Raw genomic sequence first — 72,089 nt, forward strand, 5'->3', positions numbered from 1 at the left:
AGAGCAGGAGTCCTGGGTTCAAATCCCCATTCAGATATGAAGGTCAGTTGATGTCCTTGGACCAGTTTCTATCTCTCAGCCTAAGCTACCCACAGGGTTGCTGTGATGATAAAGGGGAGTGGAACATCATATATGGTGCCCTGGGCACCTTGCAAGAAGATCAGGGTAAAAATGTAATGAACAGATAAATAAATATTGTAAGAAGAAAGACCAAGATCAGCAGAATGAATGGCACAGACAAAATGAAACTGAAATGAAAATAAAAGAGTATAAATGAAACTGGCTGGTGGCAGTTCAGCTTTCAATATATATTATAGACCTTTCCGGAACATTATTTTGGGAACCTCTAATCCAGTTACTTGCCCTTGTTTGTTCTCCTTGCCAAATGACAGACCCTGGGGGCAAGAGACACAAGGATAACGTCCTTGTTCAGGGCTTAGCAAAATGGCCAAGACAGCTGGGAAGCTTTGCAGGGTGCTAATTTATTTGCAGAAACCTAGCTAGATTTAAGCTTCCTAAATCCGTGTTGCACATACTATACACAAAACTAGAATGCTCTGTAAAATAAAGCAAGGTTACTATTACAGTTTCAAGGTTACATTAACAATGAAAACTGTCATCTAGAGTTTGCCCTCATAGCACCAAGCATATGGAAATTATATCTTTTTGTCACTGTAAAGAGGGAAAAGCTGAAGAGAAAATGAGTATATTTGAGGATGTCTCAAAAGTCACTGATAACTGTGCCTAAAGCTCTATGTGATGAATTAAACTGAATATGCAAATAGAATTTCAGATGTCTAAATACCAATTTGTAGGTTTTGTGATTTTCTTTTTGCTTGAAGTCAGATTATTGCAATATCTTATATCTTGGGCCATTACAATGTCCTGGGATGTCAAGCAAATCCCAGCCTGAAAACATGTTTTTCTTTTTCTACGACTGTTGTAAAGAAAGGTTTATACAGAGCAGGCATATGTTAAATGGTTATGTACATGTATTTGGAGGACTATTTTAGACTCTTGATATTAGGCATACACCAACAATATTCCGTTTTCAGTGCATGTTGGAGACATTTTTGTTTAGATGAGCCTCCCCAGAGTAGCAATTGTCAACCACATATTGGGGGGGGGAGTGTCAGAGCAGGTATCTGATATTCTACATTATCCAGACACGTAGAAGTCAAGATGTGTTTTGATGTTTTAGCTTATTGTAGATTTTAATTTTTTTTATTTCTTTTTTAACTCTGCCTTTTATTGATCTTTTCAAAGTATGTTTTATTTTTTGTAAACTACTTAGAGGTTCTAGCTACCCTTAAGCAGCATATACATTTGCTTAAACAAAAATAAATATAGCTTGTCTTTTATGTTGTTGTATCAGGTGTCGATATTGTATGTTTTATAAATTTTATACATCACTTTGCAATAAATATTGTGGTCTATAAATATTCATGCATCAATAAATATTTTTGTTCCCTGACTGTACAAAACAGGTTGCAAGACTGACTACATTCCAGCCAATATTTTTTTTAATACATTTCCCCCCTCATGGTTCCTTTTCCTATTCTACTGGAACATCATCTTGCAACTCTGGAATACCCATTTCTCATGACCTTGGCATACATTTTGCCTTACATTGCCAATATTTCAGAATTCAAAGAAAAGTTCCTGCTTCCCTTCTATGGAAATAAACTTTATCCCTCAGATCCAGTGCTGGCACTTTGGGGGCATCATGTCCAGTCCTAATCTACCAGTTGGGGGTCAATTTAAGGTGAAAGTTAGAAGCATTAATCAGAGATCTTCCCAAAGCCAAACGAAGCTACTATTGTGGGTTCCTCTATGCAACCTGTTTATTCAGCATTCAGCCTGATTTGGTTGCATAATGCTTACACAGAGGTTAGACGATGCCCGGTCTTTATTAAGCATTTGATCTGACTTGTTTGCAGGGAAATTACACGACAATGAGCATTCCTCCTAAATTCATCCTGATTTGCTTTCACATTGTGTAAACATCATCCGGTTAACCATTTGTTCATTCCACACTTTTCAGTGCATTTCCCTATCACTTTCCTAAATGGTAGTGTTGTTTCTAAGTGGATTTGTTGCATCAGGGCCACAAAGTGCTTTAATCCACTTTAATTGTGCAAACCTAAATTTCTGGTATGTGCTTAAATCTCTCCTGGAAAATATTGACACTCTAGGCAGTCTGTATACTACAATCAAAAACTTCATTTACCTTATCCTCAGGTATCCCTAAAATAAGAACATAGGCCAGACAAGGGCAGCTTGTGGTCCACCAAGCTGAATACAGCCATGCCAGGTCCATGAGAACCTGCCTGTTTTCACAATATAGACAAGCAGCAAAAAACAGACAGCTCTTCGAACACCTGGTGGGTTCTCATGAACAGCTAGTATGTTGCATTCCTTCTAGAACCATGTCATTCTGTGTCAGGACTACACAGCATGTAGTTACCCATTAATCCATAATATTTATTATGTGTATAACCTGCCTTTCCTCCAAGAAGGAACCCAGGGTGGAAAACAGGCAATAAAACTTAAACAACATCTATCTTAGAAATGAAATACAAAACATCTACAAAACATCCTTTTAAAAAATGTTTTAAAACAATTCTAGCCCAGATGCAGACTGCGATAAGGTCTCTTGAGGACAGTCTTCAGCAGGTGCCTAAAAGACAACAGAGATAGTGCCTGTCTAATATTTAAGGGGAGGGAATTCCAAAGTGTCGGTGCCACAAAACTAAAGGTCCACTTCTTATGTTGTGTTGAATGGACCTCCTGATCAGATGGTATCTGCAGGAGGCCCTTGCCTGCAGAATGCAGTGACATACTGGATATATAAGGGGTAAGACTCTCTTTCAAGTACCCTGGTCCCAAGCTGTATAGGGCTTTATACACCAAAACCAGCACCTTGAACATAGCCTGGTAGCTGATGGGCATCCAGTGCAATTCTTTCAGCAGCAAAGTGACATGTTGGCGATGTACTGTTTCAGTGAGCAGTTGCATGGCTGCATTTTGCACCAACTGCAGCTTCTGGGCCAACCTCAGGGGCAGCTCCACATAAAGCAGATTACAGTAATCTAGCCTGGAGGTTGCCAGTGCATAGACAACACTGTCTTACTGTCCAAAGCTGGTAAAGGCACTCCTAGCCACTGTGGTCACCTGGGCCTGTAGTAGCAAATGTGGATCCAGGAGCATCCCCCACTCTATGAACCACAGCTAACCAATATGGTGGACCTGGGAGGGTGAAAAATTGACAGTTCCACTTATACTGGCTGCCTCTAGGCTTCCAAGACCAATTCAAAGTGCTATAAAGCTCTTTACAGCTCAGGACCCCATTATTTTTTGTAACACTTCCTCCAATATGAACCTACCTGGATGCTTAAATCTTCTTCTGAGGCCCTTCTCCAGCTCCCTCTTCTGAGGGAGGCTCAGAGAGCGATAACAAGTGAGAGAACCTTTTCAGTTGTGGCTCCCCATCTGTGGAATACGCTCCCCAGTGAGGTCCATCTGGCATTGACATGCTTTTGATGCCAGGTAAAAACATCTTTTTTCCCAGGTATTTGATAAATGGAGATGATGATGTTGCATTAGTGGGCTGACACAGCTTGCTGTAGCTGTATAGGAATAGTTATTGTTTTATTTTGTTTTTGTTTTGTTTTACATATATTATTTTGGCTTTTAATCATGTTGTAATTTGCTTGGAGACCTTCAGGTAGCAAGAGACTAATATATTGAAATATTAATAATAATAAAAAACACCTGGCAGGTTACAAAGATGGCTGGCAGCTTGCATGTAGCAAGTTTTGGAGGGTAAATTTAGCAGATGGAAGATGCGTAGGTCCCATGGCTTAGAAACACATTGCTGTTTTAGGTGACCAGGTTCTATACATCAGTAGCAAAAGTTTCTAGCTGAAGATTCCCACTGTGTCATTTTCTGCCATTGTTGTTTTCCAGTATCCTGTGTTATGACATTCTCGATCGGGGACAAAATAATTGAGAAACAGAACTCTATCTCTTCCAATGCAATTGGAATGGAATTGCACCTTGTATAGTTTTGATCCTCGAAAGTTATCAATCCCTGCATAAATAACTGTATAAGAGATATATGCTTGAGCTGCTAGTTCTTTTTTTTGAAGTAATTTCCTTGAATGGATAAAAATCAAATATGCAGGGGGGGATGCAGGTGTCTCTGCAGCTGTAGCGGCCACTGCAAAATAGATATTATCATGGTTGCTTTTGGGATGACCCCATGGGAAATGAGCTAGGTATGATAAAGGTGGCCAGTGCTTGTGTTCCATAATGGAAACTGCATTTAAACTCAGGTGAAATTTCTATGCAAATCGAATCCATTCTGCAGGATTTAAATGGAGACATTTCAAACCTGTTTAGGAGAAATTCAGAATGCATCATTATTCCTGCCATTCATTTTCATACAGTGCTGAATATTGTTAGGGCTTATAATAGCATATTATCATATAAAATGGGACACAATTGCCCTGCACGTTATCATTACGAGAGAAACCATATCTTGCAGCCTAGTAGCTTAATGTGTTTCAACACAATGACAACATTGTTTGTTACTGTGGAATTCCTGTCTTAGTTTGGAGAGGGTTTTTTTATTTTTACCATTTGCTAACCTCAGAATTTGATCAAAAAGTCATTTGAGTTCTGTGTTCTTCTTTCTAAGACAAAATGAATCACACACACACACACACACACATTTGAATTATTGCATCATCATGGGTGCGATAAGAAAACAGCAAACCACAAGTTGTGAAGTTATTAAGTCACAGCAGTAGCAGAGCTCAGCAGGCACGAGGGGGGAAATCACAACATTGCTTCCCTCTTTTTCTCATTCACCATGAAGCTACTTACCTTCTTTATCAGCATTCAAGGACACGTTCCAGCCAAAAAAAACCACTCCAGGAGGGTGCAAAGCAGGGCCATGGGAGGCTGTGTGCAACCCTGACCCTGCTTCGTTGTTTCCAGTCTTGGAGAAAAGGACAGTCAAAACAAAAGCGAAATATCCCACCTTTCCTCAAAGCGGTATTCCTGAAAACCAGTTGCCGGAAGCCTCAGGAGGGGAGAGTGTTCTTGCACTCAGGTCCTGCTTACAGGCTTCCCCCAGGCACCTGGTTGGCCACTGTGAGTACAGGATGCTGGACTAGATGGGCCACTGGGCTGATCCAGAAGGTTCTTCTTATGTTCTTATGGTTCTTCCCCCCTGCCTTCATTTTATCCTCACAACAGCCTGGTGAGATCAGTTTGGCGAAGAGAGAGTGGCTGGCCAAGATCACCCATCAACCACCATGGTTGAGTAGAGGTATGAACGCTGGTCTCCTGGGTCCTAGTCAAACACTCCTAACTGCTGCACCACACTCTGACCACAAGAAGGACCAAAGAAGAGACTCCATGGGGAATTGTGCGCTCTCCGAGCATAAAGCTTTAAATCCAGTTATTTTGAGCAGGGTTGTTTTTATTCAAGGGTTGGATTTTTTTTAACCAATCACATCTATCGTATCAATTCAGTTACCTATTTAGTTATTAGTGGGTATTTCTAATTTTGTTGGCCTAACCCCTCAATCTTTAAGATACGTGCAGATAGCTGTGATGGCATGTGGAGTGAACGGATTGGGCAAATCAGCCCAATGGATTTGTTCTGCATTGGCCAAAGTACCTTTATATGATATGATATGTGTGTGCGTGTGTGTACCTTTATATGGCATCCCTATTGTGCATCTGGCACTGATGGTTGTGGCTGAAACAATAAAGCTGCTCAGCTTTTGCTCCAGCAATATAATGTCTGGGGTTAGTTCATGATGCTAGTGTAGTAGACAGTGTGCTCCATGCCTATGGATTTTGTTGCTAGTGCAATGATTCACAGGCTGAAAAAATCCTTGCACAAAACTAATTCAATATCCACTAGCAGACAAATTTGTCTCAAGCCCAATTTCAATTATTGAATGAATGCTAGTTCTCAGTGGTGCCAGGGTTAATTTTTAAAGACTTTTCATTGTGCAAACTGTTTTCTGAGGCCCACACTGAAAAAAATTATCACCTCATCACAGTGTCACTGAAATTAGATATGGAGGATGCTAGCCAATCCATCTCTCTGTGTCAATGAAATATTTATTATCTACGGCATATTTTCTTCTGCTTTGTTTGATTTATATTTTAACTTCTTTAAGTGATCCAGCAAATGAAAAGGGCTAACACTACTCATTCCTTTCAGTTCCACAGTCTAATTAATCTGTGTCACCGTGACTTTACTAATGCTCAATCTAAAGCTTCTGCTTTCTCTTTTAGAAAATGTAATTGCCCCCTTTTGCATAGTTACTGTTTCACAAAGGCAACTAAAGGACTAATATCCCAACTCACAGCCTATTTTCTTTGCTACACTTTTAATGTAAGCTGTGTCCATGGATTGCTTTCATCATCTGAAAACTGAGATATAGCCAACCCATGAGATCTACATAGGTACATTGTTCACCATCCATGTGTTAATGAGCAACTGAGTAGCTCCATCTCCACTGCAGTGGAATATCATGGGTATCATTACTGTGGCTGCTTTCAGGCATGGGGCTTATTGCGTTAGTTTAATGGATTGAAATGGAAGCTCTTCTCTCCCGATTTCAAAAACTACTTTCACCATGCAGTACTTGTTGCATTAAAGAACAATAGCTTTTTCAATCGATATACCATCATCTTGCGCAACTGTCTTTCACACAGCTGCAATGAATGTTGTCCCTCTCCCATTATACACATGCGCACAGTAGTTCCCCACTGTGTAGGAGGTCTAAGATCTCATCCTGTTGCCATGCGACTCTCCCTTTAGCATCTGACTTTTTTTTTTAGTTGTATAGACACAGGGGTGTGTGGGGGGAATGCTGCTGCTATCTGCACCTTCACCGGAAGGCCAGTACAATTTTCATCAGGCAAAAAATATCCTGCACACCTAAAGAATGGGAAAAAATGAACTCATTTGAAATGTGGTGTTGGAGGAGAGCTTTGCGCATACCATGGACTGTGAAAAAGACAAATAATTGGGTGTTAGAACAAATTAAGCCAGATCTATCACTAGAAGCTAAAATGATGAAACTGAGGTTATCATACTTTGGACACATAATGAGAAGACATGATTCACTAGAAAAGACAATAACGCTGGGAAAACAGAAGCCAGTAGAAAAAGAGGAAGACCAAATGAGAGATGGATTGATTCCGTCAAGGAAGCCACAGACCTGAACTTACAAGATCTGAACAGGGTGGTTTATAATAGATGCTACTGGAGCTTGCTGATCCATAGGGTCGTCATACGTTGTAATCAACTTAAAGGCATATAACAACAACAACAACAAAGCTTGCAGATGGACTTTCCTGGTAGTATTTATCACAAAAATTAGCACTAAACTTGCACCATATTCCACTGGAATTCCAGACCTAGCCTGTATGTCATGTGAAAGATCAAATATAATGCGCAAATTACCAGGTAAGAAATTGTCAGAATAATTGGTTGAAGTGCAGTGTGAAAGCAGCCTGTGCTTGGCTCTGCATTGGCTTAAGAGAAGTAATTCAGTATCAAGGCATTCTTCATTTAGGATGGGGAACTGAATCCAGCCAGTGGCCCAGATTCTGACGTCTCCCAACCCCTATGGGCTGCTTTGACAGATGGGCAGGGCCAGCTGCCTGTTAATCATGATGATGTCAGAGTGATTTGGAAGTGTTTTTCTTTGCACACAAAGTTTGATTGAGAGGAACAATATAGTTTGCCATCTTTCTTCTGACATGAGGACAGATCATCATGACTTCTGTAGCCCACCAAGTTAAAAATTGTCCACCAGCTATGTACTGTTGCTGCAAGGTGCTTGACAACCCTCTAGTTCTGCAGTTCCACAAAGGCAGCAAAACCAGATGATTTATTGAGCTCCCGTTGGTTTATTGTGCATGGCTGGTGAGTTGTACTTGGAAGTCACAAGTTGTGTAGTCTTGTTTCTTTCATTAGAGCTGCAGCCCCAGAATTTGTAGATATAGTCACACAAACACAAGAACTTCCCCAATACCATGGCAGACTATTCATCTAATCCAGTGCTATCTACTCTGACGGGCAGCAGTTCTCCAAGGTCTCAGTGAGAAGTCTTGATACGAGACCTGTTACCGGATACTTTTAACTGGAGGTTCCAGGATCGAACCTATGATCTTCTGTGTGCAAAGAACATTCTGTATTTCTGAGCTATTCCTGTGTTCATGGGGGACGGGGGAGCAGAAGGGGAGAGGAAAACCAGGGGAGGAGGTGAAGATGATATTTATACAAGAGCAGTAGTCTTAGTTGCACTAACCAGTGAGCAACAGTGCATGAATTACAATGCCTCCACAACCCCTTTCCTTTTGTGATAGCTACTCTAGAAGGCTACAGGGGTTATGGTTTGGCTACAACTGTGGGAGTCAAGGGCTAGAGCTTTCAAAATTCATTAACTCCTCTTCCCCCCCCCCAATAGTCATCTCCTGTACTCTTTCTTCCATAATTTGAGCACTGGTGAACCTATCTGACCTAGAAATCTTTTGACACTAATAAGTTATCACCTGACTCCATATGACTCAATGGTGCAAGGATACTACCTTGACTAGTGTGGTTTATCTCCCTGAAGATTCTTCCTTTGGCCAAAGTAGGCTGCTAGAGCACAAGCTGAATCCCTGCTAAACATCCTTCAGGTCACCAGTTAGTGAGCTTCCATAACCTTGCATCATCTTACCCTTTAGATTCCCAGTTGATCATTGCACTCTGCAGGTAAGGTCCTCCTGCAGATACCATCTTATCAGGAGGTGTGTTCTGCACAACATAGGAAGCAGATGTTTAGAGTCGGGGCACCTACCCTTTGGAATTCCCTCCCCTTAAATATTAGACAGGCACCATTTCTGTTATCTTTTTGGTACCTACTGAAGACCTTCCTCTTTCAACAAGCCTCTTCAGTAGAGACCTTAACTCAGTCTGTGACTGTTCTGGAATTGTTTTTTAAGATGCTTTTAAAGTTTTTTTTAGTTGTTTTTAAGACGTTTGTTTTAATATGCTTTTAAAGATGTTTCATTTTAATATGTTTAAAACATCTTTAAAAAAAAGACTTTAAAAGTCCTTTCTGTGTTTTTGTTTGCTGCCCTGGGCTCCTTCTGGGAGGAAGGGCAGATATTAAGTAAGTAAATGAGTGAGTAATGACAGTAGCAGCTAATGTCCATTGGGACCAGTAGGACAGAGGGCAGGATAACCAATCATTGGCAGAATCAGAGCCAAACAAAAAAGGAGTCAAGTAGTTCTGGTTTTGTCCTCCTTCTCTTTTGCAATGACAGTAACACTTAAGAACTGCAGGACAATTCCTTAATGATAAAGAAAATAGAATAGAACTGAAAGGGAAAGGAAAGGCAGCAAGTGAGTGCCCTACTCTAGATGTTAGAGAGAAGGAACATCTTTTACTATTGGGGTGGAGGCTGAAAGCCTGCCTGTTTCTGATAGGAAAACTTTTGCAGAGATTGCCTTGTAAAGGGGAACTGAAGGCTGATTCTCTACCAACCAATGCAGCAAAGAACCAAATGCAGGAAGATTTAAAATTAGTGCATGTAACTATCAATGCAGCAAATTAGGGTATGTCATACTTAGTACTTCTTTAGATTGGTGCATGTCCATCAATTCACTCCATTTTCAATACTGTGAAAAGAATAAAATCATTTTTCACTCTGGTCCCACACACATGCAACATGGTAATGATGCCCTCAGGCCCTAAAAGATTAACCTGCCTTGCTTTAAAGTTTGATCTTTTAAAAATGTTTTTTTTTAAAGGTACCCACCTATAACTTTTTTTATTTTTTGGCAGAATAATGAGAAATTTGCAGGCATACTGGTCTCTACTAAGGGGATGAACAGTGAAAATATTAAGAAAGATATCTGCAATGATTTTCCTGAACAGGAGCCTTTATAGTTTGAGTGGTTAATCTTCCCTATTGTTTTGTGGACAATGTATATGAAAACAGAGTCCTTAGGTTAAAAACCTGCCGAAGTTCAGAAGGACAGGTGCAGGGTTTTGTATGTGCTAGGCACCTTTAAAGTTGATCTTAGTTTTGGGAGGAGGGAATTAGCTTCCTTGCTTGTGGTTTTATGGGCAACAATTTTGGCAAACATTATAGAGTTGTCCCTAGGAAAGTAACCTGCAAAATTATAGAATTACAGAAGCATAAGTGCAGGGCCTAGGGAGTTTTCTTTTAAATACTTCAAGCTTGTGAGTTGCTCATTTGACACCAACATTCACATAAACTAAGCACAAGATTGATTTGACAGGTGTGGATGTCTGGGCATGTGGCACAGAAGCAGAATGACTTAAATATCCAGCATTTTCCAAGCAAACACTACTAGCAGAACTATCAAAGACCACAGAACAGACAAAAACAATGTGATACATTATTAGAACATCCCTTCCCCAAAGCACAGTGATTGGAGAACTCTGGAAAAAAATAATTTCCTCTGGTTAGAGGCTAGACCTGTCAGTCACAAAAGAGCTCTTCCTTCCATCCCCCCTTTTCACCCTGGCATTTTCCTTAGATAGAAAACTTGAGAAGTTTTGGTTTTTAGTACACTATCTGCAACATTTTTCAAGGTCTGAATCTCCAAAGTCTCCCAAATCACTTCAGAGTTTTCTGCTTTGATTCTGGATTCTTTAGGGAGATCCTACTTCAGTTTGGCCAAGCTCAAATCTTTCCAAAGTGTTCCATCTTACTATCCCAGGAAGGATGTAGGATTCTTACGGATCCAGTGCACACCCCTTGTGCATATGTAGGATTGGATTAATAAATACATACAATGACCTCTGTCCTCAGATCCATCTGCCCTGGTTCTCTGTAATGGCAATAGTTTCCAGCTCACTTGAGACAAGCAGTTAGTGTTCCTAACATTAGAATTTGCACTGCAAAGTTGCATATCTTTAAGGGGTGTGATGATGGGGATTAATGTTGTTCTCTACCTGGATTTCTCAATGAGATTGGAGAGGCAGGAACATGTTTGTTTTTGACAAGTTATATACCATATGATTACGGTCATACCTGAGTGGTGTACAGAGAAGACAAATAAAATAAAGATAAATACAGGTTAAAAACTGTAACATCAGAGATTACATAAAATGTTTGCTGAAACAAACAAAAAAGTCTTCAGTAGGTGCAGGAAGTTCAAAAGGGTAGGGGCCTGTATGATCTCAGCTGGAACAACATTGTTCCAGTTCAATAACATTGAGCCCACAATACTGAACATATAGCTTCAGTGGATACAAGCCGTGCATCTGATCCATGGGGGACCACTAACAGTGACTCCCTGAAGACCTCAGTAATCAAGCTGTTAAGGGCCTTGTAAATTAATAGAAAAACCTTGAACCTGGCCCAGTAGCAGCCAAGGCAAGCTTTTAAGGACTGAAGTTATGTGCTGGCAGTGATCTGTCTCCATTAACAGTCTAGCTCAGAGCTCGGAAAAGTTACTTTTTTGAACTACAACTCCCATCAGCCCAATCCAGTGGCCATGCTGGCTGGGTCTGATGGGAGTTGTAGTTCAAAAAAGTAACTTTTCTAAGCTCTGGTCTAGCTGCAACATTTTGCATCAGCTAGAACCTCCAAAGCAGGCCCAAGGACAGTCCCACATAGTGTGCATTACAATAATTGAGTCTTGAGGTTACCAGTGTATGAATCACAGCTGGACAGAGACAGTCTGGCTACTAGTTGGTGTGCCAGCTGTAGCTAGTAAAAATGTTCTTCTCTGGAGCAAATACGAATTTAGAAAGAAAGTAAAACTCGTTTCTATCAGTTTTTCACATTTTATCATTGGCAAATAATATTAGTCCCCAAGTAACTGTCCAAAAAATGTCATTCCATCTATTTAGAACAATATCATATATGAATTTGTGACATAGCATTGCCCAGCAGGAAGATTTCATATAATGGGCATAATAATGCCAATGGTGTCAATTTTATTCTATGCAACAGAAACAGAGCAAGACAAGTTTCTCCATGTAACAGTGTAAATTTGAAAATTACAAGCTACACCTAAGGGCATCACATAGCCTACTCCTACATCTGTGCTGAAAAACCTATTTTGCAAAAAGTCCAGGAATGTCATCTTGCAGCCTTTTAATGCTGTTGCTCCCTAAACAATAGTGATTGATTATCTTTGGTTGGGCAAACACAAATTATCCCATCCAAATTATCCAAAGAATGTAGGAGACAACCACCCACTCCCAACCTCAGCAAATGGGTAGACTCCTATTTTTCCTTCTTAAGAAAGGAACTAAGACAAATGGGTTGTAATTTTTATCACTGGGAAAGTTGCTTCAGTCTGAGATTTCCTAAACTGTAAAGTATAGTCTGCTAAATGGGGTCCCAGGTCTCTTGTTTATTTTATTTTATTTATTTATTTAATTTAATTTATATACCGCCCTAAGCCCAAAGGCTCTCTGGGCAGTGTACATAACATCCTTATTTAAGCTGACATCTGACATTTGTTGTTGTTGATATTGTTACACTCACCTAGGAAAGCTGGAGAATTTTGACAGAAACAGGAGTGGAAATTGCTGATGCTGGTTTATTTGTCCAGAATAGAAATCAATACTGTTGGCATTTACTGTTGTTGTTTTCAATCTGCAAATGATACATAATTGATGACGTCTCCCCATTGCATAATGTAATGTAATTAATTAAGTAAAATTTTGCCATACCAGACAGTGAGATGAATAATGTAGTTTTTGTCAGAAACCAAACTGCAGTAGAACAGACACAATGCTGCATGTGACAGGGCAGAATGGAGACTAATGCCTTTTTACATTCCTATGTGCTCTCCCCACTTTTCTAAATAGTTAGAAGTTCCACCAACTTTCCAGAGCTTAGTTTCCTTTTCAAGGAGGTCTCCAGAGGCTTTTAGCATTTTGTAATATTTGAATGTGCTAGCTAGAGATGATGGAAGCTGAAGTCCAACAACATTTGGAGATAACTGGCTCCCCACCCCTACTACTCCAACAGACAGCCAAAAGTTGAGAGCTCCTACATCTGATCTTCAGAAAGCAGCAACCAGCACCCAAAAATACTTTCAGAGCTTAAACTCAACCCTCTTATTTTTTCTTAATATTGCTTGAAAACTGCTGTCTCTGACTCAGACTTCAGTAACTGTCAACCAGGATTGCTAATGAGGAAAAATGTACAGTTTTACACACATAGGACCCTTTCTCATTAATGCCAAATGTGTGACCAATGGCTGTGAAAGGAAGCTAACACTGTACTCTCTTTCCCTCTGTTGGACATATAAGAATAACAAATTTAATCCAAAATATTTTAACTTCTGTTATGAGAACTTGAAACTGAAAACCTAAAAAATGGACATACACTATGAGCATGCACTGTTCACCAAATGCATTGCAGGGGGAGGGGTAGATAGGCACAAATCCCTTTGTATCAAATGTCAAAACGGGGAGGACTCTTTGTCCTTTGCTGATATCACTGCAGTAATTATTGTGAGACGTACACAAAAATCACACGCACTTAAAATACACTATTATTAAATACACTGTTTTTGTGCTTCAACCTTTATGTACCCAAGATGAGACCTGATAAATCTCACTCCCTCTACTGAAATCCATTTGCCTTCTATTATCCTCCAGTTTGAGATAGAAACCTTCTCATATTGGGGCCATGTACAGAGGCCTAGAATTCAATAGGATTACCATTTCTGGTTCTCATAAATCTCTCCTTGGGCTGGTTTCAGGAATACAGCTGTATTATCTTACCTTATTGTGCAAATATATCTCCGTTCTGCAACACTCTTTTATCCGTGAGTTAGTTAGCAAGCTAGTTAGCTATTTGATTTGTATCCCACCCTTCTTTCTAGCAGGAGCCCAGGGCAGTGCTTCCCAGACCTTTCTTTTCTCTTTGTACTCAGGTCCAACAGCAGTTTATACCTAGAGAGTAAGCAAATGGACCAAATGATATGTGCTGAGCAATTTGTACATCAGTAATGTAAGGACAAAAATATTCCTTGCAGCCTTCTTTATTTACTGATGGGCGGAGGAAAAGAGTATACCTGCTCTGATTGCTAGCCTCTTTCCTTTCTCAAGGAAATTCTGGAGCAGCATTTCTCTCATTTCCAGAGGCTGGAACAGAAGAGAGGTACTGTCATCATAACCTTGACCTGATGCCCATGAGCTTCTTCTGCTGGCATTTGACTAGATACTGTTAGAGTGCTGGGCTGGATTGACCTTCTATGTGACCAAGCAAGATAATTTTTAAACTCTTAACAGATTAACTGTCTAGTCAGCTTGAAGTAGAGATGAGAGCAAGTCATTTTCCAATTAGCTTCAGCCTCCACATGATACAGTGGGTTACAGCTTCATTTATTTAGTCAGTGTATCCTTTTATCAGTGATAGTATTTTCATTTCCCCACTCCAATGGTAACACCACACAACATGGGCTGCCAAAGACCACCAAACCTCCAGTTTGAGCCCCTACACAATCACCTTGGCTCAAAAGTCTCAATGTTGTCTGAAAATATTAGCTAGCAAGTTCTAATAAACTGCAACATGTCCCATCAACACTCTCCATTGATATAGAAAAAGAAGTACTCCATTCCTCTTCATGCTGTGGTGGGAATACTTAGACTTGCTAAAGCCTGAGCTCCTCCACTTCCTAATTCATTCAAGATGACTCTGTTTCACTTATCAATAAGCTATTGAGAACACTGAGTTCTTGTGTGACCTTGCAATTAATACTAAAATACAGCCACCCCTTACACACACCTAGGGTTGCCAGGTTCAAGGCCTGAGACTGATCTTGTATCTTTAGGAGAAGAGAAAGTCAGCCAAGTTCAGGTGTTCTTGCAACAGTGTAATGGGAAAAACCACAAGGTGGTATTCTCCCTTCCCCCTGCACAACTTTTAAAGATACAGAAGACCTCTTGGAGGCTGGACCTGGCAACACACACACACCCTTTAACAAGGGTAGTTATTCATCCTTCCCTTTCATGCACCTGGAAATTTTCCCATATGCCCTCCTACTCATATGTTAGTTTTATAGCTGTTTTTAGTTTCCTGAAATCAGTGAGAGCAATCTTGCACAGCCTTGAGATTCCTGGCTTCAGGTGCCTTTCCTCACACCTTTTCATCCCGCTGGTAAAGGCTTGCTATGGCCAAGGAACACCTGTGGTGTTTTTTTAAACTTTCTTTTTGGATTCACCCTGACGCAAAGGACCCTTGTTCTCCCTCCCATTGGTGTGTTTTCAGAAGATCGTTAAGAAGAAAAAGTTACAAATTAGTATCCCTCTCTCTTGCCAATTTCCCAGCTTCCACTTCAACATTTGTTTACCCCATGCATTCCAAAGCATGACCCTGCAGCCTCCTTTGGTTTGCTGCTGCCTCTCCCCCTCCCCTTTCTGGGGTGGCCTTCAGTAGCTACGTTCTAAATTTCTCAATAGTAAAAAAAATCCTTTATGGAAAGCTCCCACCACATCTCTGTTGCTCCCTCCTGAGTACCTTATGAGAGCACTCTGCTACCTAGACTGATATTCCTAAATTATGCATGACATGTTCCTGTGTATTTCTGTAAGCATGCGAGTTTCTGGGACAGCTATACCAGATTGATAGCAGCCTGTGATCTGGCACATTATAGCCAGGACCACAGAAACAAAACATGATTTCCCTAGCATTTGAGCTAAATCCCCCACATTCATGGGTGTTCTAGAAGGGCTTATTCCCTGAACATACATATGTAGAGGCACATGTCCAGAAAAAGTGTGATAACACAGGTGTGAGCTAATGTGGGAATAATCGCAAATAAACTTTCATACAACACAGAAAACAAGAGAGGCAATAAGGGAAAATCAGAGGTGTGAAGCAGTATACTACAGTATGATGTAGTAGTTAAAGATAGGGACCTCTCCTGCTGTTACAGTTCATGTATGAAAGAAGGTAGCAAAGGTGCAATAAAGAATTTTGTAACTTCAGATGAAAATATTCATTGTCCCTGTCAAGAGGATACAAATGTGGAGATTTATTTTAATGTTCTAGCTGTTGAAAATACTGTGCTAAGTCAGTATGTTTGAAGTACCCTATTGGGACAAACAGCAAATAATTACTGTCCATCAGATTCTTCAGTATAACTCAGTTTGACATTCACATTTATTTTAGCCAAATTATTTCAAGTAAACCATTGATGCAATCCCTTTTTAACAGTGAAGTAGAGCCCCTAAATCTGGAGAATGCACAACTATGCTTAACAATGTTGGACTGAGGTTCGAGTAGGCAAAGTGGCAATGGTCTGTAAAGTTTCTAGTCTAAAACAGCCTACTTTCAGTATCTATTTTGTATTGGGAATTAGGGACAGCAGGGAAACAGAAGAGGCCACACCCTTCACATTTGCTTGGTCAGAATGTGTCCTTAAGCTCTGATAATGCCTCTTGCTTGCCTGGAGAGGTGTGGAGTGTGTACAGAAACCAGCCTATGGTACAAAGGGTAAAATGTAACATTTATTGCTCTGCCCAGTTTGCCTGTTGCTGCACCCACCACAGGCAGGTGGTCCTCAGAGTCACCCGGAAGGGAATGTGGCCCTCAGGCTGAAAAAGGCCCTACTGTAAGTGTAGTAACCACCTTTGTAACAAATTGAAGCTGAATCCCCACAAGTTAGAGGTAGCATTAGCAGGTAATTCAACTGTCCACTGTGGTGGTGGTGGTGAACCTGTTCAAGATAGAGCTGAACTCTCCATTAAATTATGAGCTCTATTATTTGGAGTACTCATTTATTTTTTTTTCACTGGAAATACAAGTGACACCAATGACAAACAGCACCTCCAATCAGCTACAGCCCTCCTGGACAGAGAGAGCCTTGCCACAGTTATCCATGGTCTGGTGGCCTCAAGACTAGGGTACTGAATATGTTGTACATGTTTGAAGACAGTCTGGAAAACCGCAGCTGGTCCATACTGCAGCTGTGAGGTAACTAAATGGGACTGATAGCTTAGGAACCTATCACACCTATGTTTATAGAGCTCCACTGGCTCTGGGTCTATTCTGGAGCCAGATTTATAGCTCTGTACGGCTTGGAACTGGTTACCCACAGGAATGCCTTCTCTCACATCACCCTACCTATATACTTAGGTCATCCATAGAAGTTCTCCTTTGAGTATTGTCCTCTGTTTAAGATGAGGCAGGTAGTAACTGGGGCTTCCTCAGTTGTGGTGCCCTGTCATTGTTGTGCTCTCTCCACGGAAGCTTGCCTAGCACCTACACTTACGTCTTTTTCTTTTTTACTCTTTGTTGTTTTTTATGCTGTGTATATTTTTTAAAAATCTGTTTTACATTGCTGGGCTTGGGGTATTTTAGGTGTTGTGTTTTATGTTGTTTATTTTTTATTGAAATTATGTAAGCAGCCATAGAAATACAATGTACTGAAGAGTAGTTTAGGAATGTACAAAACAAACATCAGGTTCCCTTCTAAAGGTGAACTCAGACTCAGGACTCTACTGTGGAAGCATTCTTAGTGCTGCTTTCTGCTAATGTCTAGGCACTTCAGAATCCATAATGAAATCACTTTGTATGAAGCAGCTCAGATCTTCATGGCCACCATGATTATTCCAGACTATTAGAGATATGGGAGTTGACCACATCCTCTCTCAGCTGAGACCTCAGACAGCACATTCAGGCAGTGGTTGCCAACCTTTTTGGACCAGAGGGCACATTTCAAATTTTGAGAGAGTGCTAGGGGCATCAGTCACAAAATGGCTGCCATGGGGCATGGTATAACACAAAAAGTAGAGAGTAGTCATGGTGAATCTATTTCCATACTAGAAAAGCCATACTAGAAAAGCTTGACCTGTTGAATTTCTGTCTGCCATACAGCTCATAAAGGCGTAAGAATCCTATTTTTCCCCTATGCTAACCCTAACCCAAAGCCTAGGCTGTCATCCTGTACCCACTTATCTAGAACTGAGCCCAATTAAACACAAAGAGACTTACTTCTGAGTAGACATGCATACAACTGTACTGTAAGTTAACTATGCAGTGAATTCCTAATGAGTCTCTGGTCTTTAGCTCCTGCAAAGCAGAAAACATGCCTAAGCTTCTTTGTAAAATTTTCACATTTGCTTTTTTGGGTGAGGGGGATTCTTTAACATTCACCCACACTTATAGTGTAGTAGTATTTGCAGAATATAATTTCTAGGCACTAACTGATCTCAGGTGAACCCAGTAGATAAAAGATGCATCTTGATTGCTAGGATAAAAAAGAAGGGCAAACTATGAAGATTCCAAGGACTAGGGGGAAAAGACAGAAGAAGGGAAAGTGCACTAAAAGGGAGGAGGACACACCAGCTCTTCAGGATTCCAGGGATTCCTGTTGCCTGGTGTCTAAAAATCTCACTTATCAATCATAGCTCTGACTTCACTCATTGGCTGATAACAATGACAGGCAGGAATAGCCAGACTGACTTATTTCATATAAATTGATTGGAAGAGTACCTGCACATTTTGCTCCATAACTTTTTCTAGAAGGGCTAGAGACTTTTATTATTTTAATGAAAGCTCAGATTCTGGGCTAGCTGCTGGGGGTGCCACTGAAAGCTTTTGTGGGCTCCATGGTTCCTGTGGGCATTTGGTTGGTGATCTCTGCATTAAGACTTGGCTGACTTGTTGATTCCCTTGAGAGTAGGGATGGAGGATAAATTCAGTTCAGGTCACATATGAAGCCATTCTGTCAAATTCACACTTTCTGAAACAATATGAAAACAAACACAGCCATCCTTACATATTTGCAAGTATCTGAATTTTGCAACGCAATTTTCCAACCAAGGTGTTTACAAAAATGCATATATTAGGGGAAAGTGTGCATAAAATGAATATATGAGTAAAAATAACATAACAAATTATTATATTAGGAGAAATTATTTGCAAAAAACGTGCATATTAGGAGCAATTTGCACTAAAACGCTGGATTTTCATGAGGATTTAAAAAAATAAAATTACAAGCTGCTGCAGAAATGTGCAGAATTAAATTTAAGATTGCAAAAATGAGAAACTGAGAGAAATGGAATTGACAGAGCCTTCCATCTCTACTTGGGAGTTTTTTCTTTTTCAAAAGTTACAGGTTCAGGCACTACCCTGGTTCTAAGTAACACCTAAATACCATGAGCAGGCCTATTAGAATCCACTGAATACTCAGTAATGATCACACAAGGGGAAACTTCCCAAGCCTTTCTTCTTTTATTAAATGAGAGAATAAAGATCCCCAATTTTGATGTAAGTAGAAATGAAGCAGGTACCGGTTAGTGTCAGACCTCACAGGCTATTGTGCAGTTTATTCTATTCCACAAAGATTTAGATAATTGCATTCTTTGTTAGACTTCCATTGAATTTCTAAAGTTCAAATTCCAATTCAGGTCAAGGTTATGTATTCTAGTTAAGATATAATGACTCATGTGGCACGTGAAGGCTGTGAAGGTAAAATATTATTTTATCCTCATGAACTGAGGGGTAGATACAGCTAAGATCAAAATGCCTAAGAATTGGTTCAAATGTGAATAAGACCTTTTGTGCACCTTTGGCATTCCAGACTGCTTATAAGGGAGGATTGCATGCAAACTTCTTCTTCATCGAAACTTCCCTACCAGTGGAGGCTGTTCTATTAGGACAAACTACAGATTGCAGCGTAGAGTTTGGATGATGACCGAGATGAAATAAATGGAAGATGGAAGCAATATACTGAAGAACTCTATAAAAGAGATGCAAGGATGACAGATTCATTCATGGAAGAACAGTATGATTAAGAAACAGAAATTTTAGAATGTGAGATGAAAGCTGCTCTTAAAATACTTGGAAGAAACAAATCAACAGGAACAGATGCAATACCAATTGAGTTGCTACAAGCTACTGAGACTGAATCTGTCCAAATTTTGACAAAAATTTGTCAACAAATAAAGAAAAGAAAACAATGGCCCATAGACTGGAAGCATTCAATAGATATCCCAATTCCAAAGAAAGGGGATCCCAGCAGGGAATGCATTAATTATCAAACTATTGCCTTAATATACCAAGCAAGTAAAGTAATGCTCAAGATTCTACAACAAAGGCTCTTACCATATATGGAGCAACAAGTGCTAGATGTCCAAGCTGGATTTAGAAAGGGAAGAGGTACCAGAGATTATATCACAAACATACGATGGATAATGGAACGGACCAAGAATTTTCTGGAGGAAATCACCCTGTCCTTTACAGATTACAGCAAAGCCTTTGATTGTGTAAATCAGAAAAACCTATGGAATGCTTTAAAAGAAATGGGGGTGCCACAGCATCTGATTGTCCTGTTGCGCAACCTATACTCTGGACAAGAGGCTACTGTAAGGACAGAATATGGAGAAACCGAAAGGGTGTGAGACAGGGATGTACGTTATCACCCTATTTGTTTAATCTATATGCAAAACATATCATGTCACACAGAAAGCAGGATTGGACCAAGATGAAGGAGGTGTGAACATTGGAGGGAGAAATATCAATAATTTAAGATATGCAGACGATATCATACTACTAGAAGAAACCAGTGATGATTCGGAACGAATGCTGATGAAAGTGAAAGAGAAAAGCCCAAAAGCAGGACTACAGGTGAACATCAAGAAGACTAAAGTAATGACAACAGAAGATTTATGTAACTTTAAAGTTGACAATGAGGACATTGAACTTGTCAAGGATTATACCAAACTGGAGACAATAGTCAAGAAATCAGAAGAAGGCTAGGACTGGGGAGGGCAGTTATGAGAAAACTAGAAAAGGTCCTCAAATGCAAAGATGTATCACTGAACACTAATGATCATTCAGACCATGGTATTCCCGATCTCTAGGTATGGATGTGAAAGTTAGACAGTGAAAAAAGTGACTAAGAGAAAAATCAAGTCATTTGAAATGTGGCGTTGGAGGACAGCTTTGCACATACCATGGACTGAGAAAAAGACAAATAATTGGGTGTCAGGACAAATTAAACCACAACTCTCACTAGAAGGCAAAATGATGAAACTGAGGTTATCATACTTTGGACACATAATGAGAAGACATGATTCACTAGGAAAGACAATAGTGCTGGGAAAAACAGAAGGGAGTAGAAAAAGAGGAAGACCAAACAAGAGATGAATTGATTCCATAAAGGAAACCACAGACCTGAACTTACAAGATCTGAACATGGTGGTTTATAACAGATGCTATTGGAGGTCACTGATTCATAGGGTCGCTATAAGTCGAAATTGACTTGAAGGTACACAACAACAACAATAATCCAGAAGGTGGGTCTTTATCATTATGAACTGCTAGGGGCTCTCATCTGGGAATATCTTCAAGAAGGCATAAGAGTATTCAAGCCACCTGCTGCATTGCCACCCCCCCCAAGCACGCTCAAGACATTTTGCTTCCAAATACATCCCCTCCCCTCCAAGGCCATTACTCTGAAAAAGTTTGCTGCACCACTTAGACATCCCTTTAGACAGGGCAGCCTATCCCCGCTCCCATCATGGTGCTGCCTGAAGCACATTGTTTCATTCTGTTGCAAGGCAGGGCTGGCCTTCCACTCCCCATCCCTGAAACAGAAGTTTCCCTGTTGGCTAGTCCAACTTTACCCTACCCATCATAAACCTTTGTTGGAGTATCACCTCTGTGGCAATTTATGTCTGCTTCAGTCTTGGAATCATCCCCAAACATTGTCTCCTCATTTCCATGCTGCCTTCTCTGTCCTGGGACTGGTCTCTGCACACCACATTCATCATTTGATGCCTGAGGCACTGAGTGTGGTTTCCATGTGTGAATGAATTCTTTTAGATCTCCATAGAGAGCATGTGAGTTGATGACACATCATTTCATGTGCAAGATTTTTCAATGGAGTTACACTTTGAGGTGCAATTTCCAGAGGGTACAAGTCATCAAAAGATGATCCTTGATAAATGAACTGATACAAAAACATATGAGAACCATTCTATAAGACATATCCTCAGTACAATAGGTTGGGAAATTGGATGTGCTGTTTCACAGGTTCTGATCTTACTGGTCTAGCACCAGCCACCCACTGGTCTACGTGACAGACATTGACCACTGAAGTGATTCTCTTGGGTGTCCCAATGTGAATGTTACTTGCCATTTCCTGGGGAAATTTCCACATTCCTAGCTGTACATAGAAAACAAGAAGCTGTCATCAGGAGATTGCAAGCATCTGGGCAGGATTAAAGATTCCCTACTATAAGGACAGAATATGGAGAAACTGATTGGTTCCCAATCGGAAAGGGTGTGAGATTGGGGTGTATTTTATCACCCTATTTGTTTAATCTCTATGCAGAACATATTATACGGAAACCGGGATTGGACTAAGATGAAGGTGTGAAAATTGGAGGGAGAAATATCAATAATTTAATATATGCAGACAATACCATACTACTAGCAGAAACCAGTAATGATCTGAAACGAATGTTGATGAAAGTTAAAAAGACTAAAACAATTATGAATGTCAAAAAGACTAAAGTAAAGACAACAGAAGATTTATGTAACTTTAAAGTTGACAACAACGACATTGAACTTGTCAAGGATTATATCAATACCTTGGCACAGTAAGACTGTTACCTTTTCACTAAACAATTTTCTTCAGTGTGATGTTGTGCTTTTCTGGTGGGATATAGCATGGAGGTTGAGATGCAGGAAGAATTTTATTTCCATTTTAGGAAAAAAAATGGATAAAGTCCATTGCTAGCTGCCAATCCTATTCTCCAGCTGTTTTCAACTACTTTTGAGCAGAGCAGCATATATATCTAGACAGAAGGCCAGTTTCAAGAAGAGGGAGACCCCTGGAGTCTAACAACTCAATTATTCACATTTTTTTGGTCAGAAGGATGCTGGAATACAACACTTCTTAGCAAGGCTTCTTTTCTAATGACAAGAAAAGGTTATTTATATTTCATTCAGGTGCAAAAATTAGCAGTACCTTGCAGAGCCAAAACAAAACAAAGACTGTCCTCCTCCAGAAATGCCTGCCTAATACTTATCATAGATGCCCTATGGTTTCCCCATCTCCAGTCACGTATTGACTAGGCTTCTGGCAATAGAATGATTGTTTCTCTGTAATGTTTAGGAAGAGCTTATTTGGCCAATATCATCACAGGTACAAAGAAAAATTAAATGTGTTGGTTGCTGGCATTTAGAGAAGAGCATGCCATGCATCTATAGATGGGATGGGGAGGGGGGGGGAGAGAAGACAATCTGTAGATAGAAATGTGTCAGGTTTGTTTTTTTTAAAAAAGGACATAAATTATTTGCTATTCTGAACATTGTATTTGTTCATCAATAAGTCATCTTCTGTCTTGTGATCTATGCTGGAGCCCAAACCCTAAAATTCAGACCAGACAGGATGAAAGAGAGATAGGGGGGAAATAGGTTATGAACTTCCTACTGCTCTGCTAGAGGGCAGAGTGGGCCAGTACTCTGTCTCTAATCTTGATGCTGGAGTATATAGATCTTGAGGACTGAGAAAAACAAACAGAAAGACACCCAGCTGGAGGCACAGAAACAATTACAAACAAGCATGTTCATTCCAATATGCAAGGAAGCACTTGCATCTTTTCCTGGTTTTAAGTGTATAACCAAGAGGAATTCTTCGTACTTTCTACACTAGTCTGTCAAATGTTACATAGACATCAAATGAAAGAAATGATTGTACTCACCTACAGCAGTGCAACAAATTTGGTCACGTTATTAATTTCTGATTTATGAAAGGGTTGGGTCTTGGGGGCACAATAACCTACTGAATATGACACTTGGAGAGGAAAAAAACCCACAATGCTAAATTGAAAGAGGAAAATAAATGGAATCAATATTTTGTGATCTATATGCATTTTGATTGCCATGGGGCCCTCAACTTTTAGCCTGAATGGAAGGAGAGTTTCAGTGACAGAAAGCATGGAATGTTTTATTGATATCCACAGGGATTATCTTCTCTTGTCTGTCCAAATCTCTTCAATGCTGCATCCTTATCCACTTCCATAGCCACCAGTCATTATTTCTTCCCCCCCCTTCCCAATTTGTTAAATAACAAGTCTGAGTCTAAAAAGAAAGGCTTGGTCCTAGAGATGTATGCATATTTTTAAAACATCTATATAACAAACCAAATCAAATTCCACAAATTTCACTTGACTGTAATTCCCAAATCTTATAATTGGCGGTGAGTCCCATTGATTTTAAAGGGACTTGCTTCTAGGGACATGGTTAGAATCACAATCTCAGTTTTTATTCTGGTATTGTGAGGTTGAAATGGCACATGCTGAATCATTTAGTCTCAGAATACTTGCACTGACTTCACTAATTGTCCAGATTGCCACTAATATTTTCAAGTGGGATTCAATCACATAGCAAATTCAGGTCGCACAATTACAGTTAATTGGGAGGTCTTGTGCATTGTAAATAGCATTGGGATGTCTCATGGGCAGTGATTCATAAATGAAATTCATAACAGCAGCAGCAGCAACAACTATAACCCTGCTTCTCCAAAAGATTGTACTTTTTGCAATAAGACAAGGGACAGAAAAATGCACTGGAAAGTGTGAGACAGGGATCCATTGGCCAGTGCCAGTTCGAAAGCATTCCATCAGCCAGGCCAGTATCAATTCAAGTTTGTTCTTTGTCCACTAGCTGCTATTTTTGCCAATCTGTTTTTCCCCTTGCAAAAAAAAAATGATAGTATTTTAAAAGGAAATATCAATAGTTTTAAAGGAAATGTTGATATTTTCAAAAGAAATATAGATAAAATGATACAATATTTATATATTAGAGGCAGATTTTTAAAAAAGAATAAAATCCATTTTTGAAAATTGCTGTGGAAAATTACTACATAAAAATCTGATCTGCAATGATAGAGAATAAATGAATTAATGGAAATTTTGGTACCAAATTCAAATGGAGTGGTATTCTAGCACATCCCTAGTGTGAGATACTAGTTGCTTTGACCCAATGTAATCTAATCTCCCTGCAAACAAATCAGGATGAATGGTCAATAAACAGGTCATCTGGAAGCACCCTGAGGGCTAAATCACATTTTACATGATAATCATAGCTGCTTTACCTACACCATGATTACTCCAGCATTTGCTTTAGCAAGCATGTACATAGTGAAAGGGAAATGCACAACTCCAGATATATAGAGAAAGTGTACCAGCGAGCCATTGGGAATTGTGACTTCTCAGAATGTCTGCACCCCACATTTCTGAAGGCATACGGTTTCCCTTTATGGGTTGGATCCAAAGATCCTGTAAGCAGAGTTATCTTTATAGAACAGCCCACATCCAAAGAGGGGTGGATTTCCACCAACCTTTCCTATACACGTACACCCCACAAATCTGCTCCAGGGAGTTGAAGAACCATCCAAAACAATGCAATGCCTGTCCCTAAAGGCCGTTGAATCTGAGCTGTGCAAAGGGATGGTGCACAGAATGGGGAGACTAGAAGGTCATTTAAAAAGGGATTATTAGAAGGGTTCGCAACCCTTTTTGGACCAGCAGCCACATTGTGAATCTTCAGAAAATTCTGTGGGCACCAGTCACAAAATGGCTGCCATTAGGGACATGGCTTAACAAAAAAAATGGCTGCCATAGGGGATATGGTATAGCACAACATTACTGCCACGGAAGTGTAGCATAATACAAAATTAGAGAGAATACAGCCATTGGTGCTCCCCCTCACTCTGAACAACCTCTTACCATGGGAAATAAGTGATGCCCTGCTGGTTCTGATTGTGGAGATCACACAATATTGATTTCTCTCACATACAGATGTGCACACATGCACAAACACACGCAGAATGATGATATTGCTGAATAGCAACAGCAAGGAACATGTCCCAGGAAAATATACAAGGTGGCCTCACCACACTCGCTCTCTCATACACCTGCACACACTCACCACACACAAACAGACGACAAATATATAGATATAGATATATAGATATCTACATAAGAACAAAAGAACAGCCTGCTGGATCAGGCCAGTGGTTCATCTAATTCAGAGTTCTGTTCACACAGTGGCCAAACAGATGGCTGTGGGAAGCCAGCAAGTAAGAGCACTCTCCCCTCCTGCAGTTTCCAGTGACTGATATTCATGGTTAGTTAGGGTTGCCATATTCCAGTTCCACAAATCTGGGCAGGTTAATTTGCATATTATGTAAAGTATTTGCATATTATGCAAATTATTATTTGCATATCATGCAAATATCTGCATATTAATATTTGGATTGTCCAGTTGTTTTGTTTTTGTGCCTAGAAATTACCACCAAAAGCTGGGGAAAGATGTGAGAAATCTTTTTTTTTAAAGCAACATTTTCAGCCTTAAATGCCTAGACTCTAGTTTCCAACACTATGGAGTATTTATTGATTGATTAACAGAATTTATATCCTGCCCTTTTGCTGTTAAAAACAGAGCTCAGCACAGCTTACAAATATAATAAAAACAATAAAAATACACAATCAATATAAAAACATAATAAAAACACAAAATAGCAACAAACATAAAGTCAGGGCAGCAGTACGGTTAACCATATACGATATATTTCAAAGATGTGGTGGGTGGAGAGAAACAAGAAGCCAAAATGTTAGGAAAAGGAGTCTTTCACACCACATGCTCAGTTCTAAATACTGTTGCAGCAAGTTTTACAAGTTCTTCCAGTATTCCACTGGTGCAGGCACTCAGACATTCAAAATATCTGTATGTTTCTTAGGTTTTATAAAAGCAGAGCTTTGCTTAACTCAAAATTTCTTCTCCCTTTGATCAACCACATCTACACAGGTTCCACCTCTATACTCAAAATGAAACTGGGCCTGGAAGTGTGCAACAACCCCACACATACCTTGCTAATTAGATTATCAATGCCAGGATGTCTGTCTTATCGACTACTCTCCTGCTCCCCCCCCCCGGGCATCATGAAAGACCCAGTCCTGGGCTCAGAAACAAAATAAATATCTGGTCCTCTTCAAAGTATTGATAAGCCTCTTGTTTTAATTGAAATAATAATTATAAATTCTTGTTCTTATCACTAATGGGAGTTAATTATCTTGCATATGCGTTGTTGCTTCTATGGCTGTAACGGAGTGAGGTTAAAGATAAGTGAAATGCAAATAGGAAAAAAAAAACACAGAAGGCAGTAACACTTTCCTAAATGTAATACCATACCAACCACAACAAGATTCCTATCAGTAAGGCAAAAAACTAAGCATCTCACAACCAGTCAGGATTCCTAACCAAAAACCAAAAATATGATAAATGAAGAAATATTTATATAAGCATGACTATCAAATATATTTATTATTTACACAAACTGTAAAGATATATATAGTGCAATCCTAGGTTTATTTATTCAGAAGCAAGTCCCAGTGTATTCAGTGGGGCTTACTCAAACAGGGACAGAAATGCAACCTCAGGTGATAAGCAACTTCATTCACACAACCCAAAATTCTGAATCATGCCACTTTACGCTGTTTTGCAACTGTTTATAGTTGTTTTTATGGTTATTGGATTTTAAATGGCTTTATTTCTTGTTGTGAGCTGCCTTGGTTTCCAACCCTACCTCACGGGGGTGTTGGAAAGACTCCATACACACACACGCACACACTGCAGATGTATAAATACATACAGCCCATGTAATAGTTTATTGTCAAACCAGTTGGTCATTACAGAAAAATCAGTATTAGTTTTTAAAAAATCAGTATTACTTTCCTACAGAATAAAAACTGTAATACCTAAGTAAGCCCTGCCTACTTGCTTTAAAATAGGGCTGGAGAAGGGGGCAGAAAGAGTTAGAACACAAACACAATTCTTTTTTACATTCACTCCAAAGTCCCATTGATTTTCAGCACATTCATAACCATGTCTACTCAAAAGTAAGTCCTATTGAATTCAATGGGATTTACTCTGGGCATATGGGATTAGCATTGCTTTTACAAAAAGCAAGCACTGTGAAGGTTTTCAAAACACTGCCCAAGATCTGACTCCTGCACACAAGAGGAAAAAAAACTGAAATGTATATACTTACCCAATTTATGAGATTTTCAGATAAACAGGGGGTGAAACCACCATTTTGTTTTCTAGACACTGCCTCAGGTCAATGAAACTGAAACACAATCCCTGATTGGCTGCAATCCTGAACGGGCGGTGTTAAAGCTAGGAAGTGCTGTAGTACTGTATACAGTACTGTTCAAAGAAAGATTTAACAGTCGGGGGGCTGACGTTTTTATGCATATCTTGAGAACCGGACCACCTAGAAACTTATTTTTTTTAAAAAAAATTAAAGCTGAGAATCTGGGCCACCTAAGGGGCTAGCCGGGTGCTGGGTGGCATGCATAGAATTTGGGTAAAACCCGGCTAACCAGGCAATATGGCAACCCTATGGTTAGTCATCAGTGATAGCCTTATCCTCCATGAATTTGTCTAATCTTCTTTTAAAGCCATCCAAGTTGGTGGCCATCGCTGCCTCTTGTGGGAACAAATTCCATAGTTTAACTATGCTCTGTGTGAAGAAGAATTTCTTTTGAATCTTCCAACGTTCAGCTTCATTGGATGCCCCCAAGTTCTAGTATTAATGAGAGAGGAATAAAAGCTTTTCTCTATCTACTTTCTCCATGCCATGCATAATTTTATACACTGCTATTATGTCAAGTCTTACTTGCCTTTTCTCTAAATCAAAAAGCCCCAAATACGGTAGCCATTCCTCAGAGGGGAGTTGCTCTATCCCTCTGATGATTTTGGTTGCCCTTTTCTGAATCAGCTCAGCAATACCCTTTTCAAGATGAGCCAACCAGAACTGTACACAGTATTCCAAATGCAGCTGTACCATAGATATATATAACGACATTTGGATATCTGCATTTTTGTTTTCAATGCCTTTCCTAATGATCCCTAGTGTGGAATCTGCCTTTTCACAGCTGCTGTACAATGGGTAGACATCTTCATCAAGCTACCCACTACAGCCCCAAGATCTTGTTCCTGCTCAGTCACTGCCAGTCCAGACCTCATGAGCGTATATGTAAAATTAAGATTTTTTGCTCCAATGTGCATAACTTTACACTTGTTTACACTGATTTTCATTTGTCATTTTACTGTCCATTCCCATAGTTTGGAAAGGTCCTTTTGGAGCTCATCAAAATCGCTTTTTGTTTTCATAGAATCATAGAATAGTAGAGTTGGAAGGGGCCTATAAAGCCATCGAGTCCAACCCCCGGCTCAATTGCAGGAATCCAAATCAAAGCATTCTTGACAGATGGCTGTCCAGCTGCCTCTTGAAGGCCTCCAGTGTCGGAGAGCCCACTACCTCTCTAGGTAATTCGTTCCATTGCCGTATGGCTCTAGCAGTTAGGATGTTTTTCCTGATGTCCAGTCGAAACCTGGCTTCCTGCAACTTGAGCCCATTATTCTGTGTCCTGCACTCTGGGACGATCGAGAAGAGATCCTGGCCCTCCTCTATGTGACAACCTTTCATGTACTTGAAGAGTGCTATCATATCTCCCCTCAGTCTTCTCTTCTCCAGGCTAAACGTGCCCACTTCTTTCAGTCTCTCCTCATAGGGCTTTGTTTCCAGTCACCTGATCATCTTTGTTGCCGTCCTCTGAACCCGTTCCAGTTTGTCTGCATCCTTCTTGAAGTGCGGAGACCAGAACTAGACACAGTATTCAAAATGAGGCCTAACCAGTGCTGAATCGAAGGGAATAAATACTTCACACAATTTGGAAACTATACTTCTGTTAATACAGCCTAATATAGCATTTGCTTTTTTTGAAGCCACATCACACTGTTGGCTCATATTCAGCTGGTGATCAACGACAATTCCCAGATCCTTTTCACATGTTGTTCTGCTGAGCCAAGTATCCCCCAGCTATTCCCCCCAACTTTGTATCATCTGCAAATTTGATAAGCATGCTTTGTACCTCCTCAGCCAAGTCATTAATAAAAATGTTAAAGAGCACTGGGCCTAGGACCGAGCCCTGTGGTACCCCACTTGTTACTTCTGCCCAGTTTGAGAAGGAACCATTGATAAGCACTCTTTGAGTACAATTCTGGAGCCAACTGTGGATCCATCTGATAGTTGTTTCATCCAGCCCACATTTAGCTAGCACTAAATCAAAAGCTTTGCTGAAGTTGAGATATATTATGTCCACAGCATTCCCACAGTCTACAAGGGAGGTTACCAGATCAAAAAATGAGATGAGATTAGTTTGCCAGGATTTGTTCTTCATAAATCCATGTTGGCTCCTGGTAATCACTGCATTGCTTTCAAGGTGCTTACAGATTGACTGCTTTATAATCTGCTCCAGAATTTTTCCAGGGATTGATGTTAGGCTGACTGGTCTGTAGTTCCCTGGTTCCTCCTCCTTTCCCTTTTTGAAGATAGGGACAACATTAGCTCTCCTCCAGTCATCCGGCACTACACCAGTCCTCCATGATTTCGCAAAGATAATAGAGAGCGGTTCTGAGAGTTCTTCAGCCAGTTCCTTCAATACTCTAGGATGCAGTTTATCTGGCCCTGGAGATTTGAACTCATTCAAAGTGATTAGGTATTCCTTGACCATTTGTTTATCAATCTCAAGCTCCAATCCTGCCCCTTCTACTTCATGTTTCCCGAGAGGGTTATACACCCTTTTTTGGGAGAAGACTGAGCCAAAGTAGGAATTAAGGACTTCTGCCTTTTCTTTGTCATCTGTTATCATTTTGCCATCCTCATTGAGTAGCTGTGCCACCATTTCTTTTCTCTGTCTTTTACTATGGACATACCTGAAGAAAGCTTTTTTGTTGCTTTTAGCATCCCTCGCTAGCCTCAGCTCATTCTCAGCTTCAGCCTTCCTGACACCATCCCGGCAATTCCGTGATACCTGCCTGTACTCTTCCTTTGTGGCCTGGCCTTCTTTCCACTTCCTGTATGTGTCCTTTTTTGTTTTCAGGTCCTCTCTAAGCTTTTTGTGAAGCCATATTGGCTTCTTCTGCTGTTTCCCCCCCTTTTTTTTCTTGTTGGAATTGCTTGCCATTGCACTTTTCGAATTTCCTTTTTTAGAAACTCCCACCCATCTTGGACTCCTTTTCTCATTAGGGTGGCTTGCCATGGAACCGTACTTACAATTGTTCTGAGTTTATTAAAATCAGCTTTCCTGAAGTCCAGGGTGCGCGTATGGCTACTCTCAACTTTTCCTTCTGCTAACATCAAGAATTCAAGTATGGTGTGGTCACTTCCCTTCAGAGTTCCCGTAACTGCCACTTCATCCACCAAATCATCTCTATTGGTTAGAATCAAGTCCAGGATAGCTGATCCTCTGGTTGCTTCCTCCACTTTCTGTAGGAGGATGTTATCTCCAACACAAGTCAGAAATTTCTTGGAGGGAACGTGTTTGGCAGAATTTGTCTCCCAACAGATATTGGGATAATTGAAATCCCCATTACTACTACATCATGCCTCCTCAAAACACTGGCAATTTGCTTTTCAAAAGTTACATTCTCATCTTCTCCTTGATTGGGTGGTCGGTAGTAGACTCCAAGCACCACATTCCTTTTATTACTTGCCCCATTAATTTTAATCCAGATACTCTCGCTGGAGCTACCAAGCTCATCTTCCTGCATTTCTGTGCAGGGATATATATTTTTAACATATAGCACAACTCCACCTCCCTTTTTATTCCTTCTGTTCTTCTTGAACAAGTTGTATCCTTCAATTGCTGTATTCCAGTCATGGGAGTCATCCCACCAAGTTTCAGTTATACCTATCAAGTCATAATTGTCCTCCTGTATTAAGAGTCCTGTATTAAGCTCGTCCTGCTTGTTTCCTATGCTCTGCGCATTTTAACAACCCTGAACAACTTAGCAGCATCAGCAAACTTGACCACATCACTGCTCACCCCTAACTCAAGATCATTTATGAACAAGTTAAAAAGCATAGGTCCCAATCCTGATCCTTGGGTGACTCTACCTTCTACAGCCCTACATTGTGAGAACTGTCTGTTTATTTCTACTCTCTGCTTCCTGCTACTTAACCAATTCCTGATCCACAAGACAACCTCTCCTCTTATTCCGTAACTGCTAAGCTTACTTGGGATTCTTCGGTGAGATATCTTGTCAAAAGCTTTTGAAAGTCTAAGTACACTTTGTCCACTGAATCACCTCTATCTATGTGCTTGTTGACACGCTCAACCAATTCTAATAGGCTAGTGAGACAGGCCACTTCTTGCTGGTTCTACTTCAGCAAGGCTTGCCCTTTTATATGTTTGATTATTTTATCTTTAACAATACTTTCTACTAGTTTTCCTGGGACAGATATTAAGTTAACCAGTCTGTAATTTCTGGAATCCCCCCTCCGGATCCCTTGGTGTTACATTGACCATTTTCCAGTCCTCAGGTAAGGAGGTAGACCTGAGGGACAAGGTACATATTTTTTTTAGAAGATCAGCAATCTCACATTTGAGTTCTCAAAGAACTCTGTTGGATTCCATCTGGACCAAGCGATTTGTCAGGGTTTTTCTTCTTCCATTAAGCCTAGAATGTCACTCACCACCACTATTGCCAGCTTTGCAGGGAGATGTCAGCATTGGTGGGGTGCAGGCTAGGGCTGTAAATTCCTTGGTAATTGCCAGGGTCATAAAGTCTTTAGCCAGCAGCTTGGGTTATAAATCTGCCAGACTAGCAAAGTAACCCAGGGAGAGGCGAGATAAGGGCAGAGGGTTTGTTCCAAGCTCACGTGCCAAGACAGTCCAAGAAGCAAAGTCAATGGGGGGTCCAAGTCCAGTTTTCCAAGAGGTCAGTCCAAGTCTAGGTTCTGGGAGACATGAGAAAATGCAGAGGTCACACCTGACACTGTAGTCAGCAACACACTGAAGCCAGGAGCTGTCTTTTAAAGTACACTTCCTAAGACAGGTGTGAGCAATCATCCCTCTGGCTTCTGAAAGCATGCCAGCCTTAAATAGCCAGGCAGGCCTCGCTGCTGCCTGATTCTCTGTTGTCTTCGCTCTGCAGGTGGGAGGGAAGTCTCTTGTTCACTGTCTGACTCTGGCTGAAGGGCTTCAGCTGTGTTCTGGATACTCTCCAGCTGAGGGGGAGTGAGGGCTGCATCCTCAGGAGTTTTGTCTGTTCTTTCTTCTGGGTCTGCTGCTGTTACTGCCGAGTCACCATCCCCTTCCTCCTCTGATGAGTCTTCCAAAGGGGCCAGGACAACTATTTGCCTCAGTTCCTCAGACTCCCTTACTGCAGGAATTAATTCAGACACAGGGATCTGCCCTATATCTTCCACTGTCAAGACTGATGCAAAGAATTAATTTAGCTTCTCTGCAATCTCCTCATCCTACTTTAACACTCCTTTGATCCCATTGTCATCCAAGGGTCCAACAACCAAAACTTGGAAAAGTTACTTTTTTGAACTGCAACTCCCCTCAGCCCCAGCCAGCATGGCCACTGGATTGGGCTGATGGGAGTTGTAGTTCAAAAAAGTAACTTTTCCAAGCTCTGCCAACAACCTCCCTAGCCAGTCTCCTGCTTTGAATTATTTAAATAATTTTTTGTTGTTGGTTTTTATGTTTTTAGCAATGTGCTCCTCAAAAAAAAATTTCAGCATCCCTTATTGTCTTCTTGCATTTCTTCTACCAGAGTTTGTGTTCCTTTCTATTCTCCTGATTTGGACAAGACTTCCATTTTTTGAAGGAAGCCTTCTTGCCTCTTTTTGAATCTATTCATTAACCATGCTGGCAACCTCTTGGCCCTGGTGGTACCTTTCCTGATCTGCAGTATACACTCCAATTGAGCTTCTGATATTGTGTTTTTAAACAATTTCCAAGCATTTTGGAGTGATTTAACGTTCTTGACTTTGCCTTTCAACTTTCTTTTTACCGGTCCCTCATTGTTTGAAAGTTTCCTCTTTGGAAGTAAAATGTGACTGTGTTGGATTATCTTGTCAATTGGCTATTTACATTTATGTTTAATTTAATAGCACTATGGTCACTGCTCCCAATCGTTTCAACAACACCTACACCTTGCACCAGGTCCTGGGCACAACTTAAGATTAAGTGTAGAGTCTCTGCCCCTCTATGGCAGTCATTTAGGGTATCTAGAAATGTTACTTCTTTGTCACAACTGGAACATATATATATAGCAGGTCTATGTCAGAGTAGTTGAAGTCAGCCATTCCTACAACATTTCCTAGTTTGGATGCTTCCTCAATTTCATTTTTCATCTCAAGATCTCCCTGAGCATTTTGGTCAGGGGGATGATATAACGTCCCCAACACTAAATTACTCTTTGGGCCTGGTATCACCACCCACGTGATTCTGAAGAAAAGTCTGCCTTTTTGTGGTTTCTGGCTTGCTGGATTCAATGCCCTCTTTCATGTATAGAGCAACACCACCTCCAAAACTTCCTTCCCTTTCCTTCCAATATAATTTATATCCAGAGCTTGGAAAAGTTACTTTTTTGAACTACAACTCCCATCAGCCCAATCCAGTGGTCATGCTGGCTGGGGCTGATGGGAGTTGTAGTTCAAAAAAGTAACTTTTCCAAGCTCTGTTTATATCTAGGAATAACTATGTCCCACTGTTTTCTCCTCTGCACAAGTTTCAATTATGCTCACCGTATCAGTACTGTCCTCTAAGACCAAGCACTCCAGTTCTCCCATCTTGGCTCAGAGGCTTCTAGCATTAGTGTATAAACACTTATATACAGTGTCTCTCTTCAAGTGTCTTGGCACTTTTGGTTTGTCCTGTGGTAGTTTGGCCTCCCTGAATGGCGATCCTATGCCCCCGCACTCACAATGCCTAGTTCTAGGCCTATCTCATTTAGATTTTCATCATTTTTACATCTCTCTGCCCAATGCATCTCTCCTTTCTCTCAGACTACACATAAACACAGAACACATATTTATTTATTTATTATTTATTTATTAATTCAATTTATATACCGCCCCATAGCTGAAGCTCTCTGGGCGGTTCACAACAAGTAAAACATCTGATATACAATTAAAACCACATATCAAGCAATTTAAACATACATTAATGATATCAAAAATTAAAGCATATGTATACACATACAAATGCATATTAAATATTAAAAAGCTGAAATACTAAAATACTAAAAGCTAAAAAACTAAAACTAAAATGCCTGGGAGAAGAGGAAGGTTTTTACCTGGCGCCGAAAAGATAGTAATGTTGGCGCCAGGCGTACCTCATCAGGAAGAATATTCCATAGTTCGGGGACCACCACTGAGAAGGCCCTTTTTCTTGTTGTCACCTTCCGGGCTTCTCTCTGAGTAGGCACCCGGAGAAGGGCCTTCGATGTTGAGTGGAGTGTATGGGTAGGTTCGTATCGGGAGAGACGTTCCATCAGGTATTGTGGCCCCGTGCCGTGCAAGGCTTTATAGGTTAAAACCAGCACCTTGAATCGAGCCCGGAAACATATAGGCAACCAGTACAAGCGGGCCAGAATCGGTGTTATATGTTCGGACCACCTGGTCTCAGTTATCAGTCTGGCTGCTGCATTCTGCACGAGCTATAGTTTCCAGACTGTCTTCAAGGGCAGCCCCACGTAGAGTGCATTGCAGTAGTCTAATTTAGAGGTTACCAGAGCATGAACAACTGAAGCAAGGTTTTCCCTGTCCAGATAGGGGCGCAGCTGGGCCACCAGCCGAAGTTGGTAGAAAGCACTCCGTGCCACCGAGGCTACCTGGGCCTCCAGTGACAGGGATGGTTCTAAAAGAACTCCCAGGCTATGAACGTACTCCTTCAGGGGGAGTGCAACCCCATCCAGAACAGGTTGAACATCCACCATCTGGTCAGAAGAACCAGCTATTAACAGCGTCTCAGTCTTGTCTGGATTGAGCTTCAATTTATTCACTCTCATCCAGTCCATTATCGCAGCCAGACATCGGTTCAGCACCTTGATAGCCTCACCTGAACAAGATGAAAAGGAGAAGTAGAGCTGCGTATCATCAGCATACTGGTGGCAACGCACTCCAAAACTCCTGATGACAGCACCCAGCGGCTACATATAGATGTTAAAGAGCATGGGGGACAGAACTGACCCCTGCGGAACTCCATATTGGAGAGCCCAGGGTGCCGAGCGATGCTCCCCAAGCACTACCTTCTGGAGACAACCTGCCAGGTAGGAGCAGAACCACTGCCAAGCAGTACCTCCAACTCCCAAATCCACAAGTCTCCCCAGAAGAATACCATGGTCGATGGTATCGAAAGCCGCTGAGAGGTCAAGGAGAACCAACAGAGTTACACTCCCCCTGTCTTTCTCCTGACAAAGGTCATCATACAGGGCGACCAAGGCCGTCTCCGTGCCAAAACCGGGCCTGAAACCCGATTGAAATGGATCCAGATAATCGGTCTCATCCAAGAGTGTCTGGAGCTGGTCCGCAACCACTCTTTCGAGGACCTTGCCCAAGAATGGAACATTTGCTACTGGCCTGTAATTGTTAAGGTTTTCTGGGTCCAGGGAAGATTTCTTCAAAAGTGGTCTCACAACTGCCGCCTTCAGGCAGCCAGGGACCACTCCCTCACGCAGTGAGGCATTAATCACTTCCCTGGCCCAACTGGCGGTGCTATCCCTGCTGGCTTTTATTAGCCAAGAGGGGCAAGGATCCAACACAGAAGTGGTTGCTCGCACCCGTCCAAGCACCTTGTCAACGTCCTCAAGCTGCACCAATTGAAACTCATCCAAAAAATCACGACCAGGCTGTGCTCTGGATACCTCATTTGATTCAACTGCTAAAACATTGGAGTCCAAGTTCTGACGGATGCAAGAGACTTTATCCTGGAAGTGCCTAGCAAATTCATTACAGCGTGCTTCGGATGATTCTATCATGTCCCTAGGGCTAGAATGTAATAGCCCTCTGACAATTTGAAAAAGCTCCGCCGGACGGCAGATAGAAGATTTAATAGTGGCAACAAAATATTATTTTTTTGCTGCCTGCACTGCTCCAAAATACAACTTGGTATAGGCACTTAGCAGAGCACTGTTGCATCCATCAGGAGTCCGCCTCCATCTGCACTCAAGCCGTCTCCTATACTGTTTCGTCGCTCTCAGCTCTGGAGTATACCATGGAGCTGTATGAGCTCTACATAGGAGAGGGCGCGCAGGAGCGATCATGTCAGCTGCCTGGGTCATTTCAGTATTCCACAATTCGACCAGGGTTTCGACAGGAGTGCCAGCCCCATCAGCCGGAAAACTCCCCAGAGCCTTTTGAAAATCATCCAGATTCATTAGTCTGCGGGGGCGGACCATCTTAATAGGTCCCCCACCCTTGCAGAGGGGAAAAGTCGCTATAAGTCTAAACTTCAAGTGGTGATCTGTCCATGACAAAGGGATAGATGTAAGATTCCCTACATGCAGATCACCATCTCCATGTCCAGTTGCAAAAATCAGGTCTAGAGTATGTCCTGCCACATGCGTTGGGCCAGTAGCACATTGGGACAGCCCCATGGTTGTCATGGAGACCATGAACTCCTGAGCCGCTCCAGATAAGACGGCCTCGGCATGAATGTTGACATCTCCCAGCATCAACAGTCTAGGGGATCTCAGCAGAACATCCGAGACCACCTCCGCCAGCTCAGTTAGGGAGTCTGTTGGGCAGTGGGGTGGGCGGTACACCAACAGAATCCCCAATCTGTCCCCCTGACCCAACATAAGATGCAAACACTCCAGACCAGTGGTTACATGGACATGGTGCTTGGAGAGAGAGATGGAACTCCTATAGACCACAGCAACCCCCCCTCCCCGGCCCTCAGATCTACCATGATGCTGAACCATATACCCCGGTGGGCACAGCTGGGAGAGACTAACTCCTCCCTGCTCACCCACCCAGGTCTCAGTTATACATGCCAAATCGGCTGCCTCATCCACAATTAAATCGTGGATGAGGGAGGTCTTATTATGTACCGATCTGGCATTTAAAAGCAGCATCCGGAGATCAGAGAGCTGGCTGATAGGGCAACCAACAAACCTGTGGATGTGTGGAGGACCGGAACACGGTACAGCCGTTAACTGCCTGGGCCGAGTTCCCCTCACCTGGCAAGTCCTCCGCACAATGTCATATCTCCCTCTACCCATCACTATCCTAACATAGTCATACATACTTCCATTTCCCTCTGTCTTTCAGACAGACAGACAGACAAACACACACACCTCTTTCACAGACCACATATGCATACATACAGCTGTCCCTCTCTCTCCCAAGTGCATCTCTACCTCTCTCACACGCATGGACATACACAGGATTGGAAGCGGGGATCTTCAGGGAGGGGGAGGGGAACTGGCCTGAAGGATGAAGGTGGATAGTTTCTCAGAAAAATTGGAAAAATGGTATCTGTACATTTTATCCCTTATGTTCTAAAAATGCTAGAAACTTATTCTTTTTTAAAAAATAAAAGCTGGGACTCTAGGGCATCCCAGGGGCACCACATGAGGCCTTCATGGGGAATCTAGAAAGTACTACATCTAGGTGGCTGACATACATATTTAGTTACAGAGAGAGAGAGAGAGAGAACAGGATTATTTCCATTTCAGTCAGAAAGCACAGTTGAGGAGCAATCTTTCAACTGGTCACATTTGAATAACTTAGAATTATTTACCCCTGCGGGTCTGCTTCAGATCTAATAACAAGACTGAGAGTTATGGCTTAACTGCCTTTGGATCACAACCTATTCTCTACTGCTTGTTAGTCATAATTCTGCCCAGCCCCCACCAGCTCCTTGTGGATGCTTCACAGAAAACTTCAAAGGTTTACTTGCAAGGAGCAGACAGCTATAGAAAACAGAAATTCTATTGTTCTGATAATGGACCACAGGGTATTTATAAAGCAACACAAGAAAAGAAACCACCACACACACATACAAGCTGGTTCCCCCCTACCTTTGAACTCTAAATACAAGAGAAAGAAAGAGAACTCAGACAAGGCAGAGAACTGCCTTCCTAGAAGAATCCCACCAAAGCAGAATGAAGAACCTTGAGGATGTATTGCTATCTTCCCTAATAACTATCAGCAAACAGTGGCGATACAAAGAGAAAGAAAGCCTTCTTCCAAATGAAGTTTATCAACTGCAATAGAACTTTCCAGTTACAGAACTGAGCCCTTAGGCTCTTACAGTTAATGCTGATACAGTCTATGTGATATCTCTAATAATAGGAAAAGACTTGACCACATGGATCAGCAGGGTGGCAGCACAGCTGCACACACTGCTTTCAGATCTAAAAGGGTTAGGACGGGGTGGGCAGAAACTGGCAATCTACTATTTCAGATGTGTCTGGCTTTTCTCATCTCCTTTGTATGGAAAGGTTGCTATCTGTCAATCTAGTAACAACAAAACAGAAAGAAAAACAGCATGTTGTGGCCCAAAGTGATTCACTGTGAATGGATGGGGGGGAGAGGTGTAGTGGTTAAAGGGTCAGACTAAAGCTAGGGAGTCCCAGGCTCAAATGCATATTCAGCCATATAATTCATTATATAATTCACCTCTGCCATGGCCTCTCTTCCTAATCTTCCTTACAGGTTGTTGTGAGGGTAAAATGAGAAGAAAGAACCTTATGTCACCTTGATCTTCTTGGAAAAGACTGGGATATAAATGTCTAGAGACAAATGACTGGTTTTTAAAAGAGTTGGAGGTGGCGTTACTATATAATAACATAGACACACACACAATCTCTATGTAGTCTAAAGTGCTATAAAAACCTACAAAATTGGTTTGATCAAAGATGGTGGGATAGACATACATACCATACGTAACAATGCCACTCTGATATATACGGATATATATATATACACACATACATATATACACACACCCGTATGTATTGTCTGTCTTCAGCCAGGAGTGTAGCTTGTTTGGATGGCTTCCTTAGCCTTGAAATTACACATTTTATTCCAGATTAAAATGGCTGGGGAGTGGAGAACGCTGCGTGGAGTGACGTCGGTGGAGCGAGACGGTCGGGGTGTGGAGAACGCTGTGGAGGCTCGAATGAATGCCCAGGGGCCGTGTAGCAGCCCGTCGGTGGTGAGAGCACTGACGGGGCTGGTTGGGCTCTGGGCGCGTTTTGGGACGGCCCAGCATGGAGTGACGACTACGAGAGACCGCCGCACGGAACGGTTCTATCATAGACATCCTGGCCTGGCGGTGGTGAGAGCACCGCAGGAGAAGGCCAGGTTGTCGGCGTGGTCCGGCTGGCGGCGACGGCGGTGGCAGGAGAACGTATGAGGGACATTTCCAGCACTGCTGACGATATCTCCTGTAGTCAAGGCTTGCTATGGAGGAGGGTTTTTAATGTTGTTGTTTATTGTTGTTTTTTGGTTGTATTTAATTGCTGTTGTTCGTCTGTTGGTTGTTGTGTGAATGAGATTGAGTGGATGTGTGTGAGTATTTGTGTTGTTTGCTATTTTTAGTGTTTGTCATATTAGATTCATTTTAAGATGTGCCTGGGAGAACATACTCCGGCCCTAGTAAGGGGATTTTCGGGGGCCCCAATTAACATAGTGATGGGTAATGGGAGGTATGGTGTTGGGAGGAGAACGTGCCAGGTAAGGGGAACTCGTCCCAGAAAAGTTGTGTCTGTGCCTTGTTCCGGTTCTCCTCATATCCACAGGATTGTTGGTTGTACTGTCAGCCAGCCATCGGATCTCCAGGTGCTGCTCTTAAATGCTAGATCGGTTGCTAATAAAACCCCCCTTATCCAGGATTTGATCGTGGAGAAAGGTGCCGATCTTGCGTGTATTACCGAAACCTGGGTGGGCGAGCAGGGAGGAGTTGCTCTCTCCCAGCTTTGCCCACCTGGGTACTCGGTGCAGCACTGTGGTAGATCTGAGGGCCGGGGAGGTGGGGTTGCTGTGGTCTATAGGAGTTCTTTCTCCCTCACCAAGCACCCTGTCCAGACGGCGACTGGTCTGGAATGTCTTCATATTGTGCTGGGCCAAGGAGACAGACTGGGAATACTGTTGGTGTACCGCCCACCTTGCTGCCCAACAGCTTCCCTAGCTGAGCTGACAGAGATAGTCTCGGAGGTGTTGTTGGGGTCCCCCAGACTCGTGGTACAGGGGGATTTCAACATCCATGCCTAGGCTGTCTTGCTCGGGGCGGCTCAGGACTTCATGGCCTCCATGACAACCATGGGGCTGTCTCAAATTGTTACTGGCCCGACACATGTATCAGGACATACTCTTGATCTGATCTTCGCCACCGGTCATGGAGATGGTGATCTGAGGTGGGGTATTTTTCATCTACTCCATTGTCATGGACAGATCATCGCTTGCTGAGTTTTAGACTCACGACAGCCCTTTCCCTCCGCAGAGGTGGGGGACCTATTAAGTTGGTCTGCTCCCGGAGGCTTATGGATCCTGTAGCTTTCCAGAGGGCTCTGGGAGTTTTTCCGGCTGATAGCACTGGTGCTCCTGTCGAGGCCATGGTTGATCTGTGGAATACGGAGATGACCCGGGCCATCGACATGATCGCTCCCGCGCGCCCCCTTCAGTGCCGAACTCATACAGCACCGTGGTATACCCCAGAGCTGAGAGTGATGAAGCAAGAGAGAAGGAAGCTAGAGTGCAGGTGGAGGCGAACTCCTGACGGACGTAATCGTTCCTTGGTAAGTGCTTCCACTAAGTTGTACATAAAAACAGTTAGGGCGGCAAAAAAGTCTTATTTTGCTACCACCATTAGATCATCCCTTTGCCGCCCAGAGGAGCTTTTTAGGGTGATACGAGGGCTTCTACATTCTGGCTCTCATGATGTTAAGGAAACATCGGAAGCCCGCTGCAACAAATTTGCAGAGCACTTCCAGGACAAGATTGCATGCATCCGTCGGGACTTAGACTCTGATGTTATGACAGATGAATCCATTGAAGTGTCCAGAGCGCGGCCCTGTCCTTTATTATTGGATGAATTTCAGTTGGTGCAGCTCGAGGAAGTGGACAAGGTGCTTGGAATGGTGCGGGCGACCACGTCTGCTCTGGACCCTTGCCCATCTTGGCTAGTGAAGACTAGCAGGGCTGTAACCGCCGGCTGGGCCAGGGAGGTAATAAATGCCTCCTTGAGAGAGGGAGTAGTCCCTGGTAGTCTCAAGGAGGCAATAATAAGACCTCTTTTAAAGAAACCTTCTTTGGACCCAGATGTTTTGAACAACTACAGACCGGTGGCGAATGTCCCTTTTTTGGGCAAGGTTCTGGAGCGGGTGGTTGCCGGCCAGCTCCAGGCGCTCTTGGATGAAACCAATTATCTGGATCCGTTTCAATCCGGTTTTAGGTCCGGTTTTGGCACTGAAACAGCCTTGGTCGCCCTGTATGATGACCTTTGTCGGGAGAGGGACAGGGGGAGTGTGACTCTGTTGATTCTCCTTGATCTCTCAGCGGCGTTTGATACCATCGACCATGGTATCCTTCTGGGGAGGCTCACGGAGTTGGGAGTTGGGGGCACTGCTTGGCAGTGGCTCTGCTCCTACTTAGCGGATCGTCGCCAGAAGGTAGTGCTTGGGGAACATTGCTCGACACTCTGGACTCTCCATTGTGGAGTCCCTCAGGGGTCGGTTTTGTCCCCCATGCTTTTTAACATCTACATGCAGCCTCTGGGTGCAGTCATCAGGAGTTTTGGAGTGCGTTGCCATCAGTATGCTGATGACACGCAGCTCTACTTCTCCTTTTCACCTTCCACAGGTGAGACTGTTGATGTGCTGAACCGTTGCCTGACTGCGATAATGGACTGGATGAGAGCTAATAAACTGAAACTCAATCCAGACAAGACTGAGACACTGTTGGTGAGCTCTTTCCCTGCTCAGATGGTGGATGCTTATCCTGTTCTAGATGGGGTTACACTCTCCTTGAAGGAACAGGTTCGTAGTTTGGGGGTCCTTTTTGACCCTTCCTTGTCACTCGAGGCTCAAGTGGCCTCGGTGGCACGGAATGCGTTTTACCACCTGCGCTTAGTAGCCCAACTACGCCCCTATCTGGACAGTGATGATCTCGCCTCGGTTGTTCACGCTCTGGTAACTTCTAGGCTGGATTACTGTAACGCGCTCTACGTAGGGCTGCCCTTGAAGACTGTTCGGAAACTCCAGCTAGTGCAAAATGCGGCAGCCAGGATGTTGACAAGGACCAATCGGTCTGCGCATATAACACCTGTCCTGGCTCGCTTGCACTGGCTACCTATTTGTTTCCGAGCTAGATTCAAGGTGCTGGTGTTGACCTATAAAGCCTTACACGGTGTGGGACCGCAATACCTTGTGGAACGCCTCTCCCGCTATGAACCTACCCGTTCACTTCGTTCAGTATCTAAGGCCCTCCTCCGGGTACCAACTCACCAGGATGCCCGGAGGACTGTTACTAGATCTAGGGCCTTTTCTGTGGTGGCCCCCGAATTATGGAACAGCTTACCGGAGGAAATACACCTGGCGCCTACGGTTCTTTCTTTTAGGCGCCAGGTTAAGACCTGGCTATACTCCCAGGCATTTTAATGTTTAATGCTTTATGTTTAATGTTTTTAGTTTAATGTGTTCCTTTGTTACTGATTTTATTCTATATTGTATTTTAATCTCGTTTTGTACACCGCCCAGAGAGCTATTAGCTATGGGCGGTCTAGAAATGAAAATAAATAAATAAATAAAATAAATTATCATTTAAATTGGTTTTTCTATGAAGTGATTTTCCATTCTTAAATATTACAAATGTTAAAAAAATAACCTATTACGAGAAGAATTGTTCCCCTTACAAAGTGCTTGTACAGGAAACCAAGATCAAGCAAGACAGGTTCTCCACTGTTGCATTGCTTCGATACTAACTGGCATGTAATTTTTTCCAGGTTTCATCTAAAGATCTGAAAGTCAAAGATGTTTTATTTATTATTATTGTGTTTCTGTTACTCTGTCTAATACTATGGATATCTAAATGTGAACACTGAGTTTTTTCCCTCTGTGCCCCATCTAGGGTGGGTTCTGCCAATATTTTCATCTTGGTTTTAGTTAGTTTGTTTGTTTTACAGGTCATGCTGGGGATGGACAAAAACATAAATCACCCGAAATAAAGGAAGTTGGTATGCGAACTTCAGTGATTTTTTGAGGGGGGGAGGAGCAGAGGGTTGCAAGGGTTTCCCTCTTTGCCTTAACTTAAAATCGTTACGAAGTGGCCAAGTGGTATGCATTCTTGCTTTTAACAAAACAAATATTACACTAGCTTTGTCCCAGCTTCTCAGTTTCCCAGCTTCCTGGAAAGCCTGTTTGGAGGACTCTGTATCAGGAGATCCCCCAAAGGCCTTACTATGAAGTGTGGCTGGCTACCAGGCTGCCTGTGGGATGAAAGAGCTCCAGAGGCTGGCAGCTGAATGGGTAAAGTGATGCCACTAAAAGTGTTGCCTTTGAAGGATATCAGATGATATGAACATTCTGCCTGTGATGTTAGTTCTGAGATGGCTCTTTATGCATGCATGTCACCACTCTACCTGTAAATAAACTGTAATGAATACGCATGTGTGAAGCAGATCTGCACATGGAAATAGCTGAACCATCATGATTCGTCTTTTCTATGTATTTCCTCTACAGATGGCTAGATATGCACAGTGTCGCTGTCTCATATACTACAATCCTTTTTGCATTTGTGATGAAATTTTGGAATGTCTCATATGGCAACTAATCATATTACTTTTTTGATGCATTGCTACTTCTCAGTAATGTGTTGGGTCAATATACCAGGGCTCCCCACTTCCTGTAAAATCTTTGCAATTTAGATTAAGACTGGATGACAGTAGTCACCACTAACTAGGTAGCAGGACTTGAGGCTATAGTCAGAAACATCTTCTGAAACAACAACAACAACAACTATTATTATTATTATTATTATTATTATTATTATTATTCAACCAGAAAACCATCCCCCCTTACAGGAGTTCCAAAGACAATACAGACAAGGAATGAAAAAAAAATAGTTATCCATTAATGCAAGAGACACAAACTGAATACATTATATTTAACCAATCATGATTTCCATATTTCTGAAGCAGCTGTTGACAGCTGTATTTATTACATTTATACCCCACCTGTCTTTTCATGATAGAAACCCAAGGCGGCTTACATATGGTTCCCAGGTGGTCTCCCATCCAGGCACTGACCAGACCTGACCCTCCTTAGCTTGAGCAGGGAGCTGACCTTATGTGCCTTCAGACCATAGCCTGGGATGTTGTCATTAGATGGTGCACATAAAATATAGTTTCACCAGATGGCATAAATATCTGTGTTTTTTCTTTGCCTTGCAGGAGTTAAATGTTGTGTGTGTGTTTTTTTGTCTAAGAGTGCAATAGTCCAAACATATTTATTACCAGGGAATGTTCAGTATATTATAAGACAAAACCTCAAATCACAATGGATAGTAGTAAGGACCATGAGAAGTGGGTCTGTTAACATATAATCCTGCTCACTAGGGATGGGCAAGAAATTCAATTCAGTTTGCATTTCAAGATGAATATATCCGGTTTGCACTTTCTGAAACAATATGAGAATGGAAACACAGCCAACCTTCGAAATGTGCACTTATCTGAATTTTGCAATGCAGTTCGCCAACCAAACAATGTTTACAAAAATGCGTATGTTGAAGAAAGTGTGCATAAAAATGAATATATGAAATAGCATACAAAAATGCATTATACAACCAGAAATTATTTGCAAAAACGTGCACATCAGTCAAAACTGCCTACAAAAATGTGTTGATTAGGATTCACACTAAAATGCTGGAGAATTTTCATTAGGTGTTTTTTAAAAATTGCAAATTGCTGTGCAGAAATGTGAAGAACTGAATTTAAGATTAGAAAAATGAGAAACTGAACCAAAATTGACAGCTCTTTCCATCCCTACTACTCACACATGTACCCGTATACAAATTATACACATGTCACAACCAAAAGTGTGGTTTTCAAGATTTTGAGCCTAGAGATATGACATATCTCAGGACATTGCCTCCTGATCCAGAACTAGGTTGAAGAATAAGCAACAGAACACAAATTCCAGTTTGGGATGAAAAGTAAATGTGTGCATTTATTGAAGTGCAGAATATGATAATGTGGAGTGGAGGCAATTATGTATGAGTAGACACCTACCCATATGTATGGGCACCTACCTTGTGGAATTCCCTCCCCTTAAATATTAGACAGGCGCCATCTCTGTTATCTTTTAAGCGCCTATTGAAGACTTTCCTCTTTCAACAAGCCTTTTACGTTAAGACCTATCCCAGTCTGCATCTGTGTTGGAATTGCTTTTTAATATGTTCTTAAACTATATATTTTTAAAAAGTTTTTAATCTTAGATTATAATAATAATAATAATAATAATAATAATAATAATAATAATTTAATTTTTAGGCCGCCTATCTGGCCGAAGCCACTCTAGGCGGTGTACATATTCAATTCAATAAAATACAAAATACAGTAAATACAATAAATACAATAAAATACAAATAATCAACAGTGACAGAATAGCAGCAATTGTAATACATAGCAACGGGCATTGAGTATATAATTAGCCCATCCCAATAGTCCCAAAGGCCTGACCAAACAGCCAAGTTTTTAATGCTCGGCGGAAGGTATCCAGGGAAGGGGCATGTCGAAGATCGAACAAGAGGGAATTCCAGAGAGTGGGGGCCGCCACCGAAAAAGCCCTCTCTCTAGTCCCCACCAACCTAGCTACTTTTGTTGGTGGAATTGAGAGAAGGCCCTGCGTGGCGGATCTTGTCGGGTGGCATAATTGGTGACACTGGAGGTGCTCCTTCAGATAAACCGGGCCGAAACCGTATAGGGATTTAAAGGTTAACACCAACACCTTGAATTGGGCCTGGAAAACTACTGGAAGCCAGTGTAGATTAAATAATACTGGTGCTATATGATCACGGCGACGGCTGTTTGTAAGTAAACGAGCCGCCGCATTCTGTACCAGTTGAAGTTTCCGGACCGTTTTCAAGGGTAACCCAACGTAGAGCGCATTGCAGTAGTCTAATCGATGTTTTGGTAGCTTTTTTTAAGTAACGTTTTTGAAGATGTTTTAAAGTTTGTTTTTATGATGATTTAATGTTTTATTGCTTTTGTTTGCTGCATAATAATAATAATAATAATAATAATAATAATAATAATAATAATAATAATAATAATAATAATAATAATAATAAAAGACCGTACCAATAAAGCATGGGCAGGATAGACAGCAGATTGGATTAGCACTATCAAGGGGAGAGACAGAAAGATGAGGTGGGGAAAAAGCTGCTGGAGATGGGATGATGCATCTGGCAGTGGGGGGATGTAAATGCTATTAGGGTTGTCCACATGATGGGACAGATAAGAAGGAAGAGGAAATCAAGGAAATGAGGGAAGTAGAAAAGTTGTAGCATGAATATTTTCCAGAGAGGAGGGAGAGTGAAGACGTTCCTTGAGTGTTCATGTTAACGTTCAAGGGTAGACCTGGATACCAGGTGTCTTGGGGCCAATTATTAGTGGTTGTTTAGTGTACCCTTTCTTCTACATAAAACCAGGGAGCAGCTGGTTTTCTTTCCCACACAGGCAAAGGCTATGAAATGGAACCAGAGGAAAGTAAGCCTTTCTACATTTCCATCAGCCCTGTACAGTATGGTTTCCAATGCAAGCAATAAGGTTTCTCCTTGAACTATCCGCAAAAGGTGAAAAGTAGAGCTGATTTCTAAATAGAGGGGATTCTGAGGCTGTGTTTCCTTAGTTTCCTGACTAAAACCAAACCAATAGGGAAGAGGAGGTAGGGAAGAGAAGCTTACCAGAGATGGAACAATCCCAGTGAAGGCTCCTGAAGATGGAACCCATGTAGACAGAACGAGGTTCTTGGGGAGAAGAGTTCTGTTTCCTAAGGGGAGGGATTACCTAGAAATGAAAGGAGAGTGATCTAAAGAAAAGGGGAATGATCTTGAGTCATTCAAACCTTCCCACTATGGGGAATTGGGGGAATTGACTGGGCACATGGCTTTCGTTTATTAATACTGAATGAAAAAGGATGGTGGCAGTTACTGTGTGCAGAATTGAACAGAGAATCTAGGATGATCATGTCCATCTCAGGCTTGCTACTGCCGTTTTGTGTGCAAACCCAAGGTATAGGGGTTCCTAACCTTTACTAATGCTAATGGCAATTGAACTATGTATGCTGCCTTAAGCTCCTTGTATATGCTCCCTTGAGATCCGTGGAGGACCGTCAGGATATAAATGTAGTAAGTAAGTAAAATTAAACAAACAGTGTAGCCAAGTGATTTTTCTCACCAAGGCTACTGAATGGCCAAATACAGACATGTGCTCGTGGTGACGGGGGGAAAAGAATCACATACAGAGTAAAGCAATGGCATATATCTGAAGTCCTTATCCTTCCTTGGGTGTTGAAGGTAATTCTACCTCCTGTTCATGAGGATAGCCAGTGTACACTACTGTTGACGTCCTCTGTTGTGTTGGCACAGTCCTTTGCTTCTCATAGTCACATGAAGAGCCAAGCTTCAAGGTGGCAAGGAGCATACTTAAGACAGCAGTGAAATGGGGTGCCTCCAGAAAAAGATTGCACTCTAGAATATATCCCAGAATCCTTTACAATGCACAAGGAATCTATGGTGAGTGGATGGATGGGAAGGAACAAGCTGAAGCTGAACCCCGATAAGACCGAGGTGCTGCTTGTAGGGGATAAAGGAAGGTTGGGAGATGTTGACCTGAAGTTCAATGGGGTGAGTTTACCCCTGAAGGACCAGGTCCGCAGCCTTGGGGTTGTGCTTGACTCCAGGCTGTCCATGGAGGCTCAGATTTCGGCTGTGAGCCGGGCAGCCTGGTATCAACTACACCTCATACAAAGGCTGCAACCCTACCTTTCTGTTCATCAGCTCCCCCTGGTAGTACACGCCCTGGTCACCTCTCGTCTGGACTACTGTAACGCGCTCTACGTGGGGTTACCCTTGAAAACGGTCCGGAAATTACAACTTATACAAAATGCGGCGGCTCGACTGCTTACGAATAGTCGCCGCCGGGATCACATCACCCCAGTGTTGTTCGATCTACACTGGCTTCCAGTTGTTTTCCGGGCCCAATTCAAGGTGTTGGTATTAACCTTTAAATCCCTATACGGTTTCGGCCCAGTTTATCTGACGGAGCGCCTTCAACGCCACCAATTATGCCGCCCGACAAGATCAGCCATGCAGGGCCTTCTCTCAATCCCGCCGACAAGAACAGCTAGATTGGCGGGTACGAGAGAGAGGGCATTCTCAGTGGCGGCTCCCACTCTTTGGAACTCCCTCCCACAAGATCTCTGGCATGCCTCTTCCCTAAATGTATTCCGTAAAGCCTTAAAGACCTGGCTCTTTCAATAGGCCTTTGGGATCTCCGGGGAGGGTTAATTGCTATGAATGAAATGCCTCCTACCCTGTTTTAATATTGTTGCTGCTGTATTGTTCTTACAGTGTTTTTATATTGTATGTTGTATTTTATCTATTGTGTTTTAACTGTTTTGTACGTCGCCTAGAGTGGCCATTGGCCAGATAGGCGACACAGAAATTAAATGTATTATTTATTATATTATTATTATGGTAGAGGTTCCATGTTGCCGGAAGGCTGGAAGTTAGAAAAGCACTGCATATATGAATTAGTACTGTTAAATACTAATTAAATAACATTGCTTATCTATTACCATGTACTGCAAAATATCAGCTCTCTGATACTAAGCGCTGAAATAAAATATATTCAGTGTTAAATAAAGACATTCATTATACCAAGAACATTAGGAGGACATTGGAAACAGTACTCTGTACCAATTCCCAAGTGTTTTCAGCTTGGATGAAAGAAAAAAGTCAGCTGAGAGTTTAGAGAAGTTCAGTCTGATAGGACACACAGGTGATCAAAGGTAAACAAAGTCCCTACATTTAATGGATGTGGTGAGGGGGTTTGAGAGTGCTGAAGAAGCTGACAGCAATGCCATCAGAAGTCTAGACCAAGAAGCTAGACTCCTAGAAGGGGCGCTCAAGGCAGAATGGTCAAAGCTGAGACACCAGACTAAGATGAATCAAAACTCAGAGGAAGGTAATGGTAAACCACCTCTGAATACCATGAAAACCATATGAATAGAGTATCCAAAATGCAACATGAGATAGTGCTGGAAGATGAGACACCCTGGTCAGAAGGCATTCAACAAGCTACTGGGGAAAAACAATGGACAAGTACGAGTAGCACTGTGACTAATGATGCCACTGGATCAAAGCTGAATGGAAGTGCAAAGGCTAAGGAGCAGAAATGCGGAAGGAGAGTCCGGAGTTGTACAACGTACACAACATGGAATGTGAGAAGCATGAACCAGGGAAAGTTAAAAAATTGTCAAGCAAGAAATGGAACGCATCAACATTACAATACTTGGCGTGAGTGAATTAAACTGGACAGGAGTGGGACATTTTCAGTCAGACAACTACATAATATTTTAAAAAGGAAATGAGAAATTAAGAAGAAATGGGGGTGCTCTAATACTGAGAAGTGATGTAGCAAAAGCAATTAGGAGCTATAATACAAGTTCTGAACAAGTGATATCAATGAGATTAAACGGGAAACCTACTAACATAACCATCATCCAAGTCTATGCTCCAACGGCAAATGCAGAAGAAGAAAATTGGAGAGATTTTACGCAGAAGTACAGGAAGAAATTGATCACACACCAAAACAAGATGTGCTGATAATCATGGGGGACTGGAATGCAAAAGTAGGGAACAAAGAAGAACTAGAAATTTGGAGAAATGGGGCTTATGAGATAGAAATGAAGCAGGAGAGAGACATATTGAATTCTGTGAAGCCAATAATTTGTTTCTTGCAAACACATTTTTTGAGCAACCAAAAAGATGACAGTACATGTGGACATCACCAAATGGTCAATGTAGGAATCAGATTGATTATATAATTGGTAGCAGAAGATGGAGAAGTTCCATACTTTCTGCGAAAACAAGACCAGGAGCAGACTGCTGTACAGATCATGAACTGGTCGTATCAAAAATCAGAGTAAAGCTAAAGAAGACAAACAAAGCAATCATAATGCCAAAGTACAATTTAAATAACATCTCAAAAGAATACAAAGATCAAATAAGGAACAGATTTGAGGCTTTAAATTTAGTTGATAGAGAATCAGAAGAACTATGGATTGAAGTCAGGGATATTATCAGAAAAGAGTGAAAAAAGACAATACCTCTAGTTAAAAAGAGAGAAAGAACTCAATGGATGACTGACGAAACTCTGAAAAGCAAAAGCAAAAGGAGATAGACATGGCCAGAATTCTAAATGCAATAATACAGCGACTAGTACGTAGGGACAAATAGAAATATTACAATAGTTATAGTATAGAAATAGAAGAGGACAACAAAAAAGGAAGAACAAGAACCCTATTCCAAAAGATTAGAGAAATGAAAGGGAAATTTAAACCAAGAGTAGGGATGTTGAATAATCAACAGGGGAACATACTGACTGACCGAGATGAAATAAAAGGAAAATGGAAGCAATACACTGAAGAACTATATAAAAGAGATGCCAGGATGACAGATTCATCCACAGAGGAATTTTAGAATGTGAGGTGAAATACTTGGAATCATCACCAGGAACAGATGGCATACCAATAGAGTTGCTACAAGCTACTGAGACTGAATCTGTCCAAATTTTGATGAAAATCTGTCAAGAAATATGGAAAACTAAATAATGGCCCACAGATTGGAAGCGTTCAATATGCATCCTATTTCCAAAGAAAGAGGACCCCAGGAAATGCAGTAATTATCAAACTATTCCCTTAATATCCCATGCAAGTAAAGTAATGCTCAAGATTCTACAACAAAGGCTCTTGCCATATATGGAGCAAGAAATGCCAGACGTCCAAGCTGGATTTAGAAAGGGAAGAGGCACCAGACGTCATATAGCAAACATAAATTAGAAAATGGAACCCATCAAGGAATTTCAGAAGAAAATCACCCTGTGCTTTATAGATTACAGCAAAGCCTTTGATTGTATACATCATGAAAAACTATGGAATGCTTTAAAAGAAATGGGGGTGCCACAGCATCTGATTGTCCTGATGGGCAATCTATACTCTGGACAAGAGGCTACTGTCAGGACAGAATATGGAAAGGGTGTGAGATCGGGGTGTATTTTATCATCTAATTTGTTTAATCTATATGCAGAAAATATATGGAAAGCAGGATTGGACCAAGATGAAGGAGGTGTGAAAATTGGAGGGAGAAATATCAATAATTGAAGATATGCAAACGATACCATACCACTAGCAGAAACCAGTAATGATTTGAAATGAATGCTCTAGAAAGTTAGAGGAAAGCAGAAAAGCAGGACTACAGTGAAGAAGGCAAGAGTAATGACAACAGAAGATTTATGTAACTTTAAAGTTGACAATGGGGACATTGAATTTGTCAAAGATTATCAATTCCTTGGAGTCATTAACCAAAATGGAGACAATAGTCAAGAAATTAGAAGAAGACTAAGACTGGGGAGGGCAGTTATGAGAGAACTAGAAAAGGTCCTCAATGCAAAATGTATCACTGAACACTAAAGTAAGGATCATTCAGACTATGGTATTCCCAATCTCTATGTATGGATGTGAAAGTTGGACAATGAAAAAAGTGGATAAGAGAAAAATCAACTCATTTGAAATGTGGCGTTGGAGGAGAGCTTTGCAGATACCACGGACCGCAAAAAAGACAAATAATTGGGTGTTAGAATAAATTAAACCAGAACTGTCACTAGAAGCTAAAATGATGAAACTGAGGTTATCATACTTTGAACACGATTCCAAAGAGAAGACATGATTCACTAGAAAAGACAATAATGCTGGGAAAAACAGAAGGGAGTAGAAAAAGAGACATAGAAGAGATGGATTTATTCCATAAAGGATGCTATAGACCTGAACTTACAAGATCTGAACATGATGGTTTATAGCAGATGCTATTGGAGGTCACTGATTCATAGAGTTGCCATAAGTCATAATTGACCTGAAGGCACATATAAACAACCATGTAAAATGGTTTAATATTAATGAGTAATGCTTACATTAAACTCAGAAGAAAATTCATAAGCAACAAATAAAAATGGCCAGAACTCAAAGTGTGAGTCTTCAACACTTAGGTGAACATTTGAGCTATGTTTCATACACTAAAGTAGATGTAAGGCACAAAAGCCAAATACAGCATCATTCACTACCCATCTCAAGCGTTTTATTGCAAAATTTGTTTTTGGTCTTAGATTTATCAGTTGCTAAATGATTAAGTGAGGGTTCCATGTAAACAAATAGAGACAAACTGGGACAAGAGAAAAAAATTCACTTCTGGTGTTACATGTAGCAAGGAAGCAAAAAAATGTATTTTTTAAATAACTCTGTTATTCTTCTGCAGGCCACCACTAATTTTTCAAAAGTCAATAGTAAATGTATGAACAGAATAGATTTGCAAAAGGGAGCCATGTAGGGTGAAAAGATAATTGAGCTGTTACAAGGTAGAATACATATTATGGGCTTTGGTTTTGCAGGAGCAAAGAGAAGCATGGAACAACAACACTGAAGTTCCTGTAAAGAAAAAGAACTGATTGATGTCATCCAAAATAAGCGGTTGTGTAGAATGCCTAATATGAAAATAAGAGGTTAAACAGAGGCATGCCACAAAGCCCATTCAAGCAGAATGGAGGACTGTGTTCGGCATATAATCAGGGTAGGGAGAAGCTGTCAAAGTGAATGGAATAATAACGCAGCATACAGTATCTCCATGAAAGGATCTGACCCTACAAATATCTATAGCAACAAAAACCATGTAGCATTTCCTACCAGCAGGACAGGATTGAAGTGCCTTACGTAGCATTTTCATTTTTTCCTATGTGAATTCTTTATTTTGTGCCAGATAGTTTTAACATGTACACACAAGCCTGTTCCACAGTACCTATATCTGTTCTTGGTATGAGCTATGAAAAATAACCTTGACAACAGCGATGGAGGAGAAATTTATTTGGTTCGCTTTTCACAGCAGACAACCTGGTTCGACGTTCCTGATCTTGCGGGCAGAACGGAATGCAACTGCAGTCAGCTTACACATTTCTCCAGATTTTGCAATGTAGTTTTGGTCCCAAAAAGTGTGTAGAAAAAAAATGCATATTTTGCACTAAAAATGCATACAACCTGCATATTTTAAGGAAAGAATGCACTCAAAGCATTGAAAACATACATTTTACAGAAAGATTGCATACAAAATGTGTATGAAATGTGCACAAAGGTGTTCAGATTTTTCATGCATTCATTTGGAAAGTCTGCAAAAAACAGGACTGACTAGACCTTTGGTTGGAGAAACTTTTTTCTGATGAGGGTCACATTTCTTTGGGAGTAATCTATCAGGGACTACATGCTAACGGTACATAGGGATGAATGCAGTAGGGCAACAGCCAAAAGTAGGTGATACATCTCTCTCTCTCTGTGCCATCCCTCTTTCCTCTATTTTTCCTTTCTTGCCATCTGCATGAAATTAGGCCAAGGAGCACTTGTGGCCCTCAAGCTATTCACTCCTAGATTAGATGTGCATAATGCAAAACCTTTCAGAAGCCAAGAAGGGTTCGACCAGCATGTGGATGGAAGACTCCCTGGGAAACCTACATGCACCACCTTGCGTTCCATTATGGGGAAAAGGAAGCACATCAAATAAAGAAAGGAACAATATGTGTGGAGCATGGTAGGATCTGGTGATCAAAAGTAAAGCCAGAATAGAATCTGGCAAATTAGGACACAGCTAGGAAAGTATCCAGTGTTCAATGGATGAAAACCGGCAAAATCTGATGGTTTATGACTGGAACCTAGAAACGTCTGAAGCTTGCTTGCTTTTCCAAACCCAGTGCTGGTTGCCAGCCATATCACAGTTTTACTGTGGAAAATACTGACAAGATGGCAACCCTAGACTTCAGTGCATCTTCCAATGTCTTTTCTAAAAGTCAGTTTTTGCTCCAAACTTTTTTTTTTAAGTGGATGGATGCTTCCAAACAAAAGGAAGAGAATGTGTTCTCTGTAACTAAATACAGTCACACAGGATATGCATGTCAAGCCCAGATTTAAATCCATTCTGGTGCCATTATTTCTTACAGCAATCTGCAATTTTCGCTTACATCTCAACTTTGCATCTTTTATATTGGGGTGGAGAGAATAGCTTCAGTTGAATCCTCCAATCCTATTCCTAAATCCTATTCCAAAATATCTTTTCGTTTCCAGTGGAAATTTGCCTGTGCAAGGACTGCAAAGAATTAGGCATTAGTAATGGATTAGAAGAGAAAATCCAATCACAATATGCTTTTCCTCACTTCCAAACTTTTATATCATGCATTTTTTAAACAAACTACATACACCATTTACCTACCAGCTAAAAGCTTCCTGTAATTTACCAAAGAGATTTAAAACAAAACAAAAACATTTTCTGTGTTCACTATTAACTTCCAGGCTGTCTGTTCATATCCTATTGAAATGCAGGCACTGTCTTCTGTCTCAATCTGTGTTCCTCTCCCAGTCACAGCAGTCCTAATTACCCAGGAATTCTGCATCCTCTATCATATCATCTAAATAAACTAGGCGTTTGCTACCATAATTGTCATCAGTGACTCACAGCCATCTGTAACTGGCAATATCAACAAAAATGCCACTTTCTTCTTCTGTTTTGTCTCCACTGAAGATGTCCATCTTCAGAATCTCTGATCTCTCCTTCTGCCACTTAATTTGGCTTGCATTCTGGCACACACTTCGAATACATATTTTAAAAGCACAACCTAAATGGATTCTAGCTGCTATGCGCATTATGTTTGCCAGTCAGGTATGCATCAGTGAGGCTTGACCATTTCATTGACTTCTCTTAACAATCCCAGGACTGGAATGTAATTAGGAAATAATATAGGTTGGCATTAATATTATGCCATTTGTGGCATATCTCACTATTTCTCATTTAGCAGCTTATCTGAAGGCCATTTTGCATGACCCAGCAGGACAGTGGTGTTTATTTGAAACTGCTGGACATGTCAGCTTCCACCTGTTTGTGACCAGTCTATGGCGTGCAGTCAGTACCAAACTCAGGACTGAGATCTTTGTAAGTTACTGCATTTTGGGTAATTTCATGCAAAAACCTTAATAACTTTAATTGTTCCCATACATGAATGGCTGACCACAGGAAGGTAGCCAACCCATGTAGCTATTTTAAGTAACCACAAACCCAGTGATACCAGTCCTGAATCGCACCCAGATCAAGGGGCTGGGATCACCGCAATTCCTCAAAACCAACAGTTTAAAGCAGGAATGAGGAACGTGCAGCCCTCCAGATAGTGGTGGATTCCAACTCCCATCAGCCCCAGCCAGCATGATCAATAATCAGGGATCATGGAAGCTGGAGTCCAGCAACAGCTGGAGGGTACAGGTTCCTCATCCTTCATCTAAAGGAAAACTTTGACCTAGCCTTCAAAAGTAGAGGAGATAAATTCTTTGCCTGACTAGGGATTTAAAGTTTTAATAATTGTTCCCTTTTCCCAGGAACCTAGGATGTAACTACTTGTAATGGGAATGACTGATTAGCAATCACATTATGGGCTTTTTGAAATTAAATACTAGGTACCAGGGGCAGGGGGGATTGTTATCAGTGCCCAGGCCTTCAGGGAGGGAAAGTTTAAACTTCCACCCAGCCATGATCTCAGGAACACCCACACACCCAGCCCTCAACTAGCACTAGGGGGAAAACTCTCATTTGCAACATCCTCCCCAGCTTGAGATTTCAGCTGAGGAAGGCAGGCTTATACCTCCCCCTCCCCATGGAGTGCAATGCCAATGAAAATCACCTACACCTGTGATTTAATTTCAAAAACCCTCAATGTGATTGCAAATCATATCATCAACATAACATGTAGCTACGCCCCAGAGAATGTAGGACGATCACGCCCAGCTCTATCTATTTCTTTGTTCCATCTGAATCAGGAGAAGTAGTTCAGACGCTAGACTGTTACCTAGAGATGATGATGGGCTGGATGCGGGCTAACGAATTGTCACTGAATCCAGACAAGATGCGTGTTGTGAATTCAGAAGGCTGACACATTGACGTAATAAACCTTAAACAAAACTATGCAGGTAAGAAGCCAGCAGGGGTGTGGGGGCTTTCCAGTGTTTTGCACCGCCTGCAGCATGTACGGCTATCTGCCTGTTGGACAGCAGTCGTGGGTGTGCTCTCGGTGCAATGAGCTCCTGGCTCTCCGGGAACGACTTCATTTCCTTGAGGCCAAGGTGGCGGACCTGGAAAAGCTGAGAGAGGCAGAGAGGTGTGTGGAGGAGGCCTTCAGGGACGTTATAGCTGTGTCCCACTCCAACGATGATAGCTCTCCTGCTATCATGGACAACGATGGTCTCGGGGAAGGAGAGCATCCAGCTGAGGAAGAGGGAAACGATCCCTTAGAAGGGACCCATTCCTTGGGGGATGAGCAGCTATCCTCTCGTACTGAGGATATATCTCCAGGGGGTGGAGGGATCCTTGTAGTGGGTGATTCGATCATTAGGAACATAGACAGTGGGGTGTGTGATGGGCGTGTAGACTGCAAGGTGTTTTGCCTGCCTGGTGCGAAGGTTGCGGATATCGCCCGTCGTTTAGATCATTTGGTAGACAGTGCTGGGGAGGAGTCAGTGGTCGTGGTGCACGTTGGCACCAATGACATGGGGAAATGCAGCCGTGAGGTCCTGGAAGCAAAATTTAGGTTGCTAGGTAGGATGCTGAAAGCCAGGACCTCCAAGGTGGCTTTCTCTGAAATGCTACCGGTTCCACGTGCAGGACCAGCCAGACAGGCCCAGCTTTGCAGTCTCAATGCATGGATGAGACGATGGTGTCAGGTGGAAGGGTTTGGATTTGTTAGGCACTGGGGAACATTTTGGGACAAGCCGGGCCTGTACAAAAGGGACGGGCTCCACTTGAACCAGAATGGAACCAGACTGCTGGTGCTTAACATTAAAAAGGTAGCAGAGCAGCTTTTAAACTGACTGAGGGGGGAAACCCAACAGGAGCTGAGGAAGGTCTGGTTCGGAATAAGCCTCCCCCCTGGGATAAAAACCAAAGAAATGATGAAATTTTAAAAGGGGTAGGCCTAGAAGTAGGCATTGTGAGAGCTGGGGCACAGGATATAAATTCAGAAGAGCAAAATTACCACAGGCCAAACCACAAGTGCCAAAGACACTTGAAGAGAGACACTGCTTACAAGTGCCTGTACGCTAATGCTAGGAGCCTCCGAACAAAGATGGGAGAACTGGAGTGCTTGGTCTTAGAGGAGAGCATTGATATAGTGAGCATAACGGAGACCTGGTGGAATGGCGAAAACCAGTGGGATACGGTTATCCCTGGATATAAACTATATCGGAAGGACAGGGAAGGACGTATTGGTGGCGGAGTCGCTCTATACGTGAAAGAAGGCATTGAATCCAGCAAGCTCGAAACCCCAAAAGAGGCGGACTCCTCCACAGAATCGTTGTGGGTGGTGATACCATGCCCCAGGAGGGATTTAATACTGGGAACGATCTATCGTCCCCCTGATCAAAATGCTCAGGGAGACCTTGAGATGAGATATGAAATTGAGGAAGCATCCAAACTAGGAAATGTGGTAGTAATGGGTGACTTCAACTACCCGGACATAGACTGGCCGCATATGTGTTCCAGTCATGACAAAGAAGCAAAGTTTCTAGATATTCTAAATGACTATTCCCTAGACCGGTTGGTCATGGAACCGACCAGAGGGACGGCAACCCTGGACTTAATCCTCAGTGGGGACCGGGACCTGGTGCGAGATGTAAGTGTTGTTGAACCGATTGGGAGCAGTGACCATAGTGCTATTAAATTAAACATACATGTAAATGGCCAATTGCCAAGAAAATCCAACACGGTCACATTTGACTTCAAAAGAGGAAACTTCACAAAAATGAGGGGACTGGTAAAAAGAAAGCTGAAAAACAAAGTCCAGAGGGTCACATCACTCGAAAATGCTTGGAAGTTGTTTAAAAACACTATATTAGAAGCTCAACTGGAGTGCATACCGCAGATCAGAAAAGGTACTGCCAGGGCCAAGAAGATGCCAGCATGGTTAACGAGCAAAGTCAAGGAAGCTCTTAGAGGCAAAAAGTCTTCCTTCAGAAAATGGAAGTCTTGTCTGAATGAAGAAAATAAAAAAGAACACAAACTCTGGCAAAAGAAATGCAAGAAGACAATAAGGGATGCTAAAAAAGAATTTGAGGAGCACATTGCTAAGAACATAAAAACCAACAACAAAAAATTCTATAAATACATTCAAAGCAGGAGACCATCTAGGGAGGCGATTGGACCCTTGAATGATAAGGGAGTCAAAGGTGTACTAAAGAACGATAAGGAGATTGCAGAGAAGCTAAATGAATTCTTTGCATCTGTCTTCACAGTGGAAGATATAGGGCAGATCCCTGAACCTGAACTAACATTTGCAGGAAGGGATTCTGAGGAACTGAGACAAATAGTGGTAACGAGAGAGGAAGTTCTAGGCTTAATGAACAATATAAAAACTGACAAATCACCGGGCCCGGATGGCATCCACCCGAGAGTTCTCAAAGAACTCAAATTTGAAATTGCTGATCTACTAACTAAAATATGTAACTTGTCCCTCGGGTCCTCCTCCGTGCCTGAGGACTGGAAAGTGGCAAATGTAATGCCAATATTCAAAAAGGGATCCAGAGGGGATCCCGGAAATTACAGGCCAGTTAGCTTAACTTCTGTCCCTGGAAAACTGGTAGAAAGTATGATTAAAGCTAGATTAACTAAGCACATAGAAGAACAAGCCTTGCTGAGGCAGAGCCAGCATGGCTTCTGCAAGGGAAAGTCCTGTCTCAGTAACCTATTAGAATTCTTTGAGAGTGTCAACAAGCATATAGATAGAGGTGATCCAGTGGACATAGTGTACTTAGACTTTCAAAAAGCGTTTGACAAGGTACCTCACCAAAGACTTCTGAGGAAGCTTAGCAGTCATGGAATAAGAGGAGAGGTCCTCTTGTGGATAAGGAATTGGTTAAGAAGCAGAAAGCAGAGAGTAGGAATCAACGGACAGTTCTCCCAATGGAGGGCTGTAGAAAGTGGAGTCCCTCAAGGATCGGTATTGGGACCTGTACTTTTCAACTTGTTCATTAATGACCTAGAATTAGGAGTGAGCAGTGAAGTGGCCAAGTTTGCTGACGACACTAAATTGTTCAGGGTTGTTAAAACAAAAAGGCATTGCGAAGAGCTCCAAAAAGACCTCTCCAAACTGAGTGAATGGGTGGAAAAATGGCAAATGCAATTCAATATAAACAAGTGTAAAATTATGCATATTGGAGCAAAAAATCTCAATTTCACATATACGCTCATGGGGTCTGAACTGGCGGTGACCGACCAGGAGAGAGACCTCGGGGTTGTAGTGGACAGCACGATGAAAATGTCGACCCAGTGTGCGGCAGCTGTGAAAAAGGCAAATTCCATGCTAGCGATAATTAGGAAAGGTATTGAAAATAAAACAGCCGATATCATAATGCCGTTGTATAAATCTATGGTGTGGCCGCATTTGGAATACTTTGTACAGTTCTGGTCGCCTCATCTCAAAAAGGATATTCTAGAGTTGGAAAAGGTTCAGAAGAGGGCAACCAGAATGATCAAGGGGATGGAGCGACTCCCTTATGAGGAAAGGTTGCAGCATTTGGGGCTTTTTAGTTTAGAGAAAAGGCGGGTCAGAGGAGACATGATAGAAGTGTATAAAATTATGCATGGCATGGAGAAAGTGGATAGAGAAAAGTTCTTCTCTCTCTCTCATAATACTAGAACTCGTGGACATTCAAAGAAGCTGAATGTTGGAAGATTCAGGACAGACAAAAGGAAGTACTTCTTTACTCAGTGCATAGTTAAACTATGGAATTTGCTCCCACAAGATACGGTAATGGCCACCAGCTTGGATGGCTTTAAAAGAAGATTAGACAAGTTCATGGAGGACAGGGCTATCAATGGCTACTAGCCGTGATGGCTGTGCTGTGCCACCCTAGTCAGAGGCAGCATGCTTCTGAAAACCAGTTGCCGGAAGCCTCAGGAGGGGAGAGTGTTCTTACACTCGGGTCCTGCTTGCGGGCTTCCCCCAGGCACCTGGTTGGCCACTGTGAGAACAGGATGCTGGACTAGATGGGCCACTGGCCTGATCCAGCAGGCTCTTCTTATGTTCTTATGAGAAGTAGGGAAAAGGCCCCATTTTAGACAGAGGTGGAGTGGGATATTCCTTGATCCAGCATTGCCACTTGAGGCCCAGGGAGCTCTGGTGGTGAGGGTTTATTTCCAACAGGGATGAGGCAGAAATTCATTTCTGTTTACATTTAAAGCCAGATCTACCAGATTCACATTTTCTGAAACAGCATTGCAACTGAAACACAGCTATCCTTTGAAATTCACACTTATCCAAATTTTGCAATGCAGTTGTCCAACTACACAATCTATACACAAAATGCTTATATTGGGGGAAAGTGCATTAAAATGACTATATTAGTGAAAGTAACATATATAAATGCATAATATTAGGAGAAATTGCTTTGTGAAACTGTGTGCACTAGTCAAAACTACATATAACAATTATTTATTTATTTATTATTACATTTTTATCCTATCTTTCCTCCAAGCAGCTCAAGGTGGCATACATGGTTCTTCTCCCTCTCCATTTTATCTTCACAACAACCCTGTGAGGTAGTTTAGGCTGAGAGACTGTGACTGGACCAAGGTCACCCAGCAAGCTTTAAGGCTGAGTGGGGATTTGAACCCTGGTCTCCTAGGTCCAAGTCCAGCACTCTAATCACTATGCCTTATCATTAGGAAAAATTCACACTAAAATGCTGAAGAATTTTCATGGGGACATTTTTTAAAAACCCATAAATTGCTAGAGAAATGTGGAGAACTTAATTTAGGACTGGAAAAATGAGGGAACCCAAATTTATAGATCCTTCCATCCCTACTTTCTACTATGGCTGGTTCACCAGCTACGGCTCATCCATAGATAGGGAATATCTGGTCACAGTGATGATGATGATAAAATTTATTACCTGCACTTCTCCGGCAGGTCCCAGGGTGGGTTACAACAGTTTAACATTTAATACTAAAAACAATTAAAACAAATTGCCATTTTTCCATTGACACTGACTTTACTGACAGAACTAGTGCAATGCACGCTATGTGGAGCTGCCCTTGGAGATATTTCAGAAGCTGCAACTAGTGCAGAATATGGCAGCCAGGGTGCTGACATGTACCACCAGGAGGACATATCACTCTGGTCTTAAAAGATCTCTACTGGTTGCCAATTTGCCTCCAGGTCCAATTCAAGGTGCTTATATTATTACTGAGAGGAAGGGCAGGCTATAAACAAACAGCTCTCAGTGACAAATATTTGAAGAAGAGCCTTCTTCCATATATGCTGTTCTAGCCATTAAGATCTGTAGAGGAGGCCATGTTGGTTGTGTTACTGCCCTGAGAAGTTTGACGAACGGTGGCACAAGATAGGGCCTTCCCAGTGGAGGTGCATTTGACACCATCATTGTATGCTTTCTGCTGAAAGAATTGCACTGCCTGCCCATTAGCTACCGGGCCAATTTCAAGGTTCTACTTTTGGTGTACAAAGACGGTCCTATACAGCTTGAGACTATGGTACCTGAAAGATTGTCTTACCCCTTATATACCCAGTCAATTACTGCGCAGTGCAGGTGAGGGCCTCCTGCAGATACCATCTTATCAGGAGGTTCCTTCCACATAACATAGGAAGTGGACCTTTGGTGTAGTGGCACCTATCCTTGGGAATTCCCTCCCCTTAAATATTAGACATGCACCATCTCTGTTATCTTTTCGGCACCTATTGAAGACCTTCCTCTTTCAGCAAGCCTTTTAAGTAGAGAGCTTATCCCAGTCTGCATCTGTGCTAGAATTGCTTTTAAAGTTGTTTTTTTTTAAAATATGTTTTAAAGATGTTTTGTTTTAATATGTTTTAAAGCCTTCTGCTTTTAAAATGTTTTAAAGTGCTTGTAGTGTTTTGCCACCCTGGGCTCCTTCTGGGAGGAAGGGCAGGATATATATAAATAAATAAATAAATAAATCCTGCAAGTCAAAATGCACCTCTTTGCCCAGGCCTTTGGAGGGGATTAATTGTGTAAGATCTTGTCGCCCTTACCTTATGCAGAGAAATAGATGTCCTGATGTTATATGAAACTGTGGTTACTTTGTTTAATGTTGTTTGTTGTTTATCTGAAGTTTTAACTGTTATTTTCATCATGATGGTTTATTTGTATGCTGCCTTTCCATAGTAATCTATGCTCAAGGCGGCTCACAACATTTTGTTTCATTGCATTATTGTGCCCGATCCTGAAACCCCAAGATGAAATGCACCTAATACATAAATAAGGGAGGGAGGAAGACTAGCACAGCATTCTCAGGACTCTCATTAATTCACAAGGTTTATTTGAAAGGAACCCTGGAGAGCTATTGCCAATCAGTGTAGACAATACAGAGCTAAATGGATCAATGGTTCAATGGTATAAAGCAGCATCCTATGTTCCTGCGGCATGCCAATTAAACTAGAATAAAAGTTATATAGTGTGTGGTATAGTTATAGCCTCAGTTTCTGACTATTAGGAAATCGTCAATAGATTTTTGATTTGTATCCTTGGATGCATACACACTAAATATTTAAGCCACATTGAAAGCACATTACTTCCCCCAAAGAATCCTGGGATCTGTAGTTTGTTCAGGGTCCTGGGAACTGTAGCTCTTTAAGGGGTAGAGATGGGTTGAAAGTTTTCCATCAACCCAACAGTATCAATTTGAGTTCGTTCTTTGCAAGCTACTGCTTTTATCAATCTGGGTCCCCCCTTGAAAAAAATGATATTAATGTCAATAATTTTAAAGGAAATATCAATAGTTTTAAAGAAAACCAGGAACACATTTTTAGGCAATTGTGTATTTCTCCAGACATTTTGAACAGCAAAAGAGATTGCAATGCATATTTAATTAAATGGCTCATTCTCTACTAAGAATGTACTCCCATGAATACTAATGTCTTGGACACAGATTTAAGAAAAATATTGATGATGTTTGAAATATAAAAAACAAGATGCTACTTCTATTACTGTCTGCAGAGAATAAGCCAAAAGGCTGTATTAAAAAGAAAGGGCAGCTTGTCTGTGAATAAGTGCAAGGTAAGAAAAGCTATACAAGACTTTGATATTTTACAGCCAGGGCTGGCACCAGAGGGCAGCCAGGTTGGTCCTGGCCAGGGGCCCCTCAAGGGCCCCTTCTTAGGGTGGGTGGGTAGCGGATGCACTCATACATGCATGCCATCAACCAAGATGGTGGCAGAGGCATCAGGCCCTTAGGGAAACCTCGACCACCATCTTGGTTGGTGGCAGACTTGTGCCCGCAGCGTGATGGGCCCCAGCATGCCTGGTGCCGCCTTGGCAACCAGTATTTACTTTGAGAGGTAGGGGGCACATGTTGCAGGCAGCCATTGCAGGCCTGCACAGCAGAGGGGAGGTGCCTCGGAACTCCCTGCTGCAATCCACAGTGCTACCATTACCCACCCACCCTAAGGAGGGACCCTTTAGGGAGAGGTAGGTGGGACGGGCATGTGTGCAGGCATCCGTGTGCCGGGGACCAAGGCAGGCTGGAGCCCAAGGGCCCCAGCATGCCTGGCCCCGGCCCTGTTTACAGCTATTGTTTTCTATTCGCACATGGATCTTCTGTATGCATTCAGATAATGTGACCTTGCCATCCAATGCTGGAAAAGAGGAAAGACTCATTTCCAGCTAAGGTGATATATGGGGTTGATGTACTTAGTGGAGATACATGGGGAATTTCTGGGAGTAGTGTTAGGAGAGACAAATGCCACCCAATCCACACCAAAAAAAATCAACCAAGTAAAAAAGCTGATATGGTTATTTTTTTATTTATTATTAAATTTGTTAGTCGCCCATCTGGCTGGTTGTCCAGCCACTCTGGGCGACGTACAAGATAAAACAGTATATAAAACCATTAAAATTTAAAAACAGTAGAAAACTAGCCCATCTCAAACGCCTGCCTAAAAAGCCAAGTCTTCAGGGTCCTGCGGAAGTTCATTATAGACGGGGCATGGCATAGGTCACTAGGGAGAGAGTTCCAAAGGGCAGGGGCCATTATTGAGAAGGCCCTCTCTCGAGTCCTCACCAGCCTAGCTGTTTTGACTGGTAGGATCCAAAGAAGGCCCTCTGAGGTTGATCTTGTTGAGCGGCATCCCTGTCGATGCTGGAGGCGCTCCTTCAGATAGGCTGGGCCACAACCGTATAGGGTTTTAAAGGTTAAAACCAACACCTTGAATTGGGTTCGGTACACAACCGGTAACCAATGCAACTCCTTCAACACAGGAGTGATGTGATCTCTACGGCGGCTGCCTGCAATCAGACGCGCTGCTGCATTCTGTACCAATTGTAACTTCCGAACCGTTTTCAAGGGTAACCCCACATACAGCGCATTACAGTAGTCTAGGCGAGTGGTGATCAGGGCATGTACCACCAGTGGGAGCAGATGATTGGGAAGGTACGGGCGTAGCCTTCGTATCAGATGGAGTTGATACAGAGCTGCCCGGCTTACAGCTGAAACTTGAGCCTCCATAGACAGCTGGGAGTCAAGAATGACCCCCAGGCTACGGACCTGGTCTTTCAAGGGCAATCGTACCCCGTTAAGCACCAGGTCTATATCTCCCAACCTTCCCTTGTCTCCCACAAACAGCACCTCGGTTTTGTCAGGATTCAGCTTCAGCTTATTCCTTCCCATCCAGCCACTCACCGACCCCAGACACTTGGACAGGGTTTCCACAGCCAACCTTGGTGAAGATTTAAATGAGAGATAGAGCTGCGTGTCATCCGCATACTGATGACATTGCAGCCCAAATCTCCTGATGATTCTCCCAGCAGCTTTATATAGATGTTAAAGAGCATTGGAGAAAGGATAGAACCCTGTGGCACCCCGCAAGTGAGGGGCCAGGGATCTGAAACCTCCTCCTCCAATGCTACTCTTTGGTATCTCCCAGAGAGGAAGGAATGGAACCACTGCAATACAGTGCCCCCAATACCTAACCTCTGCAGGCGGTCCAAGAGGATAGCATGGTCAACGGTATCAAAAGCCGCTGAGAGATCGAGGAGGACAAGGAAGGTGTCTTCGCCTCTATCCCACGCCCTTCTCATATCGTCTACCAAGGCAACCAAGGCTGTTTCAGTCCCATGTCCCGGTCTGAAGCCCGACTGAAATGGATCCAGATAATCCGCTTCTTCCAAGTGTGCTTGCAACTTTGAATCACATCAACATAACATATTTGAATCACATCAACATAACAGCATTCAGCAAGAGGGGAGGAATGGGAAATAGCTAGCCATTCACATAAATGCAAGGTCATATTGATGTGAAAAATCATCTCTTGGACACATAGGTTGATCGTTATTCACAGATTGCCAGATATGCCATCTTTCCAACGTTCATCAATATGCTGTGAATCAATAAAGTAACATCTTTAGATAGCATTATGGTAGAATGCTAAAATGCAGCTCAGAAAATACTAAAGATGCTAACTGGGACACTATTACATTTTGTTTCAATCCAGACAACATGCTAAAAATATGAAAATCTGAGTCATACCAATGTTCTTTACAAGCTGAATTCTTCACAATATATATGAAGCACTTTTAACATTCAAAACGTCTGTATAAGTTATAATAATGTTATATACTGTATGGTTTTCAGTGTGGGACAATTGTTTATAAGCAATATTTTGAACTATATCTGAGCCAGAGCTTGGAAGTAACTCGTTTTTTTAACGAGTTACTTGTAATTAGTTACAATTTTAAATAACGAGTGGGTAATTCCATTACATTTGGCAAGTAACGGAACGACTAGTAATTTCCCTACTTTTCAGCTGCAACTTTAACGTTTCCACGTTAGGTTGGACGTTACTTGGGGGCGGGAACAAGGGGAAGTCAGCTCCTGGCTGTGATTGGTTAACACAAGAAATGTGCCTCACACTGATTGGACCTCTGCGCAAACTCTCTCTTCCCTCGTGATCTGTGTTAGGAGGCATGAGGGGAGAGGTGAATAGGCAGGGCCTGCTAGCTTCTGAGAGGAAAAAATGGACGCCGGAGGAAAAAGCCAGGGCAAGGACAACGGAGGAGAAGGCAGCAGCAGAATGGTGAAGAGCTGTGGAGGTGAGTGATGATGAGTGTGTGTGTGTGTGTGTGTGTGTGTGTGTGTGTGTGTGTGTGTGTGTGTGTGTGTGTGCCCCCCACAGCCCCTTCCGCCCCCTGTGGCATTTTTGCCCCCGCTGCCCCGCCGCAGCCCCTTCTGCCCCTCCCACTGCCTCTTCTTGCCTTGCTGCCCCCCCCATCAATCACAAGGCACTTCTGAAACTTCGGCCTACTCAGAGCTTGGAAAAGTTACTTTTTTGAACTACAACTTCCATCAGCCCTAGGCAACATGGCCACTGGACTAGGCTGATGGGAGCTGTAGTTCAAAAAAGTAACTTTTCCAAGCTCTGGCCTACTTCTCTTCCTTCCCCCCCTTTTTGAACTCTCCCCCTTGTTCCTATGCATACCTGTGTGCTGTATTTATCCAGACAGAGCACTCCTGCCTTTTAAAATGCCGGCTAGCTTTTTATTGTATATTTATTTGAACTCCATCTTTCTTTTTATTTGTATTTTTGTCCTGTTTAATCACAAGACTGAATTGTATGTGGGACAAAAACTGTCTCAATAATAATAATAATAATAATAATAATAATAATAAATCATTAGGCGTATAATAAATGGCTTAAGGCTGATTTTTTTGTTCTTGGCAGAGATGAGGTGAGAAGTAGGGTCCTTGCAGCTCCTCCTCTCAGTCCCCCAGCTCTCAAACTCATGTTCTGTGAGAAAGAGAGAGATTCCCAGTCCCAGAGAGAGATAGACTGTTGACAATCTCTGCTAATATCTATACAAATGTACATAACATGCATCACCTGAACTCACATGATCTAGAGTTACCTTAGATCTTGCAAGGTTTGCAAATGAGAAGCAATAGGGTTTTATATTAGTTCTGATTGTCTATTGGGCTATCATAGGTTATATGTTTTTTTCATTTTCTATGGCAAAAACTCCAACTTCAGTGGAATTTATGTGATGTGTTCTAATCATTTGAATTTGGCTAATGAATGCTTTATTCTTTCATCAGAACTTTAGCAGTAGTACTAAAATATTAATAAAAATGAAAAGGGAAAGAAAAAATACTTTACATACATCATTCAGCTGTATTGCTAATTATAGATATAGATATAAAAGATAAACGGCATTTTGTCAAAAGTATTTTTGTCTACATTTTATACCTCATCCTTGGTTTTCCAAGCTTGGCATGGAATGTTTCTCATACAGAATTAATTTGAAATGCTGCATATTTATTATCATAATCATCATATTCAAAATAAAAAATATATGTACCACCTTCAAGTTGATTCCAACTTATGGTGACCCTATGAATAGGGTTTTCATGAGGCTGAGAGGCAGTGACTGGCCCAAGGTCACCCAGTGAGCTTCATGGCTATGTGGGGATTTGAACCCTAGTCTCATTTTGTTCTCACAACAACCCTGTGAGATAGTAGGTTAGACTGGCCCAGGCAGGGTTATTCAGTGAGCAAAAACGATGCAAATAGGATCTCTTTTAATTGTGCTATCGACATGCTTACTTCCACTCTGACTGGGGGATCTTGCAGCATGGGGAAGAGATGGGGGCACATCACAACTGAAGTTCACCCATATAGGAGCATTATCTCTTGTTTATTACAGAGACGCCTGTTGCAGGTTTTGCTGCTGAGAGCAGCAGTCAGTTAGTGTGGCCACTTGAGTCACAGCTTGTTGATCCTGAGGAGGCAAAACTAGAAAGTGAGGTTCAGAAAGGAGCCCTGTGCATGAGGAGGAGGAGGGCATGAAGCAGTGCCAGTTGCCCACAGCCACATCTGCAGAACGGCAAGTACCATGGTTTGGCTTTGAGAAAGCTTGTACATTTGTGAGCCAGAGTGGGAAAAATGTTGTTGTACGATGCAATTACTGCCTTCCAAGGATCAAAAATCTGAGATCAGCTGTTTCCTCCTCATCCAATGTGAAGAAACATTTTGAAGTAAGCCTTTGTCGTGCTGGTCCTCAAAGAGTGTCCATTGTCTATTTATGTTTAAATTGTGAAGTTCCTCTTCCATTTTTTCTTGGATTCATGCTTTGTTCTTCTTCCTCAGAGGGCACACCCTGAGAAGCTGAGAGCAATTGAAGAAGCAATAAAGGCAAGGAGACGTGGCCTTCCTGAACCAATGCATGACACCCCTCCTCCCAAAATGCTGAAGCAGCAGCAGACAACCCTTGAGAGGTGGGGATCTGGCAGGGAGCCTGTCACCCACAGCAATCTCAACAGGAGAATCATTGATTTCATTGTAGAGGAGACATTACCACTTCAGACTGTGGACAAACCATCATTCATTAATCTGGTTCGCATTGGACTCCCCAAAGATCTCACCATCATATGTGCCAAGACTCTGAGAGACAGAATTGAGAAGACAGCATGCCACATGAGAGAAACTCTTGCAAACCGAATGGGTGCTGTGGCATATATAGCAACCACTGCAGATTGTTGGACCAATGGCAAGAAGAGTTACTTTGGGGTAACAGCCCACTGGATCAAGCCAACTACCCTGAAACGTGAGGTCGGGGCCTTGGCTTGTAAGCGTCTGAAGGGGCGCCATACATACAATGTCCTTTCAAAAGCACTGCATGATGTACATGTGCAGTACAGGATCCACAACAAAGTTATGTGCACTACTACAGACAATGGCTCCAACTTTGTGAAAGCGTTCAGAGTTTTCATGGCCAAAGAACCAGTGGAAGCTGCAGGCACCAGTGACGATGATGGTGATAACCAGGAGGAGGAGGAGGCTGAGGTGGAGTTTGTGCCTATCTGTGAGATCCTGGACACAGGACCTGAGGCAGAGGAAGAAGCTGCAGACTCAGGAGAGGATTTTGTTTTACCACCACACCAGAGATGTGCTAGCCACACCCTCAACCTTGTGGCAACACAAGACATAGAGGCCATGCTTTCTGACTCCTCCAAAAGTAGTCTTCTTGGTCCTTTCAAGAAACAGTTTCATTCCTTGATGGGAAAGTGCAGCAAGTTGTGGTCCAAGCAGAACCAGTCAGCCCAGATTGCTGAGTATATCCGTGCGCAATGTGGTGTGTATCTGAAGGTACCGAATAAGACCAGGTGGAATTCCACCTTTGATGCATTGAAGCAACTACATGAGCTCCTGTCAACTGTGCCACTAAAAATGCATGCCATAATGGACCGCTGCTCCTTGTCCAGGATCACAGCTGCTGAGACTGAAGTGGTACAGGAATACACAGAGATTATGGAGCCACTAGCCCAGTCCCTAGATATCCTGCAACGGGAGAACAGCATGTTCATGGGGTATTTGCTACCAACGCTCTGCAATCTGGACCGCAAGTTAGAAGGACTGGAAAACAAACCTGAGAGGTACACATACTGTTTTCAGCTGCTGAGAGGTGTGCGTGAAGCCCTAAGAAAGTGGTTTGCAGCTATCTGGGAGGACAAGAGGCTTCTTCTGGCAGCCTGCCTACACCCTCGCTTCAAACTAGATTGGCTGGAATCGTGTCAGGCCACCACCCATACCAACAAGTAAGAACATTAGGGAAGCCCTTTGGGTGGATTACTCCAAGGGAAATGTTGTCTCAAGGGAGGCATCAGAGGGCTTAAGGTGGTAGGCAGGGGCTGGTCCTTTTCTTCCTGGGGCTCCTCATCACAACCTTGGGTTGCTGCAGGTAATCCTTAAGGGTCTGCTGTGCTGCCCCATGAGTGTGGTGACTTGGTCACCTTCCTACCTTCCATGTCATCATCCACAGGCTCAGGCTGGACCCTGAACCAGGGGACATGACAAGCATCAGGAAATGAAGAGCAGATGATGGTTTCCTAACATATATGTGTTAACATATCCTCTCTCTTTCTTAGATACACAGTGGAAGCCTTGTTGAAAGCTGAAATAAAGATGGGTGTACTTAATGAGGACAGTGATCAGTCTTCAGATAAAGACCAGGAAGGAGATGACTTAGAAGATGACTTCTTTAACTTTCTGCCCCAGGGCAAGAAGTCAGCAGTGGACACTGCTGAGGAGGAACTGGTGAGGTACCTGAGGTCTCCCAGCAGGGAAGTGTCATCACTCCATGGCTTTCCACATGTGCTGCGGTGTTTTTTGCAGCACAACACAGGCATGCCTTCAAGCGCCGCAGTAGAACGCCTGTTCAGTACTGGTGGCAACGTAATGACTGTAAAAAGACATTCCTTGTCTGACATGCTCTTTGAGCATCTTGTTCTTTTGAGACATAACAGAAACATATTATAAAAGCATTTCAAGTGTAAAATTTGATTTCAAGAGTTGGGGTATCTTCATTGCTTGGGGGGATGTGAGATTCTGTTATGCCATTATGTTAATCTTATGCATAAAATTTTTTATTCTACTACCCCCTGTGTGTGTGTGTTTATTTTTAATATTGTTTTAGGCTTCTTAGATGTGCAGCAGCCAAGGCCAGCACCTTGTAGGAGTTTCTTAAAAAAAGTAACTGAAATGTAATTGTAGTGATTACTTTTGAGAAAAAGTAAAGTAATCAGTTGCTTTCAGAGCCATTGTAATTGTAACGGTAATTACTACTTTTTGGGCCAAGTAATTGTAACTGTAATTTATTACTTTTTAAAAGTAATCTTCCAAGCTCTGATCTGAGCAGGCAAAACACAGGAAGGGAATCGCTTCCCTGCTTGGAGAAGTATTGTATACACACCTTACCTGTTATACTTTCCTCCCCCAGTTACAATTTCATCAAACACAGAATAGAAAGACTTACACATGGTGCAATCTATTGCTAACTAAATAGAAACTAATAAAAACTAA

The sequence above is a fragment of the Rhineura floridana genome, chromosome 2 (genome assembly GCF_030035675.1).
Source record: "Rhineura floridana isolate rRhiFlo1 chromosome 2, rRhiFlo1.hap2, whole genome shotgun sequence".
NCBI lineage: Eukaryota > Metazoa > Chordata > Lepidosauria > Squamata > Rhineuridae > Rhineura > Rhineura floridana.